The following is a 72,089-nucleotide window of genomic DNA, read 5'->3' as shown; positions in this document are numbered from 1 at the left end:
GGCCTGTGTGACTTACATACATGGTCTTATAAGGCTATGTCTCTTCACTACTGAAACTGTACCCATGCTTTCCTTCCACGTCCATAGGTCAGGTGTTTGTGGATCATTTATATTTTGGTGGTTTCCTGTGCTGGRTGAGATACTTGAGCTGGGTAAAGTAGGTGGCTGCTGTAGGATTCTGTTTCTGCTTTTAGATGTGACTAGTAGGAAATGCATAGAGTTGAAATAGTGCCCGTTCCTCTGTTTTCTTTTTTTCTTTCAATCAGTTCCCAAAGTGCTTTTTGATTTTCTATAATGTGAATATCAGATAAATGGGAAAGTTGCTCAAATATCAGGCAGTGGAAAAGACTAGCTCCCTCTGGCAAGCTTGGCCAAATGTGAAAAAGCATTGTATTTTTTGTATTTTTGTATTTTTGACAATGTATTTTTGATCTAAGTAAAAATTTGTTTTTCTTTTTCTTTTCTTTTTTCTTTTTTTTGTAAATACTACTGCTATCTCTCACTGAACATACAGTCTACATATACAGAACCCTACATTTCTGGATTAGAACTTTGATATATAACCACCTATCTTCTAGTTATCCTACTTGCTGCATGCTATACTGTTAAAAGAACAATTTTCATGTATAAATTCCTCTTTTTGATATGGTGCTAGTTTTATTCCTTTATATTGACTAAGGCTTTGTAAACATGATAGAGGAGCAATTGTTTTCCGTCCAATTAGCCTAACTTTTGCCTTGACCATAAAACTTTATGCAAACTATTCCTTACAGTCTTTGCAGCCCAATGAAACAAAGATAGACTTATAACTCTTAAAGATTTTTCAGCAAACTCCTAGTAAGAGCTTTTTTAAAAAATATAAGACTTTCAGCTGATGGAATAGTATATGAAGGAAAAAAAGACTGCAGTCTTGCACAAGCAGTAATGATAACAGCACCATTAATGACATGAATCATTAAAATTTATAAAAAGCTATTCTTAATATAGTAATATAGTATATAAATACATTTCTCAGGCAGAGTTATGAAATTTATAACTTTTTTATTGTCACCAGAGGACCTTCCAAGTGCTTTGCATCCCTCCACTGCCTGCCCTCCATCATAAATCACTGTGTGGTTAATAACCTAGATTACAACTACCAGTTGCATTTACAGAATTAAATATTGACTATGTGAAAATGTTATTACATTTTTACTGATCGGAAGACCACAGAACAGCCCTGCAGGACATGTAGCTGGACAGAAATATCAGTGTAATTTTTGTTAAAAACACTATTATGTGATTCTTGGTAAGAACTGATAAGAGTTTTCAGAAATAGAAAAGAGATGGTGGAAAGTGAATTCCTTAATTTCATACCAGGCCACACTGGTCACCCAGAACAAGTTGCTTTAAAGGCCATCTCAAAAAGCATTACTTTTTCTCAGAGTATTGCTTCTCAGAGATCAGACCTGAGCATTTGGTGCAACTCAGCTGCAAATATCTCGATCACTGGGGCTTCTGCCAGGTTGGCTGGGAGCCTGGCATAGATATTAATACCTCATGAACCATTTCTCATCCAACCCAATGTGTCTTTTTTTTTCCATTGCTCATTAGTTGAATAATTCCAAAGGCCTCCTTGAATTTCCCCGTCATGATGATACATGACTTAACACGACTGTTAGAAAAAAAGCTAGTCTCTTAATAAAATTAACTCAGGATTTGGTCCATGTTATTTACCTAACTAGCTGATTTAATCCTGCATCAGAAGCCTTTGATATAATTTAATTACTAATGTAATTTTTTGTCAAGAATTCAGATAAATTCATGTGTCTACATAAATTCCCATTTTCCACGTCACTATCACATTCCTAAACCTTTTTTTTTCTTCCATATCTGTATATTTTTTTGTCTTCTCCTCCTAAGGGAGAGTTCAGTAAACATCCTGCCTCACATCTTGAAGGCAGAAAATAGGAAGCAAGCAGTTAAAGGAAAGTTACTTTTGAAGTCTCCCAGAAATAATTACTCTGCTGCACTGGAAACAAATCCATACTTCTAAGCTGCAGCATATTTAATAATTATTTTAATAAAACTCAGTGTAATTAATTATTTTTCAATAAATCAATGCTTTGGGATTTTTTTGCCAATTTGAAGCCTAAAAGGAGAAGTTTTAACATGCAATTTTTACATGAATTTCCACATAACACCAGAATGTTGCTTATGGGGCAGAGGTCTTCCCTGTCTCTGTGCATTTCAATAATTTTCTAAAAATGGCCTTTAATTTCTCAAAAATTTCTCTATTATCTTGCTTGCAGGCTAATGTCAATATTACACAGGAGTCTACATTTCATTCATAGGTTCATAGGTGATTTCCTCTTTCGGTATCATATGCATCTCCCAAAATTGTGCAAGGTTAACAAAATGGAGTTTTCAATCTGTAATAGAACCTGAGAAGAGATTTTTTTTTTCCTGATTTAAAACTTTGCAGCAAACACCTGCCACTTCTCAATGCATATCATGCAGGGAAATGTCTTCACAGCAGCAAGTGGGGAAAGAGCAGATGCTGGATTCTTTTTTCTGCTAAAACTCTCTGGATTGAAAGAAGATGGCAGTGATTCTGGAGAGTCTCCTTGAAGATACAGTAGCAAGAGTACCGTATTTGTGAAGTGTTTCACTTCTGAGATTTTATTTTTGCTTTTGATGTCTGATTCTGTTAATAACAATCCTGGCTACCTGTCAGGTGATTTTGATTAATAATTATGTTGATGTAATAAACATAATAGTGTTTATTTTTTTTTATATATATATATATATATATAAAAAATATACATAATAAACCAGTAAATTCCTTTAATTTTTTTTTCCAGGCTAAACTGGCATGGAATTCTATAAGTTAACCTTTAGGGCAGAATGGTTGGAGTTGTAATAATTAATAACTGATAGAGTATTTCTGTAAAGTTTTCCATTTTCTGCATGTTAATGTAGTTAAGACCAAATTTTTTTCCTTCTTCTTCAAAAATAAAAATATAATAATAATACTATAATAAYGTAGCCACTGAAAGGCTACATTGGTACAGTTCACTTTTATTTCAAGTATTATGTATAGTATAATCTGCTATCAGTGAAGGAGTTGTCCAGGATTATTCTATGTTGCATATCATTTATGCTAGGTCAAATGTTCTGGCATTTATGTATCAGTGAAAAGCCTGATAAAAAGGAATAACACCCATGTTTAGGAGAGCAACAGAGAAGAAATTGGAAATGTGAGGTGCTGTTAAGTGGTTAGTGGAAATGCAGAAGTGTGCATAACAGCTCTCTATACACAAGCAACAAGCAGTGAATAATTCTTACCAAATAGAAGAGGTGTTTGCCCTGCCTAGGTATCCTGCTGTCACACAGTTGTCTGGCTCCATATCAGTATAGGAAATTTTTCAAAAGATGCATGTCTCCTGAGTGGCATTTTATAATTCATTCCATGAAGCACTGACATCTGAAAGCCTCCTTCTCTGTTTGCATGGACACACCATTCACTTTTGTGCTTTTTTTGTCATGGTAGTGTAGCAAGAGGCATGCATTTAGAGAATAGAAAGCAGAAAGAGGTGGGACAGGAAGAAGAGTAGGAAAAGGCCGTGTAGAGGAAAAGAAGGCAGTAGAAGCATAATTCTCTCTTTAAAAGAGATGTTCAGCATTTTAAAGCTCCAGGACATGTCATATGGGACCTTCTGTTTGACTTAGTCTAATCAAAGCATTCATTAGGACAAGGAATATGGTGGCAGCCCCATTTTCATCCTCAATATCAAATTCTGCTTCCTTTTAACTACGTTATTGAATCAAAGACTTTGAAAATGAGTGATGGGCTGAATAGCTAATTTTTGTTCCTCAGTCAGACCTAGTATCAGAAACACTTGCCTTAATTCAGCCATTTCTGAGGTTTCTTTCAATTACTTGACATGATCTCAACATGTTATCATGAGTTAAATCATCATGCCTTTTAGTTTCAACAGATTCAGACTTGGGGTAGGATAAGTAGATCCAAGGATAACCTTATATTTCACGACACTTTTCTTTGGGTGTCTTTTAGTGTCTAACAGAGTCCACAGCTCTGAATTAGACACCTGTGTCCATGAATGTCTTCCTTTGGGATTCAGATGTTGAACCTTGCTAGCAGAGTCACCAACATGTCCTCAGGAAAAGTACTAAGAAAGATGTGTAATATCTTGCATTTCACACTCTTTTTGAAATGTCAGGAAAATTACAGAATGCCATACCAGTATGAAGGTAGGCGATGACTTGGTAGAGCTTAGGGCTGCCTTCATGCAGCTCAGGACAGACAGACAAGACATTGTCTAGAAAGACAAAGTAAGGCTATCTTCAAATCTTGATTCCAAATTTGTCCTTGTACAAAATAACAGAGGCTAAATGTAGAGGAAAATTAGAGTAACTCTGACTTAAAATGCCTTTAAAGTACCATAGATGACACACACAGGATTTACTATACTTTTTACCTTAGATATGTGTTTGGATCATTAATTTTGGATTTTTGTTCTTCCACCTTTCATATTGGAACAATTTTTAAAAGTTGGGAAACTTTGATCCTGAGGTGAAAATAGGAAAACAAAAGCAAAAAGACCAGAATTTTTCCTGAAACTTGTTCTATAAAATAGTACCTGCCAATGTAGTCTTTTTTAAAAAGTAACTGACATGTAGTAATATCATCTATTTTAGTATCTTGAATTTTAGTATCTTGAAACCACTTTTGTTTGCTAATGTTAAACTAATTTGAACTAGAATAGTTTAAGCTGTGACAATCATCAAGTTTCCATTTGGACATTATGCAGAAGAGTTCTAGTTAACAAATGCTAGATATTTTAGTAGCTTTAACTAGTAACTCCTCTTACTTCTTTTCATATTCTTTAGTTTTTGAATGATTTTTGCTTTATGAGCTTGAAACAGGTTATTTAGCAAGATATATTAACATCTTCTCAACATAAATAAAGCTTTAGAAATAGCCTGTTAGGTTTGCTATTTCTAACTAAAAATATGACAAGGTCCAGCAAAACCCCAGACTGAATGAACATATTCCTCCAAGTTTACAATAGGAATGACTAGCATTTTTTAAAAAATCTATTACTATGTGGACATTATGGCTTTTTAGCTCTTGCTAGAAAATATATTTATACTAGTAACTCTTAGGTCATTGTTCCACCCTCTGTGGACACAGTGGCCTTCAATAGTGACTTTCAACTGTGAAAAATGCCAGGTATCCACCATGAAAATTTGTGAAGGAAACCAGATACTTCCATGTGAAAAATCAATCATAGATACCCTTTTTGTCAGACATTTTTGTTCTGGCCCTAGAGATATCCCTGCTTACAGACCATCCCATGTGGCTGAGGAAATAATTTTGCTTCTCTCTTCTTTGTTTGTGCAGTCCAACAACTGCAATCAGTGTTCATGACTTTTTTTTCGCCCAGAAAAATGAAAGAAATATTTTAGTTAATATGTATTTCAAATATATAGGTCTAGATAGCTATAGAAAGTGATATAAGGTTAGATAGCTATAGAAAGTGTTATGAGGTTATCACAAAAATAAAAATTAAATAAAAACTACTGTTGTTTACAATATGGTGGAAATGTGTCTCATCTTTATGGGATGAAACAATAACTAAAGGCTGGAGGAAAATTCTATCATCTTGAGAGTTTTGGTGTATAGGTGCTGTAGTTCTTTCCCAGTCTTCTTTCTTCCTTTCTTTCTTTTTTTTTTTTTTTTTCCCTGTGCAGATGTCTGTTTTTAAAGGAGATGTTGATTAGCAGTAATACTTTTCTGACATAAATGTAACCAGATTATCTATCTCAGTAATTTTCCCTCTCTTCTCCACAACTTTTCACAATTCTTCATCCTTTATTTTTGTTAATTAGCACATATAGTGATACTGTCTGTGTTCAGCAGACCCCTTACAAAGATTTTTTTGTCAGAAGTTTTTATTTTGTGCCCTGCCACCAGATGTTTCATACTTGCCCTTCAGTCATTTCTTTGTAGAGCTAAAGAACCCTCTCAATGTCTTTAATACTTTTGTGCACAAGTTTCTATTCAAAATATCCAGATCAAAGAAATATCTCTTCAAGAAAAATAGATATTCACCAGTAAGAATTTAAACTAATCCATTTTTTTACAGTATGGGGAGGAAAAAGGCCTGTATAACTTGTTTAGCACAACAAATATTTTTTAAAAAAGGTGCTTAGCACAACAATTAATAGCTTATTCACCTTCTATAGAAGACATAGAGAATGGGATATCTATTGTACAGCTAAGCAGAGTCAGCTCTTGATTTCATTTGCACAATGACATGTTATTAAAAGTATCCCAAATTAATGTTTATCTCTCTCCATCGTTACACTTCATCTAAGATAGCCCTGTGAGCTCTTCGCATCATCAGTGGATGATCAGCTAGTTGGTCTCACCTGCCCACTGACAAAGATGAAGGAGACAAACAGGATCAACGTTCTGCCAAGAGGAAGAAAAATGTCTGCTTAGCAAACCATCAGGAATGCAATAAAAGTTGAAATAAAGTTTCTGAAAAGACTATATGTTGGGCTAAATTTTCTATAGCCACTTGCTAGTCTCGTAATACTGTGCTCAATTCAAAAAGCTTCACAACTGAGTATGGAACACAAAAATAATCGAGAACCCAAGCATAGACTTTTCATTTACATTTTTCTTATATAGCTTTTTGAATAATGTCTGTCTTTCTGTGTGTGTTTGCATAGACAAGCATAGAACAGAATTACAGAATAAAATCTAAATACTGATTTCATCTTGATTCAGCCATGAATATGAACKACCTAGCTAGCTACTAGCTTTTTATTTCTACTATACAATCTTTGAGAACTTGAGGGAACTTGTTCTTTATAAAATATTATTTAATATATAAAATAATAAAGCTACTAAGGCTTACTTTTTCTTCCTGAAGAACTTGAACAATTAAGCCATCTGCATTCAACAGTTCTACCATGCTGTTTATTCAAATGAGAATTCTTAACAAAAAGGTTACTTCTTTGGGCCAGTTCAGATTGCTTGCCCAGCAAGCACTTTATTTAGGCTTTTAAACTCTATATCAGAAGCATGAGCTGATGTTTAGTGCACAATAGGGGTACAGTATAACCTAATGTATGCATTTTTCTTTCAGAATTCTAATAGTTTAGTACTGAAGGAAATTTACACAAGCCTTATAGAAATTAAAGCAAGGCATTTATTTCATTCAGAGAATTCAGTGACTTCCAATGGTTGCACTGCTAAGGACTCTCTGCTTTGAAAGGGACCTTTTATTGTGCAGGAAGAAAGCTCAGATATAGCACTAAGGGAAAATTTCAGAGTCCATATTAGCATGCCTAGCAACTCATTGCTGTGTACCGTTTTTTCCCAGTCCCCTACTAGCTGAACTCTTTCCGCACATCTTTAATTGATTGGGTTAATATAAACCCTCAGCACTACCAGTGTTTGTGTGGCCCCCATAATAAGGCTATTGTGTGCTTCTCTCTACTCTTGTGTTCCCTATTTAGGAATGTGTYGCTCTGAGCGGTTCAAAAGTGTGAGCAAATGAAAAAAGCCACAATCACTTCATTAATGATTTGTAAACAGAATATCCAGTACTGATGCCACCTGCATAGGCTTTCAGAAGAAAAAATACTGGATTTGCTGAAGTTCTGTGTAGAATCACTGTGGAATTTAATTCGACAGAGAAAATAAATGCCCCAATTAACACTTTTACACTCAACCAAATGGTTGTATTTAGAGGAAACAGTTTCTTCCTTCAAGGAAAAATTCAAAAGATACACGGGATAAAGATAAAAGAACACCCCAAAAACAAACAAACAAAAATAACCCTTAAATCTCTCCGAGCAATTTTTACAGAAGACAAGATAGCAGTAGGTGAAATTATGAGACCAGACAGCAAAATGTGTTTAAAAAAGAAATGTAAAGTAAGAAAAAAGTTCACTGAAAATTTCAAAATAGAAGCAAATGTGTTTATAACTTCAGTTTGCTGCTGCTGTAGGCCTCATTAAAGCAAGCCTTTGTTTTACCGTTTTCAAACACTGATGACAGCTAGAAGCAGCTTACCAGCTGCATACTGTCATTTTGACCTGCCAAGATATCATGTAATCATTCTCAAAGTCTGAAAATGGGTATCCACTGCTAGCTTTGTGAAGATGTCAAAAAGCTTAAAATTGCTCTGCATGCATGTAGTTCTAAATGTCCTGTATAACTGTTGATTTGAGAAAGACTTTTAGTAAATAATAGTGAGGTAGTATTTATCTAGTGTATTTTTCTAAATTAAAGGCAAGCTTCTTACATGGCAGCAGATATGCACAGTTTTAAGACATATCAAATACTGTGAAGTTTCTCTAAATCCAAGGGGAAGGGGGAAAAAAAAGAAAAGAAAAGAAAAGAAAAAAAAGAAAAGAAAGAAATGCCAGGCATTCAGTCAGGGTTGCCTGCAATGCCAATGCAAACCTCCTCATCAGCCAGGGACACCTGACTTGTGTATTTGATCTACTATCTTTCTGTATTCCGCCTACTGTTAAAGGAAACATGTTACAAAGGAAGGAGACATGAAAAGGAAGCTGTGAATATTTTGTTGTCTAAAACTGAATGTGTCACACAATACCTGAAAATCCCATAAGTAATCAGTGGATTTGGTCCATGTTTTCACTGGAGTAGCTGAGCAGAGATTTTGACCCTGGCTGAACACATCACACTACAGAGGGAATGTCTTTTGAAGGACCAGTGGCCACTGAGTGAGGTACAACTTGTACATTTTGCAGTCATCAGCACTGATGAGTTACCTACAGCCAAGAGAGTGGAGACACCATTTCTTTTTTCAGGAAATGTTTTTGAAACATTTCTGTTTCTTCTTCTTGGGGAATGAAGCAGCTGCCCATCCTGTAGGATATACATCCCTTCTCTACTCTCCAGCTTGTGGTGCTCTGTATAATGGGCTGACGGGCAGGGTGAAGTGAGCATAACACATTCACAGCATAACAGAAGAATAAATTTTGTACAAAAGCATCAATTAAAAGCTCAGCCACAATCAAAAGAGAACACAGAATCCTTAAGAAAGAAACGGAACAAAGCAGGGTATGTTGCTCTGGTGATGGAGGTGGGGTGGGACAAATGCATCTTCGAGACTACAGGCAGTGCTCCTCCCTCTGCAGAAAGAAAGTAGTAAAACTAGCAAGCACACAGAAAGGAAGCTGAGGTTTAAAATTTAAATAATCTACTTCCAACAGTGAAAGAGTCCAAATTAGATCCAAAAGGATTTAGGAACTCCTGAAACCCTCTGCCCCGTTATCTTCACTGTGTGGCATGAGACAATATCCATTTCCTGAATGCTTGACCATCCTTCATTTTAAGGTTTATGTGCCATTGACTAACTGTCCATACAAAGATGTAAAGCAGGAGTAATAGAAATAGAATGTAATTTTAGGATCCAGAGGCTCTGTGCTCTTGTATAAAGAAAATATTGGTGTCATATTACCATGAAGATCTTTGTCATTATCGCTGACATCTTTCTCAGTCCTCACTTATGAACTTAAGGTAGCTTTATGTCCTCATATAGTACAGTTTTGAAGCACATTTTTGCCAGATTTTAGGGTTCTACAGGAAAGATTCAATATTGTAAACAAGGTCTGAAGAACTGCCTTCAAAATAGCTCACAACTACATGCAAGAGAATGAGCAAAGAGAACGCTGAGTGATCTGAACTGTTATTGTTTACACCAAATGTAACAGACAAAGCAAGTCAAAACAGTTAGAGGGAGCATGAGTTAAAGGACAAAGAAGGCTAATGTGCATCATTAGCAATTAACTCTTTCTCCAAAGCAAATGAGTCATACTCCAGCTCTTTCTAACAACAGTGGCATCTAACTGAAGGAAGTCAAAGTATGTGATTCTAGACAGAATAGTTTCAATTCTATCTGCTACTTTTCTTGCATACTATACATAAAAATCAATGATGTGAAGCTGCTACAGAAAAACTTGTGCTTCTTGAAAATTCTCACAAAGGTACAGGCAATATTATTACCCAGCTATAAATCCACTTCATCTTCTATTTTAAGCAATTGTGGCCAGATATACCTGAGAATTCAGTTATTTCACATGCCTCCAGCATCATTAGAAAGGAAAAAAAATCTAAAGTTAGTACAATTTGCACTTTAGAAATGTGTTCAAAATGGGTGTTTGGCGAATTYTCAGGCGAGCAAGGTAGGAAGCAATTAACTGGCTGAAAAGCAGTTAGGCAAGTTAGGAAATGATTTAACTGGCTGAAAGACATAGCTCAGAGGATTGTGCTCAGTGGCATAGTCTAGTTGGAGGTCTGTGGCTAGTGGATTTCCCCAGGGCTCAGTACTGGGGCTTGTCTTGCTCAACTTATTCTTCAGTGACCTGGATGAAGGCACAGAGTGCCTCCTCAGCAAGTTTGCTGATGATACCAAGATGGAGTGGCTGACACACCTGAGGGCTGTGCTGCCATTCAGAGAGACCTGGACAGGCTGGAGAGCTGGGCAGAGAGGAACCTCATGACGTTCAACAAAGACAAGTGCAGAGTCCTGCACCTAGGGAGGAATAACCCCCTGCACAAGTACAGGCTGGGACTGGTCTGATGGAGAGCAGCTCTGCAGAGWAGSACCTGGGAGTGCTGGTGGACAACAAGYTGACYATGAGCCAGCAATGTGCCCTTGTGGCCAAGAAGGCCAATGGTCTCCTGGGGTGCATTAGGAAGAGTGTTGCCAGCAGGCTGAGGGAGGTGAGCTTGTCACTCTACTCAGCCCTGGTGAGGCCTCATCTGGAGTATTGCATCCAGTTCTGGGCTGCCCAGTACAAGAGAGACACGGATCTCCTGGAGAGAGTCCAGTGTGGGACTACAAAGATGATCAGAGGGCTGGAGTATCTGCTCTATGAGGAACGGCTGCGAGAGCTGGGCCTGTTTAGCCTGGAGAAGAGAAGACTGAGGGGGTATCTTATCCATGTGTATAAGTACCTGAAGGGAGGGTGTCAAGGGGACGGGGCTAAACTCTTTTCAGTTGTCCCATGTCACAGGACAAGAGGCAACAGGCACAAGCTGAACCACAGGAAGTTCTGCCTGAACGTGAGGGGGAATGTCTTGACTGTGAGAGTGATGGAGCCCTGGAACAGGTTGCCCAGAGAGGTTGTGGAGTCTTCTTCTCTGGAGATATTCAAAATGTGCCTGGATGCAACCCTGTCTAACATGCTGTAGATGACCCTGCTGAGCAGGGATGTTGGACTAGGTGATCTCCAGAGGTCCCTTCCAACCTTACTGATTCTATGACTCTGTGATTCTGAGATTATCCAATACTTGTAATTATAATATTGGAGAAGTCTGTTCTGTGATGTGCATTCAGTGTCAATTCCTTGGTGCATTCCTTTTGACTGGGACCTAGATGTATAGGAAGCCCTAGTTCTTTTAGGAGGAAATCCACACACAGGTAGGAGTGGAGTTGAGGGGTGTTCCCATTTTACCTGTCAGAGGAACCAGGACAGGAGGGAACACCACAGAGCCCACTGGCCCCATAGGACACAGATAATATCTTTCAATAAACAAACAAAAAACCTAAAAATTCTAAAAAGCATGTCTCCTTTTCTGATACTTTGCCATACTTGCTGGGTTTTGTCTTCTGCTTCAATTTTAATCTGATGCAAATGCAGTTGCTTGGCTGATATATAGTAAAATCAGAGTAGCCCTCTTAGCCAGGACAAGTCTGATGAAGTCACTGAAATGTCGTATTTACTAAAAATAGTGAGTTACAGCATCCTCTCCTAGACTAACTACCTAGCTATCGAGTAATTAGTTAGAAATTATTTAGATTACTCCTTGTTGAAACATAGTATATAGATCTGTCAGGATGGATGTTCAAAAATAGAAAATAAGTTTTCTTGTTTATGAATGTAAGCTAAAGCTTCTTGTGAATTACTTCTGCTAAATTCTATTAAATTCTGTGCTTAGTGATAACCTGAGTTTCAGAACAACTACAGATTTCTTATGCTTCAGTAGAAAAGACAATTTAATGTGCATTTTATTTTAAAATAAAATCTATGGGTTTATGAACATTCCAAAAGTGGAAATAAAATAACCATTTTAACCAAAAATAAACTGTTCATATTTATTTGTATAACTTTATTTGTTTCATTAAAAATCAAATATTTCAAATTGGCCTGGTTGTAATTACTGCTTTTTTTAGGAGAAAACACAGAAGTCTACTTTGCAGAAATTACTTTTTTTTTCTCTTCAACAGTTCTATCAGAGTATTTTGAGGAATTATATTTGTGGGATTTCAAATTACAGTGAAAGGAAATTGCATAGTGACTCTTCCTTATGTGCAAGCAAATCTTATAATTTTCTAATGGAAAGGGATTATATGATGCCTTTGAGAAAAGCACTTTGGAAGTGCTAACAAGCAATAGCCTAGAAAATAATCCCATGAAGCTGAGCATATGATTCATTTAAGAACTCATGCTCATCATTTTTTTCAAATTTGCTAATTCATATTACACAATCTGTAAATACCTCAGATTAGCCCTTAATTGGTACACACTAGAATGTGACAAAATTAATTCTCTGGACTATAAACTTGAGTTCCTTATTTTTAAAAGAAACCCAAAATCTTAACTTAGCTTTCTTAAAGAATGTGGTCAAAGATTTACAATTCCACTTGGGATGTTTTCTAATCTACTACTCAAGGTAAATAGAAAATTAGGGGCAGATTTTTCCATTCTGGAGAGGCACTGAACAGAGAAGAGAGGCTGATGTTCTTTACAGTTGTGAATAACGATAGCTCCAATCATCTCCCTCTACTTCTTTCATCATGAAGTTATATTACTTTACAGATTTCTATGGCTTTTGTTAAGGTGTGGGCAAATATAATAAAGATCAGTTCAGAGGTAAAACAACATCATGAAAAGTATTTTTCAAAATATGTGCTCATTCCAGTCTCCTTTGTGATTTACTTTTTCATTTTTCAGGTTGTAACACTATGACCCATGGCTATATCCTGCCTGATCCATACGACAAATCTCAATAAAACTGATAAAACAACTATTTCAATTTGTGATATAATTTTTTTTAGATATATCTGGATTCTTGAGACTCTTTTCTCAAAGAAAGGTGGAAAAGAATTCAAACTTGTTTATTTTTTGTTTTCACAAGACTGCAATGTTTACACAGTGTAACAGTAAAAAATGACTGTTAACTTTGTCTTAAACTGTGAAAAGGACCTTCATTCTTCTCCTGTCTCATTAGTAAACTTAATGTGTAGTGATTATGATAATAACAACATATTACTTTTACTTAATTGTACCTTTTATTTAAGTTAGAATTAAAGAATGATTTACTAACTGATGGACAGCCTGTAAGTAGTATGTTCAAATACTAACTTGACTACTTTGCAGTCCTGCCCAGAATAAAATTGGCAACTAACACTGTATTTAGAAAGGACTACGTTTTCACTGAAGGCTAAGATGAGTTCTTTGTCTAGGTTGAACATCACTACTGTGAGGCACAAGACCTTCAAAAAACCACTAACCTAGGATCTTGGTTCCTTCTGAAGGAACTATTTAATTCATTCCACAGGCCAAAGGGGGTGCTATTGGCCGCTGGAGAAACTGCAGTGGGAACAGAGATGGAGCAGAAAGCTTGCTTCGAAGCTGTTGCTTAGTTTTGTGTTTTGGAGTGTGTATATCTACTTGCTTATTTTGACCTATCTAGGTAATTGGGAATGGAAGCTTGGAGAGAAAACATATTTTTTTCAGTACAAATAGTTTGCAACATGCCTTAGTATACTGCTTAGTTTAAAGATTGTGGGATTCTATGGGTATCTGACTAAATTTGGTAGGTCTTAGATATTTGATTGTTCATTCTAGATGAACAAATAATGAAGATAAAGAAAGCATAGATGCTTTCTTCCCTTGACTGTGTAGATTAAAAAGGTACTTTGTATGTATCCCATATTATCAAATGTATTAAAATGGGAAAAGATGGACTGCTGCGGGCTGAAGGAACTTGTCTTTCAAAAATATTGAAAAAGAAGCAAAAGTGTATTAGCAAATTGATATTCCCAATCAGGGAGGGTAAAGTCCTCTGGCATTTTATGTTTCTATTTGTAAGTATTTACTTTGCTTAGCTTCACTAGAAAGCTTGTTATTGTTTAGGGCAAGAAATTTTGAAAATAGCAGGTTCCAGATATACTTTACCTTCTGATAGTGAATGGCACTGCTAGTTTGATTTCTATTCATTCAAATAAAATCAATTCTCATTTCGCCTGTTCTCTTCTCCTCTCATCTGTTCTCTTCTCCTCTTTTTCCCCTTTTCCCCTTTTTTTCCTTTTCCCTTTTCCTACTTTCAAAGACAAAAACTAAAATACATTTTTTACTTTAGACTTTTTACTCTGACCCTTCAAAAAAGGKGGAAAAAAACCCTCACCAAGCAGTTCATAAAGAGAAAAATAATCAAGAGATCTTTTCTATTCATATTTTTATTTGTCTTTTGTCTTTCTTAGTTGTTCTGGTGACATTTGCTTTGAAAACATAGGTCTTTGTTTTATGCTTCTTGAAAGATTATAATTGATTCGATTGCCGTCTATGTGCGCATGATGAGTATTTGTTGTGTAGATGGAGTCAGTACTGGCAGAATACTGCTGCATACTGCATGTTGCATTATTCACTTTTATCTGCATGCAGCTCATGGCTGGCAGGCTCCTCACAGCTACCTTTAAAGTGGCTTATCCTATATAAAACTCTGGCTTGTTCAGTAGGAAACCTAGAAGATCAGTTGTCATATTGGAAACCTACTGAATTCAAGAGAGAATACAGAGGAGGAATATGCCAAATTTTGATAGAGGGTTGTTCGAGATGGCATTACTGTGCTCCAAAAGGCTCTGATCATTTGTCTTCAAGTTATTGCTATATCTGAAGAGCAAAATTGCGTTTAATTTAGCAGGGGTAAATCCTGGAGTAGGAACAACACACATTTTCCCCTTACTTATGAATATAATGTCCTGTTGCATTACAAAAAACAAAACAATACCTTAGAAAGTTGATATTTCTAAGTGTGTTTCATAGTGCATTAATACTTAAAATAGATTTCCATTCATGTGTGTTACACTTTTGCCTTTGACTTTTTGTGAGAATTATCCAACTGGCTTCAAAATTTCACAATACTGAAATTCAATGGACATACTTTTTAGTAGGATGCTATATATTCAAACAATTTCTTGTTCTCCAGAACATTCTGTTAAGTTGAGTATTTCTGTTACGGCATTGAAAGAAGAGTGGTAATGAATAGACCACAATTTTGAGTCCCTAGCTGACTTCTCCAAAAAGGAGGTACTGTCCCCACAGTGAATGGACCGTGTGCCTGCACATCAGCTGTATTAGCATGAAAACTCAGGGCTCACGTCACCAGTGGTGGTGGGCTGATGCTAAGCAGCCAAACTTTTTAATGGGGTCAGCTTTACCCTTTTGCAACTTTGTTGCCAGAAAAGAATAGGCCGTTGGGATACTAAGGTCTTAAGCTTTTATACAGCATGAATTGCAGCTTGTCTAGTCCCTAGTCTGGAAAATGTCATGTGAGAATGAAATAATTTCATTATTGAAGTAAACAATTTTTGCATTGGAAACGATTGTTAAGCTTTCTTGTTTAGCTTTGTCCATGATACTTAAAGTACACTTAGATCAAATATGAAACTTGATTTTAAGATCTGTGCCAGCCAAGAAGATTACATTTTCTTTCAGTACTTTGGTGATTTTGCAGTTACAAAAGAACCTTAAACAACAAATCCTAAAGGTCTAATATATAACAGACAGACTCTTTGTCAACTCCTGAACCACAGTTTTTGCTCTATCCTGCTGCATTATGGGCAAGTTGTGCAGAAGGGGAGCGTCTTAGTCTATAGGAGGTGTCAATGAAGCATCTGGCAACAAAAAATAAACAAATCAAAAAAAAGGAAATAGGAACTATTGCTTTGACAAGGTTTTGGAATCAGGAGGCTGGCCCAAGATATAAAAGCAGATGAGAATATCCTTTACAAAGGTAAGTTATGTACTTACTTATCTACTGATTACTTACTGTCATAGTCTCTTTCCTATTCAACTCTTTTGTAACAGCATTTGCCTAAACTTTTCCATGTTTACACTACATTCCTTCCTTTCATTCTGGTCTGAACTTTTACATTTTGTTAGTTTGCATTATGGTGTGGTGTTACTTACATTTGTAAGTTACACTTTTTGGAAAGATTTCAACTCCTGAGAAGTTATTAGCTAGAAATTCTTTGAAATGTGTTTCTTTTCATGGTATTGTTATTGCCTTCAGTCAAAAGTATGCAATGTAAATTGTGATATGAGTGGAAGGAAATATTATATATAATAATAGTAAAAAGTGTTTATTCATAGATTTCTCAAAGGCCGTTCAAGCAAGACACTGTTATTTTTATTTATTTATTTATTTAATAGTTAAGGTGTAGTTTGTAGCCTTAGGTTTTTAAATTTATTCCCCTTTCCTTCCAAATTAGAGTACATTAAGATCTGAAACAATAAATTTTCTTTTTCTGTGCTGATGGAGAGTAATTTATGATAGCAACAGATTGGAAGTCAACAGAATTGTTTAGATAGTTCAAACACTGCTTATAATGTTATTTTTCCAGTTTCTGTATAGATTAGTGTTTGCCTGTTAAGAGCCTTACCATTAAGATAACATGCAAAGCTTTTTGATCTATTCATGATCAGGTACAATTAGGCTTTTTAAAAAAGTGGAAAATTATTAGGACAGGAAACTTTCAATAAAAATTCCTCTCTGCCATGTAATCATTTTTTCTAATGGTAATGAAAATGATCTACAAATACAATGAAACCTATCAGTTAGTATGGCACCAAAAAAACCTGTTGTCTAATAAGAAGTGAGAAGTAGATATTTTCTTTTGTGCAATGCTACATATAGAGGATGTAAAAACCAGGAAAAAACAAAAATATTGTAGGCTCTCTTAAGAATTTAAGTGAGCACACAGCTAGTGAAGAATGAGTGAAATAAAGAACACTCACTAAGTTAATGCTATTTGATCCATTTGCATTTTTCAGAGTGACAGGAATATTTACATATAACACCAAATGGAGAAATAATGGCTTAAGAACTAGATTTCAGTTTATTTGGGTGAAGTTTCGTTTACTGCCTTCTAGGCAATGGATGACAAGAAATTTTCAATGTATTTGTAATATTGTTAGAAATTAATAATTCATGTTGGTATTATTATCAAACTACTGTCAACTTAGGAGGAATGATAATCAGTTTGCCTAAAGGGACACATCCTAGCAGTATATCCATTTGACATCAAGGTGCCAATTGACTCTTAAATGAAATATCTGGACTTCTTTGACAATTCATAGATTTTTAAAGTTCTGTATTCTTTCAAGAAGATTTTTATTGATTTTTTGCAGTTTCTCTCCCTCCCTTTCTCACTCCTCCCTCCCAAGAAAGCATGCATATATGCAGGTACATCATGATATTATGGTCATAAAAGATGAAAAATGTAGTCTATCCATATATCAAAACTTTTGTCTCTCTTAAACTTCACTGAAAATTTCAATCAAAATGTTATACTAAAATGTGTACTAAAATTGAATCTTTCAAAATGATTTCTCTGTCATTTGTTGCAGCTGATACAGTCCTGAATCACTACCATGTGTTCACACTGTTGAGTAACATATAATAAATCAATTCTGAAATCTTTCACAATAAAAATATTCTGAAAATCCCATAATACTCTTATCTTCAATACCTGTGTAAGGCAAAACTATGTGGGATTATCTAAGATTTTACTCCGAGCATGTAAAAAAGAGATGCATTAGAACATTAAAAACAGAGAGCTGTCTTGGTGTAGAGATGTCAGATTTTAGAATGTTATTGGCAGTTAACAATAATAACGTCCTTTCTAYGTTTGATGTTGTCCTTTGCTGTTTAATGTTGCTGAGAGTTTATAGTCAGAGTCAGACAAAATTTCGGAGTATTGAAGCCAGAGGAAAAGTGTCTTATTCTAAGCTCTTGGGACTATTCATTCTTCTTTTACTTCATTCACCAAATTTAATTCTGGAGAGATCAATTAGAAAGCAATAGGCAAGACCTCGTCTGTCATCACCAGTGTTTAGATCCTCTCGTGATGCTGAATTGATCAGGCTGAGCTATTGCAATACAGGYTGCATTCCCTGTTCTGAAGAGACTTTGCAACAGGATCATGAATTAAGTTTGTTTTTGAGATCCATTTCTTATTGCTGATCTAGTAGTGCCATTTTGTCTTCATTTTTTATGGCTGTATTCTGTTGCAAATATTAAATAAACCAAAAGAAATTATCCTCAAACGTTGCACAGAGGGAGATCTTAAAAATTCTGAACATGGGAGCACTGACTTATCCACAGTGTGGTTGCCAGTCTGATATCTGTAGCTTTCTTTATTTGCTAGAGCAATATCCATATTTGTGCCTGTCATTTCTAACACATCACTTCCAGTTTTACAATAGAGGCCAGGAAATCACATTGGTGTTGCTGTTTGGGAGTCATCCACTGTTCTGCAGTCTATCTTACACAAAATAGACTCTGTGTGGACTACCTATAGGCAGAGGAGAATGCTACTAGGTAATCTTCTCTCCACAATTTGCTATATCAGCCTTAATCACTGCTATAGAGAGGGAATTTGTATTGAGTTACAAAAAAGTCAAATTAGCAGATAGTAACATCCCAGATATCAAAGTCAGCATTACACACCCTGCTACTAATCTCTTGTCTAAATAACTTTGACTACTGGGAGCTAAACCTAACTTCTTCATGTGGTTATGCGTGCAGAAGAAAGAGGCAGTTGTCATTCTGGTGTTTCAAAGAGTGTTTCTGAAAAGCTATTCTGCTTTAGTCTCTCTTTTTTACTATAGAAAAACACTAGTAGGTAGAGTTAAATGGATTAATTACCTTTTCAGTGTAAGAGAAAGAAGAAATAAGAGTCTTGTCTTTATCTCCTCCGATTTCAGAGGCTGACTAGAAGCTTTTCAGATGCGCATATTCCTTTAATGACTTAATCATCTAATTAGCTGACTTGCAAAGGCTCTTGGCAATGAGCAGAGGGTTATTTTCTAATTCCCATGTATCTGTTGATAGAGCAAAGGATCCTGGTTTAGTCTCTATCCTTTTTCTCCATTCAAAGTTCCTGAGATAAAGAGTTAAGATTAAAGATGAACAGACGCTTTGAATAGGAAATGCCAACTGGCTAAGTATGTGTTATTTTTACTTTAAACCTCTGCAGCATGTTAACGACGAAGTTGTCTGAGAGGTTACATTTAAACCACTTAAAAGAATTCTTCAATTTTGAAGTTTCCTTACCAATACATAAACTTGATACATGTAAAATAAGCTTCAAATCTTCAGTCCTGTTGAGCTCACACATTTCACTGTGTATTAAAAGGAGCATTTAACACATGTTCTTTCCATATACATACTAGATCAAAATGTGATCAGGGTTCTTTTTTGATTATAGAAAAACAATGTTGTCTAAAGTTTAAAGCAAGTAGCCAGGAAACWCAAGTTCACATCTAGCTCAGGTACCCAGTTGATGCTACATTTGGTAATTTGGGAGAGGTAATTTTCATTACTTGTTGAATCCAATATCTATGTGTACTTGATTGTCAACAGTGGCGTGGAGTCCAGCTGGAGGCCTGTGGCTAGTGGCGTCCCCCAGGGCTCAGTACTGGGCCCCATCCTGTTCAACTTATTCATCAATGACCTGGATGAAGGCACAGAGTGCCTCCTCAGCAAGTTTGCTGATGATACCAAGATGGGAGGAGTGGCTGATACACCTGAGGRCTGTGCTGCCATTCAGAGAGACCTGGACAGGCTGGAGAGCTGGGTGGAGAGAAATCTCATGAGGTTCAACAAAGGCAAGTGCAGAGTCCTGCACCTAGGGAGGAATAACCCCCTGCACAAGTACAGGCTGGGACTGGTCTGATGGAGAGCAGCTCTGCAGAGAAGCACCTGGGAGTGCTGGTGGACAACAAGTTGACCATGAGCCAGCAATGTGCCCTTGTGGCCAAGAAGGCCAATGGTCTYCTGGGGTGCATTAGGAAGAGTGTTGCCAGCAGGCTGAGGGAGGTGATCCTGCCCCTCTACTCAGCCCTGGTGAGGCCTCATCTGGAGTATTGCATCCAGTTCTGGGCTGCCCAGTACAAGAGAGACACGGATCTCCTGGAGAGAGTCCAGTGTGGGACTACAAAGATGATCAGAGGGCTGGAGTATCTGCTCTATGAGGAACGGCTGCGAGAGCTGGGCCTGTTTAGCCTGGAGAAGAGAAGACTGAGGGGGTATCTTATCCATGTGTATAAGTACCTGAAGGGAGGGTGTCAAGGGGACGGGGCTAAACTCTTTTCAGTTGTCCCATGTCACAGGACAAGAGGCAATGGGCACAAGCTGAACCACAGGAAGTTCTGCCTGAACGTGAGGGGGAATGTCTTGACTGTGAGAGTGATGGAGCCCTGGAACAGGTTGCCCAGAGAGGTTGTGGAGTCTTCTTCTCTGGAGATATTCAAAATGTGCCTGGATGCAACCCTGTCTAACATGCTGTAGATGACCCTGCTGAGCAGGGATGTTGGACTAGGTGATCTCCAGAGGTCCTTTCCAACCTTGCTGATTCTATGACTCTGTGATTCTATGATTCTGGCATTCTAAACATATCATTTTTGGCTTTACAGTAAATACCAGGAAAATGCTGTGCCTTTTGAGGTTGAAAGATCTTCAATCTTTCCCCTATGGGGCTTMATTATTTTTGTTCAGCTATCATTATCCCTTTTTACAGGATTGCTTGCTTACTATATTCAATGTATTTCCATTTCTTTAGAATAAGTTGAAGTGCCATCTTCTAAACTATTTAAAATTATGGCTTATTGAGACACTCCACACTCCACTGAATGTTCGTAATTATTCACTAATGTTCTTAAGTTTAGATTTACAACTTGTACATTATATTCAGCCATGTTCCTTATCTGTGTCATAGTTTCAGACAGAGACTGCTCTGGCACAGTTGTGTAACAGCAATGAACACAACTGAACCTTGTATTAGCTGCCAAGGATGACTGTGTCTTAACAGGATAACCCTCCTGCTCAGTTAATCAATAACTCTGATCTTTCTGTGAATGTGTCTGCAGAGTTGACAGTAATCAGATTTCAAAGCTGATGTGAATAGTCCTGCAGAAATTTCCCCAGCCATGAGGTCTTCAGGTTTCAGTCCAACATGCTTACCTGTTGGAATAACTTTCCTAGACTGATTATTATCTAGATTATGATTATAGCTGATCAGAAAACAATTTTCTTTAAGTTGCTTTTTTTCAAGAAAAATGGATATTTTTGATACACTTACTTTGTGTGTTAAATCTTTACCTACTTTGTCAGAAATTTCTGTGAAAGCTCTTTTAATGTGCCTTTTCTTCTGCTTTGTGTTCTTCTGGAGAACAATTATTTTGAAAATTTGAAATATTATCTTTGTTGTGACAAAAGCAGTCACTGGTTCAGAAATGTCAAAATTACTTGTTTCATTCATTTCAGAGTGAAAACTTTAAAAAATATATTGACAGGTRTGCAAGGGAAACTCCTACTTTGACTAACTTTAGCTTGTACTTCTTTTAGATGCTCTTTTTTAAAAGTAATAAGGCAAGTAATTAGGATTAATTTCATGCATACCCATGAAATCTTGAAATCTTTTTTTTTTCTTGTTAGATAATGTAGGTGTACAACTGAACAAATAATTCAAAAACATTAAAAAGAGTTGGTTGGTGTGCTCAGGCACATCTATCTTTTCTTTCACTACTGACATCAGTGGCTTAATATACTACTAAAAACAACACTATTTTAAAAWATATATATAAGACCTGACTCCTGCACTACACTGACTGATACCCTATAATTTCAATTCAGGCCTGACCAGACATATGAACTCATACTGCATTGTTCATTAATTTTGAATCCAAAAGTTCTCTGTGAAGGCCTAGAGACTTCTGTGTCTCTCTGCAGTCATGAAGCCTTTGGTGTTTTAAGTCCTAAATTCTTATTTTTGTTTTGAATAAATAATTACGATCATATAACATTTATCCATTAATATTATCAACAGTAATAAGCAAAATCCTCTGATAAATTAATCCACATGATCATCCAGGAAGTCCAATCACTTTCACTTCGAGTGTATTGTCAGCTGATACCATCTGCTCTTCCTTACCTAATATCTTGATCGTGCTCTGTCTGAGGTCTGCTTGCCAGAAATGTTTTTTCCATACCCTGCTCTACATTGTGATGGGGTTCTGGCCCTGTTTTATGAGTTAAGGGACCTCTGTGGCCTCTTGTCCACATATGACATGAAAGAACTGTCCTTATCTCATGTAATATCTCAATAAAAGGAATTGATATTAACAAGAAAAGAGGGAAATACTTTAATATTGAGCAGTTGACAGGAATCATTTTTTGCTTACATTTTTCTCATAGGTGAATTATTTTAAAACTAATTGCTAAGGAAAGCCCTGTTTTTGGAATACTATGTGTTTATTTCTCATCTTCTGAGATATACATAATTTATTCTTGGACMCTGAAGACCAATTTAGAAGCAGAAGTGTTGAATTTCAATTTTGTCAGTGCTCAATGCAAGTGAATATCTGCTGGAAAAATAAGGGTGTTCAGATGGTCTTTAAGTACTCATCTTCCCTGAGATTGAGATGTGTGGGGAAGGCCTTCCTAGATGTTTTGTGCAACAGGGCTTGAGCATGCCAGTAATGTCAAGATCAGTAAAAGGAGAAAAGTTCATTCAAATACTCTGGTTCACAAAGTCTTCAAGCAACAAATCACTGAAAGTGGAGAGCATATTCTGAGGGAGTATTGTGTTATATTTCACAAACTGTGAACTATATTCTGCAGAACTTTTATTATATGAGCTATACTTCTCCCTGGACATTGTCCATGCACTGCCGTTAGAGACTCAGTATCGAGTGTGAGGCATCATTGGTCGGATGGTATATAGTCATTCTTATGTTTATGACAAAAATAGTAATAGTACTGGAGAATCTGTACAAGACACCTAATATTATCTGTCTGCCTGTGGGAAATGTACCTAATTAAATAAACTGTCATCACCATACAACACCAGAGCTAAGTATCACAGTCCTATCATACACTTTTTAGTGACTGCAGATTTACATCTGGGCACATCAGCACTTTAGTGGTATTGTAGAGGTATGCACTCTATGAGTTCTTGATGGACAAATTAAAATAACAGTCCCTAAAGTCTCGTACTGTAAACCAGTAATCTCAGAATCATTTGCTGAATCTCAAAAGATGCTTTAGAGTAGTGAAAAAGAGGTAAGTGTGGCTAAATAAAGATTTTCTTTTTGTGAGGTGCTGGGAATGACACAGGAGAAACCTGGTCATTTTTGTTTCCTATTGAAGATCTTCAGACCAGGAGCACTCAGACTTGTTTGGAGGATCTAATATCCGATGTGAAACAAGGAACACATATATTGGGCTTGTCACCACTGGCTCTATTAGAAACAATCAGTTATTTTCCAAGGCTACATGGTGCGTGATGTAATTCCATTTTCCCTCTGACTGCAGGAAAGGAAAATCAAGTAATTAAATGTGAGAAATCACAGAGCAGGGGGGGCTCTTTCTGCTTGGGTAGATTTCCCAGTAGAGTTGCCCAGCCACAAAGGCCAGACTCTAGCTGGAGGAAAGACAGGACAGCTCTGGACAAAAGCATGACACCCCCCATGAAGGCACTGCGTACCAAACACCGCATGTTGTCAGGAACCAGGAAGCCAGCCATGTCCACCTCAAGTGGCCCAGCTTCCCATCCACTTGAAAAGGAGCCTGGCAGTGAGGAGGCTTCGGTCACGGTGATACGCTTTACACTTGCGGCCCCCATTGTCCTGGGGCTGAAGGGCTGGGGCAGGAGGCATGCCACTGTGCCAGAAGGGCGCTAGGGGAATGAAAAAACAGTCTGCAGGGTTTCTAAGGACAAAATTGCCTGCAACAAGGGGCTGTGGTGGTCAAAAGGATCTCTCCTCTGCTTTCTCCCTCCTCGCCTCTCCCCAGTTTCAACCCTATGTTTGCATCAGGCTACACAAAATCCCGATTATGGGACATAAAAGATCTTAGCATTGAAAAGCATTTATTAGAGCTTTGCTAAAATGGAATTCAAGTGTTAAATGGGTAATAAAGAATCTTGTCATATACAGCCTTAACTTTTAGAAAGCTGAACTACTAGAGGTGAATGAAATTCTGCAAACAGGCAATAAACTTACAGAGATTCTGAGCCAGAAGTCTGGTAGGAGAACTGAAATCATTTTAGTTCACTTTGATTACTCTTTTTAATAGGTAGCTTACAAAGAGGCTATCACCTGTTTTTTATAAGTAACTATGTTTGACACTTCAATTTCATTCTTACAGCTTTTAATACTTTTTTTTATCTTGTATTCTTCTACAGATAATTTACTTCCAAGTGTTTCTTTGTAATAGCAACCAGAATGGAAAAAAAGAAGTTCTCATTTATGTGTAAATTTTCTTAACAAACTCACATACATAAATCACATTTCTTTCCAAGGATTTTTCTGTGTGGTATCTGCTTCTTCACTAACATTAAAACTTTAAAACAACTTTCAAAATCTGCTTAAAAGTAAATTACAATGAAAATAAGATCAATACAACAAAACATTTTGATTTCAGCTTTAAAAAAAAGGAGAAGAAAGGGTCCAGATAATAATGAGTATTATGTCCGAGGAAACTGATTAATACTTATCTGTCTTTTTTTTTTTTTTTTTTTTTTTTTTTTTTTTTTTTTGAGAGTTATAAAAGTATGTGACTCCATCCTGGTAAGTTTCCTTATCAGGTTGACAAAGTGGCAAGAACTATATCTAAAGCTAGCACCTTTTGCTGTATCATGTTCATACAAAGTTTATATTTTTTACATGCTAAAGTAAAATTATTGTAATCTTTATCAGTGTTAATATTGTTCACATATCCTGTATTAACCATACTCTTAAACATAAACAAGAATAAAAAAGTTATGTTAAAGCAGTGTGAATATGAACCAAAATGTTCATAATAAAATTGTCTGAAACTGGAACATATTTATTGATAGTGTAAGAAAAATTACTTACTGCTATTACTGGTACGTGTTCAAACTTTCACTGGTTGTGACTGGAGACAAAGGCTATGGAAATATAAAATCAATTTGGTGTGATTTTTTTGTTACATTTTAATATTCTGTGATTCAGCAGACCAGGAATGAAATTAGTATGTTTGTAAAATGCATATTATAGTGTGACTGGCACTCACAGCTTCATATTTCAGTTATTCCTCTGTAGAATCCTCTGAACATTGAGTAAATGTGTTAAGATCATGTCCACAGATTATTTAGAATTATGAGTAAACTGTCCTGTGTGTTGATTTCAGAAAGAGCATTGTCATTTGCCCAGTGCTTATTCAGTGGTAGAAAAGATGGATAGTTTGACAAGGTCTCAATTTCAGTTATCTCTTTTCCTGATAAATAAATACATATGCACGTATCAGTGAGCGGGAAAACCATTCCTTCCTGGTATATGCAGTAGAATATGCCTTTTCACGTAACTTCAATRTGTCGAACATAAAATACATATATACAATCCTACAGCGAAAGTTGCAATTTCATGTCATTTTTATAGTCACAATACTGTTTAGTTGTTTAGAATATAGTAGGTGCTGAGTACAGTAGCCAGACTTTCCAGTCTAGAAATGCACAAAATTCATAATTAAAAACTCTTAATTGGAAGCACTACACTCATTTCTTCCATAACCTTCAAAGAAACAACATAATAACTATCTAGAATGAATTCTGTTCCTTCTTTTAGGAGCAGTTGCATCTATCTGTACATGATTAAACTTTGACTATTAAAGGTTATATAGCAGAACTATTTTTTCAATAACTTAAAAGAATTTTAGCTGGGCCTGATTCAATGTCTCCTTCATAAAGTAGTCATCCAAAATACCCGATCTGTAGAAAGTGGATCTATGTATATTGAACATTGAATATTTACAAGAACTATTTCACATTGGTAAAAACATGTCCCAAAGCAAGTTATGAAAACAAAGGTCATAGGCCAATCTAGTGAAAAATTCCATGTTATCAGTCCTGCTTTTGCGATTGATATGCACCATTTACTCACAGGATAACTCTGAGTATTTTTAGATGTATTTTTATATTTTTATTTTTCAGTGCTTCTAGCTCTCTACTGCCCCACTATTTTCTTTTTCTCTCTACAGCTGTGTATCATGCAAAATTAGATAATTTTTTTACATCTCAGAAAAATTCTGAAAAGGGGGGAAACGATGTGTAGAAGTTCTACCTTAAATCAAATGGAAGGTTAAATCTAATTGCTTAAGATTTTGAAAACACAGATAATGGTGCAAAACAAAGGACTAGTAAGAGACAGCAGTTTCACATTTAGCTCCTAAAATCTATATTAGGAATCTAAATAGTATCCAAGTTTTGAGCAGTGATATGCTGCTATTTCTTTTTGTTAAAATTAGCCCCTTTGAAAGCAAAACAGCTAATCTATACTTTGGTTTTGAGTTTTTATTTTAGATTTTATATTTTTAAACAGGCATTTTTACAATCAGGTCTAAAATTCACGCTAGAACATTTGACTCTGAATTTTTCCTGCTTTCTGATGACTGCAACAAATACTTCCTAGCAAAGACTTGACTACCTTTATTTTCCTGCCTGTGTATGTATTGATGGAAACAACTGCTGTCTTTCCTAACTGTGAGCCTAAACAAGAAGCATGTATTTGCTGATCACAGAAAAAGAAATGAAGAATATTTAGTCATTTTTGTTTTCTGAATGCTCAGAAGTATATAAATTTGCTTTAAAAGTGGAATTTACCTTCACAGCAAAGTGAGACATGTTAGYCCTCTTGAAGCCATGCTTCAAAATCAGTTCCTCTACCATTTGTCTACTACAGCACACACTTAAGCAAATGTGATTTCAAACTTCTCAGCTCTATGACGTTTCTATGACATTCTGTGTTATGTCTGAGCACAGAGTTCAGTACTGCATGAAGGTTATGATGCCATGAACAGTGATGAGCTAAAAACCTCTGGAAAGTGTGAGAGAATTAAGCAGAAAATTAGCCATGAGGAAGTGGCATTCTTCTTTTGATAAATGCATTATTGAATACTGTGTGCACAAGGAGAAGAAAGAAAGGAAAGGGTATTCCCTTTTTAAATGTTTATTGTTGCAGCTTGAGCCAACTCCAAGATTTCCTTTTGTTCTTCAGTATATATTTAAAACAACTTTAAAAAGATCTGCAGTTTTTGATTCACAGTTGTCTGAATAAATATGTAGTAAAAAAAGCAAGGCCAATATCTCACACTGTAAGTCAACCTGTAAGAGTATTTTAGAACTGTTCAACACATCCAAAGTTCAGACTTTCTTTGGCAAAGATTCTTAATCTTCCCACACCTGCAGTTTAGCTTTTTTTTTTTTTTTTTTTTTAAGTCTCACAATAAGCGTAGCTAGAACAAGCATGCATGAATAGAGCGCACAGTAGGCATTTGAGGGACTCATTCTTCGCTGATCAATAGAACCTCTTGGAGAGTGGATGAGATAACAAATCATTTGATTTATTATGTCCAATATAATAATACATAATTTTAAAATAAATTAAAACACAAAAATAAAAACTTTCATCTTATTTGTTACCCACTGCTAAGAGAAATAAACAAATACTGCCATTTCCTTCTGATGACAGACAGCAATGTCTATAAATGTGGCATTTTTTCTTGGAAGTTGTGAAAATAATATTTTTAGAAAAAATTTTGTTTTAATAGTTTTACTATAGAGATGCTGCCATATACAATTAGTAAAGTGAGTATACGTTAAGAAAACACAGCAGCAGAGATTCCACATGTGCTTGAATTTGGCAAGCTCTTTGGCCTCAGTTTGGCAAATCTCATTTTTGTGCCTTTTTTGAATTAGGTGTTATGGATCAATTTATCCTCTTATAATAACATTTAAGCTCATGGAACTACAGTATTATAGTGTACTATATAATTACATTAGAAATTAATTGAGCATGAGGAAAGATGCATGAGGAAAACTGTAATAAAGACCATCTGTGATTATAAATTTTTTTTGAAAATAGTAATTCTTTATTATGAATGAAATTTGTGTCCAGAACATTTTTTTCAAGACTTCAAAAACACCAGAAAAGAAAAAACTCGAATTTGAAAACCCCACAAATATTTTCTTTTTAAATTGCACTTATTTTTTTTAAAAAAGTGACAGTTATGTACTGTAACAATATTTCCCTAGTAATATAAGCCAAGCTCATCATTATTTCTGAGTAAAATGAGCACCTGAAGACTCTGTTGTATTCTTCATATATGTTTTGGATCAGGAGTGCATCCCTACAGTAGAGATAAGGATATAGAAAGTCAGTGAGCTATTTAGTCACAAAGAAGAGCAACCATGACTAATGATATGCCTAGTTTGTGGTTTTAAACAAAGAAATATTGGGTTATTTTTCATCCAAAACTATCTAAAAAGGAGGTTTTTTGTTCTAGTATTTCAAAAGTGGCAGAATTAAATTTTGCAGGAGGGAGGAAAATACTTGGAAGACAGAGACTAATACTGTGTACCAAAGCTAGCAGATATTAAAAGAGATATAACAGTAATGGATCTACCACATGTAATGAATGCAAATTATATTGTAGAAGATTTATATATTGCATAGAGATGTCTTGAACTTCTGTAAATTACTTTTTTTATTAAGGTAAGTGGCTGCTGAGTTCCTTTGATACAGTCTTCTACCTGCAAATTTCCATGACATATGCTTTTACAGGCAGCCTAAGGTGTTGTTTTTCTGTGATCAAAAATATGTAGTTTTGTATTTTTTCTTAATTAGCAATGTGGGGCTATTTTCTTATAATAGATATGCCATAGAAAAAGTCTAATATTAAGCTTTTTCTCTTTCACATTTAAGTATTTTCTACTTACTCTCTCTGGTTTTTTACAAAGAGTTTTTTTTTAAACAAAAATGTTTGACTATTTCTGAATGAGAAATGCTGGATGATACACTTAGCACAAAATATGCAATATGACTATAAACAGCTACAACTGATTTCCATGAAAAATTTCAATCTTCACTGAGGAAAAATGGTTTTGAGTGTATTCCAGGAAAAACATATTTTGGTATTTTAGTTACAAGACTAAAAAGCATAAGCTGCCTAGGAGCAGGTTTCAAAGTGTCTTACAGCCAAGTAGTTAATCCTGCATCCATTCATTTCAGCAATGCAGCTACTTTTGTCTTGGATGGTAAAGGATCACGTGCCAGACCAGCAAAATGTACCTTCAGGTTGTTCATACACAGGTACCTACGTGACTCTGTTAGCTCTTCACAGAGCGCAAAGGGCCTAAAAGTGGTTTACCTCCAAATGTGTTAGAATGTTATAAAAGCTCATGGAAAGAAACTCTTGCAATGTTCACAGAGGATAACATCCTTTGGCTAAAACCGGAAAAAACAACTTCTAGCTCAGGCGCTTGACTCTTAAGATTCATCATTTACTTAACCTAGACTTTTGGAGAAATGTTTATTTTTTGGTAATTTTTAATTACTCCTCAGCTACAACAAAGAGAATGTAAAAACAGGCCACTTTTCCCTAATGAGACTTCTTAAATAGCTTGGAAAAGATTCTGGTACTTCAAAAATGCCTTAGAAAATAACTGGAGTTTTTAGTTTAAGATAATGATGAGTGGGAACCTTTCCATGTAAATTCTTCCTATAGGAGAGGAGGGAGAAATACGGCAGCCTCTTTGACTGACATATTTTCGATAGTAGTGATAAAAAGGGAGATTTTCATGCTACAGAATTCTTTTTTAACCTGTCTTTTTAAAAAAATCCAAATTGGGGAACCAAAATATTGTTGAAGTTTCCCATTGCCCACATTCAGTGGAGTCAAATCTCTCTGTAGTGAGAGTTCCATCTCTCTGAGGTGAGGGTTTTGTGAGGTGATCAGTGTTCCCGTTGAAAGTTTTGCACTTTGTGAAACAACATTTTATGACAAATTGTTTTCTGACATGATCTCAGTTATATCTAGGATATCTCTTTATCTTCATTATTAGTACTTACTACCCTCCTTTGAATTAGATTACATGGCAGTGTAAAAATATCTGCCAGCAAGCCAAATACCAGAGCAGTTTGGTTTTGCAAAGATCAAGTGCCAATTTACTCATATTTCCTATTACTTGTGAGATTGTTTAGCATTCATGCTCTGAGAACACAGTTGTTCGTAGAAGCTTATGAGCTGTTTGAATTATTTTATAAGAAGTAACTATAAAGATATAGCATTGTAAATGGTGCTATATTTATAATGATTTATTTTAGGCATGCCAATTTTTTCTAAAGCACATACATGATAATCAGAATTAGGAGGGGTTTAAAACTTTCTTTTTTCCAAACTATTTTTTATGTAGAAGCAAGAAATAGCAAAACTGGCAGTTCAAGTTGAACTATGTGAAAATAATTTTAACCATTGTACGAGATATGTGAAAATAATTTTAACTACTGTTAAAAATACTGTTTTGCTTTTTTCTTTAATCTTACTACAAGCTGCATAACAAGTCATATTAAGGCTAAATTAGTATAGTTAATTTTTGAACAGAATCATAGTATTACTTCCTGATTTCAGAAGCCTTAAGTTTATTATGAATTGGTATAAGTCACAGTGTTAATGCTGATGATAATACAGGTTATACAAGTTCAACTTTAATTGTGAGGAATAATACTACTGCTTTACAGTACATCTCTCTTATATGTAACATCATGTGATACCGAGCATATTCAGTTAACAGATACATGTGAACAGAAGCTCAAATGTTATTTGTTGTATGTCTCCCAACAATTTTTTGTATAAGATTAAAAAAAATAGCACACTGTGCCTACCTAATTGTTAACCAATTGTCTACACATAGCATCTGTTTACATTAGTAATGTAATTGCTGTGATAATAAGCTCATTGATTTATTATCTAAGGGAATAATCAGTCAGGACATCACATTTGTCTTGCTTTACTTGACAGCCTATCTTCTACACTGAATAGACAATGTTAATTCTTGCCATTGTTTCAGAGAAATGAAGCAACATAAAACCTGGAAAACTCTCTTCTCTTTGCCAGCTATTACCAGCTAACTGGTATTGGACAAGTTTAATTTTAATGGTAGCACAAGGCCAATACACTTTAATGTAGGAAAAAAAAATCTTTTGTTATTCAGACAGTATGATAGCCTTATCTTTCACTTGACAGTTAAGCAGAAAAGAATTATGAAAAACTAAAACTGAAATAAAGCAAACAATTGAAAGACTTTAGTTAGCTGAATCATTTAGGAATTTACTCCTTTTTCTAAGCTTTGTTTTTTGTGTGAAAATGTATAAACAAAGACTCCTTAATAGCAGTAAAGAAGCACTTTACAAGTTATTATGACATCTACATACTTGGGTTTGCTTCCCAAAATCACAGAGGAAAAAGATCAATTAGGAATGTTAAAATAAAGAACAAATTCAGTTCTATGTTTCTTGTTTTTTATTTTTGGAAGGTTTTTTTTGGCTTTGTCTTATGAACAGTGTCATCATAGTATGTTCTCCATGCTGAAACCCCAGATTTCACAAGCTTTGAAAAACCCTTGGTCCATAGAATGAGTTCACAGAAATCACAGAGTGCCAGGCTGGCTTCACCCTATATAAAGCTCAAGCTAAGGAGAAGCAGAAGCAGCATGTTTCCCCTGTCCATATGCTGTAGATGACCAATGTTAGCCACAAGGCCTGTACACAGGAATGCTTAATGACTTCTCCCTCTGGACTTTGCTATAGATGGAATGGGGGGGGGGAGGGGAAGAGAACAAGAGAAGCTTCATTCCCCTACAGTGGTAAATCTCTGTGGTGTTCTCTAGTTTATAGACAGCACTATTGAAGTCATACTATATGTGCAACATAGAACAAAGGTAATATTGATGGCATTATACAGTAGTAATATGATCCAAGACATGTTTCATATCCATGGATCATATAGTCTTTGAAGGACATATTAAAAGATACTTAAAAAATACTGACATCTTAAGAATACTGTTATTAATTATAAGGTAGTTCACAGATAAAGTCGGTCTTAAAACATGTTAGAGAGGAAGGGAAAGAATATTCTCCTGTTTTAAGAACAAAATATAAAAATACATTTAACATAGTTGCATTACATTGTGTGCTCTTTTCCAGTAAATGATCTGAAAAAAACCCCACATCTACTCCCTTACCTCAACTTCAGAAAATGTTCAGGTTTTCTCTCCTCTGCACAGCCTTTGTTTTACAAAGTGGGAAGACTTACRCTTTGGAAGAACCAGTAGAAATAAACTTATGCCAAAATGAGCCCTAAACATGGAGTGTTAATTACTTCTGCGATAGTTGTACTTACAAGATGAGAGCAACTAAAGACAGGTTATTCTTTGTTTCCAAACCAGATGCAGGGTAGCAGGAGTGTGGCCTCACAGCTCATCTAAATTCTGAATTCTGGCAGGCTGACAGCTGCTCCCTTTTTGCTGATTAAGAAACACTGACAAAAATTTTCTTTTGTTTCCTCTTTTTCCTAGAGAAAGACTTTCTTTGGATGCTCACATTTACAAATTTAAAAAAGGACTTCTTGTATTCAATATTTTTAACTGTGATTGGAAAAAAAGGAAAAGAGTATTGTTAAATAGAAGAAGAAAGGCAATGTTTGGATGAGATACTCTGGGAGGCATAACTGATGTAAACAGAATGGACAATGCCAATTACAACCACAAAACATCCTTTTTTTTCCATAAGTCGCCTGGACAAAAATCTTGAAACATCTTCCAAAACCAAGTCTTTTCTCATCAGGCGAATGGAGTCTATTCAGTTGTCCCTTAGGGAATTGCTGGCAGATCTGTAGGCTGACAGAGATCCAGACCCCTTTCTGCCATGCATGAGGTAGAAAATCTGTGTTTCTATTTTAACTTGCAGGGTGATATTCTGTGTCTCTTGGTGTTCTCAGAAAAAAAAATCAAAAGAGATGATGCTGATGCTGCCAAAAACAGTAAGTTTGAGAAATGTAGATGCTTATGGGGCATTGCCTCAGGGTGCACAACATGTGGCCAAGGATCTATATGCACTGGTCATCTGGGAGAGATTTAGTAGGGTACCTTCATAGTAAGAATTACAAGTCACTGTTTTTGTTCTGATCCAGCTGCACATCCATTCCTCTAATGTTATTTACTTTTTAAATGAAATAAAGATTTGGTAGTGTGTGAAGAAATACTATGCATCTGTCAGTGTTTTAAGAGTTTCCATGGCCCTCTTTCTTGAAGCGAGATTTTTTAGTTGAAGACATACTTTTTTGAATTTATAAAATATTTTTATGTTTATAAATATACATATATCTACATACACGTATATATATTTACATTATTACAATGCACTGCAACAAATAGTACAGATATCCAAATTAATATCTGCATTTCATCAGATTTAAAGATATTTATTTCACTTGTATGTTCTTCTCCTTTCCTGGAGAAGTATGTCTAGTAAAGTAGATTTATTGAGGTACAAACAAGCTAGTCATGAGTCTCTGCAGATTATACACCTACAGCCTTGTAAACTGGAACTCAAATTTATTGCTTACTGGGTTTGTACCTAACCAAAATGGTTGCCCTTCTTCTTATGACAAGGGAATTTAGAGAGATGAATCAAAATAAAAGATATGCATGCTGTCTGCTTCCACTGGATAGGTGATAATAGCTTAAGCGTTGGTGAAATATGACTAACAGGTATTAATCAGAGAGGATAAGAGGCATCCAGATGTTAAACAAGCTTTGTGGATTTTCTGTTGAGAAGGAAGGAAAAAGGAAGTCAGCTGAAAGCATCCACTCTACCTKCAAGCAGGTCTTACCTAACAATTTCCACATAAGGAAATTTCAGAGTGATATTAATTTTATCTCTTTTCTTCTTACATGACCCTTCCTTTCAGAGAAGGTGATTATATAAGAAAAAAACTGGTGGAATCACAGCTCTAACAAAATCCTGAAGAACTCAGTGGGAGAGACCTGTGGAAAAGCAGGCTTTCAGAGAAGAAAAATGAAGATTCCGGGGGTAGGAGGACTGGTGTCAGATCTAAGGACCTGTGTTAGATACACATGTCTGCTGCTAACTGAGCAAAAACACTGGAAAGGAATCCGATGAAGAAAGATTATACCAATGTTCTACCCTACTCTGAGATGTTTCATTTAGGATGTAATCGGTCAGTTAAACAAAAAATCCTGTCATGACTACTAAGTCACCTCAGTTTTATATATGTTTCTAAAAACAAGGCCTTTCTGCGGTTATGCCAAATTCTACTTACCTACTTACCTCAGGGCAGTTGGTTTTTTTGATTGTCAACTGAGTATCACTAGTAGTTTTCATTATCATGGATTATCAGGTAAAAGATAGGAGAATAAATTTTGTGCCCAATCTCGCAAAATGTCCTGCCATTTATACGAGCTTGTTGTACAAAAATTTTTAATTTTTTCTTTTATTTCTATTTCTTTTATGCCTTTCCTCTTTGTGTAGGCTCTCTGCCTCTTACTGRGCTTTTGCTCACTTTTTCACTGGCCAGCAATATATATGCAATAAAAGCCTATTGCTTCAAGTAAGGCAGAGGATGAAAGATATTCCAGGGCATATCATATTAAATGATATGATTTATATCCTCCTTCAAAATGTGAGAGGGAATTTCTTCACTGTAAGGGTGATGGAGCACTGGAACAGGTTGCCCAGAGAGGTTGTGGAGTCTCCTTCTCTGGAGATCTTCAAGGCCCGCCTGGATGCAACCCTGTCCAACATGCTGTAGGTGACCCTGCTGAGCAGGGAGGTTGGACTAGATGATCTCCAGAGGTCCCTTCCAATCTTAGTGATTCTATGATTTGATGATTCTAAATCAAGAGGATGTGTGGTTAGTGCCAGTAAAGTAATACACAAATTTTATAAGTACACTACAGCTCTTATGAACAGGTAGTTTTAGATTTTGAAATTATGTTTTCAAAATTTTAGTTCTATGAGATCAAATGACGTAACAATGAGGGATTGTTGGTGATATCTTGAATGAGCAGTGTGTGTTTCATTAATAAATATAGCAATATGTAAGGTTAGAGATGAAAATTGAAAATTCAGTAGCTAAAGCTGTTCTAAGTAAAAGAACAGTTATGGAGTAGCTTTATATATAAGGTATAGCACCAATCACTCTTTGATATAATGTAAAATTTGAGTATACTTGCGAGCAACTGCTTCAGACAGCCATGGAGATTAGTATTTCAACTACCGAGGTCAGACTGCCATTTTGGGAACTGGTTGAGATAAAGTTAGCAACATCTTTATCTTTTAACTACTTTGGTTAAGATCTATTAAGAATTAACATGCTGATACTGGTGAACTTCTTGTTTTAAAGAAAATCAGCCTTCATGCTACAAGAGTTTATTTCTTGAAGCTGTTAACCTTATGTCTTGTATCAGTTAAAGATTTCTGAGCTATTTCAAAAGGCATTTGCTATCCCTACCTATTTTGGCTGTCATTGGAAACAGACATGTACCCTCTTATAAGTGTACCATAATACTATAGGAACCTGTACAAATTACATTAACAGTGGAGTTAGAATAAACTTAGACAAATAATTATTGTAGCTTAGGAAAACAGTACTTGCCTCTGTTTCAGGCAGCCACAGGTTTGAGAGCTTCCTTAGAAATACGCTTCTGTTTCCTGGGGAAAATTCATCTAGAAGGTTACTTGGGATTCTGGATTGCTGAAAATACTCTTTAGGATAAAAATTAAAAACATGAAATCCATGCATTTAGTATTAGTTGTAGACAAATTTCCCTTTGAGATCTGTGCATTCTGAATGGCATTTTGCTTTTGTCACTGAACATCATTCTTCAAGGGTGTAGGTGCTTGTAAAGAAGTTAGAGAAAGGTACAAAACACTACACCTGAGACGCTTCATTTCTCACAGCGGGGAGAAAAATAACTGCCAGAGTCCAAACTCTCTTATTACGTGGAGTCTATTGCAACACTTCTTTTTCTTCATTTTATGATCTCAATTGACATCATCATCAAAAAAAAAAAAAAAAAAAAAAAAAAAAAAAAAAAAAAAAAAAAAAAAAAAAAAAAAAAAAAGTCCTGAAAATTTCACTCTTGCCCCCTGTCCTCCCACTTCTATTGAGTGAAATAGTAGCAACTGCTCCACCATTAAGATCAATATCCAGGCCATTATGTTGGCAAAAGGAGCAGCAAATCACATTTACGTGGACCGTCAGATTCATTATTATAAGCAGATGGCAGTCCTTGCACTACAATGCAGCTGAGAAAAGTCTGACATCATTTCAAATTAAAATCTATAATGCTAATACACAGCTCTGACTCTTTGTACAGACCTAAGTGCATTAATCTTCTGAATGATTTGCCAATGTGTGCACTGCTTTAGGTGTTTTCACTTGAGTGGAGGTAAAAGGAGAGCTTTTAACTGAGAGTGGTTATACAGATTGATAAAAGTTAACATGCAATTTTCTTTACTAGTAGCTCCCTAATAGGAACTAATGGGACATTTTGAAGAGAAAATGCCAAGTTCAGAAGGCCAGCTTAAGAAATGTGTTAACCACTGAAGAGAAAAATGTGTTGCTAATGTCTCCTTTATATAAATTGATCCTAAAATATTTACTCATAATAGAAAATGGAGCATTTTATTAAAGTATATAATAGAATTCTCCAAATCTGTAAGAGTATTGACTTACCAAATTTAGACATATGCGTACACATATACACACAGACACAAAGAATTAACATTTTCATGACTGAGGATCCCCAAAAATGTAAAAAGTGAAAATAACATAAATCCATTCTTTTAACATAAGTGGAAGGCAGTTCATAATAACAAAGATAATAAAGGGAGAGTTTTTTGGGGGGCAGTGCCTGGATTAAGTATCTTGTTATCCTATTTCCTACAAAGTGCTCTAGCATATCAGATTTTCATAAACAAGTTTTAGGTACTCAAAGATCAATTCCTCCATTCTTCTATCTTTCTCAAAAAAAATAATATATCAAAGGGAAATAATCCCTTCTTGAATAAAGTATACGGAGAGGCTTTGTGTCTAGAGGAATGTCTGCCTAGTCAGGTATAATCTTGCCTGCGACTCCATTTTTGATGCTGTGTCATCACAGTATTGATTCTGAGTGGAAAAAAAAATAAAATAAAAATAAAGCCTGCCAGAAGGACTTGTTAGGTCAGCAGCAACATCACACTGTTGCAGCTTTGTGGCTTCCAAACTGGAGATCACACTTGCCCCCATCTGGAACAAATAAAAGTCCTGTAAATATTTTCCCTAAAAATGATTGTTTCAAAACATCCAGATTAACCACACAACCCTGAAACTTGGAAATCCTTTCATCAAAAACTTTGTAAAAATGTGTGCAAAGTTGTATGACTTTCCTGAAAAAGAATATGTCAGAAAAAATGTTTGGACAAGATCCTGGTGGAACCTTTCGTCCCATTTGTTCTCAACTAGAGATTTAGTATCAAGAAGGAAACAGCCTAACTATCTCAAGATAGGCAATGTCTTGCTGAAGAGAGAGTTTGAGCTCTTCTGTCTATAGCAGAGTTAAGAGGGGGCCAAGCTATTCTACTCTTATGCAAATAGATTACTTTTTTTTCTACTTACCCACTGGATTTTGCTCCTTCCTCTATTGCAGTTAAGGCAAGGTCACAATGATGTGTAATTTAAGTTCTGATGTGCTAACAAATGTTTTTGAGCTGAACTCAGGGATGTGAATTAGTTACTTGTTTAAACATATCATTGATGCTGGACTTTTTCTGCATTYTTTTACTATCAGCTTACCTGGAGCCAGATATCTCTGTATTTTATTCGTATTTGCTCATCTTGCTGATGAAAATTCAATAAAATTAATGCTTTCTTTTCTCCTCTCRCCTGACTTAGCATAAATACATAGTTTGACTTTCAGAATTCAGGCTTTATATACCGCAATAGAAAATAACACATTTCACTGATATAATAAACAGTTTATTAATTTGTTTACCAAGAGATCTCTGCTGGGCAGGATTTTATATATATTAAATGAATAATAAATTACTGGAAAAAAGTAATTTTTGTACTTGGAAAGTTGTTTTTAAAATATGTAGAGTAGGGAGCTAAACAGTAAAATTTAGAATAAAATAATGAAAAACAATTTTTGTTCTTCAAATTTTAAAAGAAATATAACTCAAATAAATTAAATTTAAAAGAAATGTAGAAAAATTATATACCTAAATACAATCATGAGTTAGATATTTCTAAAATTCATAGTCTTATTTGAATATTTTAAATCCATTTTCTCATAAACTTTTCTACCAACGACTGCAATCTTAAATTTCTCCCTCATCTTTTGCTTTTTTTTTTCTTTTTTAGGGATAATAAATGAAAATAACTATATCCATACAGTAAAAGATATTGAAATTCATGGTTCTCATTCTCTAAAGTACACAGATTGCATGCAATATTTATTTAGGAATTTCTTTTCATAGCTTGATATTTTGATCATTAATTAATAGATAATGGTAAGCCATGGGAAATTTATAATTTTAGAAATGAAAATAGTTCAACAAAGTTCTGCAGAACATCTAGAATTTTTCTGCAAAAGTCTTGAAATACTATTCTACAAGTCATAGATCCCATTATTATGTATCTCACTTATCTTCTACCAAAACTACTCAGTTGCTTGATTTTCCATATACATATTGCATAGATTCATTAAGTATAGTATACACTAAAATTCCACATTTTTGGTTCATTAGACAGATTAGTTCCTCCAAAATACTGCTACTGAATTAGCAAATCTGAATGGAGTCTATGAAATATAACTCCAGAGCATAATTTAGAATATGATCCACTTCTCCCACAAGTGGCTCAATAAGATAAAAAAGTTTCAAAATTGTAGTCATCTAGTAGTAAACTGCAGATAAAAACTTTTTTGAAAACATGCAATAATAGACTCTTTTTTTGCATATGAGTGAATAACTAAGATTACAGCATAAGTCTTAAGGTCAGTCTGAGCTCTGCCACGTATACTTTTCCTATCCGCTCTCCCTTCACCTACTCTTCAGTTTGTTTTACTGACTGAACAGTTAAAGAGATATCTACCTAAGGAGGTCAAAAGGTGTAGTAAATAGGACACAGGCCACTGGGAGGCAAATTAGGGAGGTCATTCTGCCTGACCTCCTTCTGTTTTTTCACACTAAAAAAGTCGCTGCTCAGCTGACTTAAGATTGAGAGACATGGCAGAAAAGCAGTAAAACCAATACTAACTCAACCTGCTTGGTACTAGGCTTCCTACCTCCTTCCTACTAGGTTTTTCTCCATGCTTAAAGCAGATCTCCTATTGAGAGATTTTATTCTTTTTATTCTTTGTTTTTATTCTTCGTTTTTATTCTTTGTTTTTAGTCTCAAATGATTTTTTTTTAAAGGGGCTGATAAATTCTTGGTAAGTGTCTAAATCTTTAATATTTGTATTTAAGTCCAAACTTCCTGGTATTTGATTGTGATAATAAATAGTAAGTGAAATTAAAAAAATGATTGGAGTCTACCTCTTTCTTCAGGAAGCAAAGGAGACAAAACTTTAAGGATTACAAAGCTTAATTACATTGATTATGTTTCAATATTACTGACATACCAGTGCCAATCTGTAGTTTTCCATGTCAACTATACAGCTTGCTATATATCTTCCTATAGTTAAACACGGCTCATTAATTCTATTCCTCTGTTCTAAGATTGATGTCTTTCCATGATTTATTCACCCATATATAATTTAAAAGAATAAATAAGTGTATAATAGTTTAAATAATTTCTGAAAATCTCTAGAAAAATAAGAATTGAAAAGCTAATGGTAAAACAATAACCCTCTTCCCAAGAATCCAATAACCCTCTTCCTATTCTATGTCACTGTGCCAAATTAAGAATAAATATGTACTAGTTTTCTTTCAAAGGGTGCAATATAGTCATTGATACTCTCCAAATTGTATTTATTCTACAGCAATAAAGCAGTTGCAGAAGTGACATTAAAAACATGAGATTAGGTTCTGGTGAAGTGTCATAATCATATAAATAAAATAGAACTGCACTGAAATGGAATGTTTTAACCTGTTCTCTGGAGGAGCCAGAAGCATTTTACAACCACAGTACACAAAATCTTATAAATAAATATGTGCACATCAATATGTCATCTGACCTTAGTAATATTTTGTGTAACAAGTTTGAAAACATACTTTGCCAGTTGAAAATGATAGTAAGCACTATATTGTCTGTATTTTGATAACATGGTTCATTTAAAGAGATTATTTCCAATTTTAAGAGTACTTTTTTCATAAACATGTTTACATTTGGACATGCAAGGCAAACACATGGTGTATTGTATAGTCCAGGGAGAGCATTTCTCAAATGACAACTAGTTTTTCATGCTTGCTGATTCATTACACAACTTATATGTAATAGTGGAGTACAGATGAAGTGACCTGCTAACTAAAACACTCCAAATGAGGATTATAGGGAGCCTTTACAGGTAGCCATCTGTACTAACATCAAGGGAGCTGAAATAGCGATTTTTTTTTCCATTTCCTCTTTTTTTATTTCTGATATACGTTTGCCCAAGTAGAGAGTCCCCAGTGAAGGGCAAACTGGGATGTGGGCAAAAGTTTTCCTTACTAAGAAGGGGTGAGTGTGGTGTAGAGCGAAAAGTTCATTGTATGGTGAATGAGCCAGTAGGTAGGAAGGTCACTCTGTCAATGGTGCATAACAGAGTAGGATGAGTGACAACAGGTCTAAAAATGTGGTGGATAAATTGTTTACAAAATACATGCAAAGTATATAAAATATATACAAACTGTAGAAAATACTATAAAAATGAGTTGTAAGAAACTTTACCAACTTTGTTATTGCTAAATAACAATTAGCAACACTGCTAAATGATCACCCAGGCAAATAAGCTGAATGGTATTTGAATGTCTTCCAAAATATTTCAAAAGTAGGGTGAGATTGCTAGCTTGAAGAGTAATGTCTAAGATTATCTTTTCCTTTTAAAATGAATTATTGCYAAGAGACAAACGAAGAGGCTCCAGGCCAAAATAACAAACTAAGCAACCTGCCCCAACTCTGAACAAAACCACTTAAAGTCAGTTAAAGTAAAATAAGGTAAAAGTACTATTTTTAACTTGGCAAAAGGTCACTGTTTTCAGTGTATAACAAGATACTTCAGACTACTGTATGCATAATAAAAATAAAGAAGTCTTAAGTTTAAAATTGTACTAAATGTAATGTAATTGTACTAAAATTGTAGTCTTTTTCTATATAAAAGACTAACTTTTAAAGTCAATCAGTWAATAATGCTAATAAAACAATGAACCTAGGCATACTGATAAAGTGACCCTCAGATGCCCTCATATTTGCTTATTTTTATTTTCTGCCAACTTAAAAATAATATAAAATAATCTGAGGTCATTATAAATTGTTAATCTCATTAACATTATGAAACAGTATTTAATTATAATTCTCAGCCATTTCTGTGTTATATGTCTTTCAAATGAAAATAATTTTGGGATGTCTAAATTTTAAATTGATTAAAATCAGAATCTAGACAGTACAACATTTAATATGGTACAATTTCATTATGGTTCGGTCTTGTTCTAGAAATGCTCCTTTGAAATATTTTATTTTCATAGAATCATAGAATTGGTAAGGTTGGAAGGGACCTCTGGAGATCATCTAGTCCAGCYCTCAAATGAGTGGCCTGTATGGGATCAAACCCGCAACCTTGGCATTATTARCACCACGCTCTAACCAACTGAGCTAAACCCATTTTGGAAAACAATGTATCTTAAAATCTTAAATAAATATTGTATCTGATTTCTGTATAAATATTTTCCTAGAAAAGAGAACATGATTTTAAATAAAAATTGGTCCTAAAGAAATACACTATTTTTTCTCCAGCTAAACTTGAACATGTACTCAAAGATGTGCAGGTATCCCCCATGTTAGACTATGCCAGAAGAAATAGTTTCCATCCATATGAAAGTAGTGTACTGGATGTTGTCTTTAAACTGACTGAAAACTGTGGTAACAGGGCCTTTTCAGATATGCCATTTCTTAACTGAGGCACCCTTCGTTTAACCTAATGTTCTGTATTGCCAAATCTATAAAGCTAAATTGCTTTTTTATAAGGTAGAACCTTACCTGTTGGATAAAGTATGTGCAGTGAGGCTTATAAATGCTCATAAAGGGAAAGTATGGAGGTAAAAATATCCATTACCTTTTGGAAAAAAAGGATGATTATTTCAAAGAAAATGCCAGCAGTGGGAGACATATAGTAATAATTTAGAAGGAAAAATAAAACTGACTTTTTCCCAGTGCTACTATTAATAATACAACTACTTCTTTTATATTAATTAAAAAGTGTTTCTTGCTTTCTATATTTTTTCAGTTAGCAGCCAAGTATTTTGTACTTTATGGGAAAGATTGGACTTGAACAAAATTGGGAGCAAGTATGCTTTGGAAAGCTACAGGGGGAAACTTTATAATGTAGTGTCTTGTAATGAAGGACAAATTCATTTTATAGATCTCCCTGTAAAACAACATCTGTTGGTAAATTGGCTAATAGGATTGCCGTGGGTGAAATTTACTTTTGTATACTGGGCTGACATAGTTGTTGAGTTAGTGAGAGAAATTAGACTTTTTGCCTATCAGTAACAAACGGATAAATAGCTCAAGGGTGTTTTTGAAAGCTATAATGCCACACATTCCTACATCCATATAAGCACATTAGAGGAGCTCAGAAATGGAAAAAGCCAACTCTTCACTTTCCAAAGCTCACCTTTACATCAGAATTTATTACCACTTCCTAATGAATAATCTAGGTTGCTTTTGTCCAGGGGAAGATCTCGTGTATGCATTGTACAATTTACTTATCTTCCWGTGAACTCAGTAACTCAGTGGCATTTGTTTTACATTAGTTTCTCTGGAGGGCATTATTATGTAAGTCTCTTATAAACCGAGCTTTTAGGAGTTTACCAAATACATCTAACTGTGAGAAGTGGGACAATCTGTTCCAATGTTGAGTAGTCTAACTTCAGTAATTAYGTGAGACAGGAGTTGCTAATTTCTCTTCATTCAACAACTAGCATTATTTGTGCTAGTTTCAGGAATGAGACCAATTAGATGATCCCTGTGAACCTCCTGAATGAAGAGATGAAGTCTCACTGTGTGGGCTTCATCAGGCAGCATAACTCATATCAGTATCAAGAGCCTGAGCACCAAAAGATCTTTTGTCTCCTCTCYTTTTTTTTAGAAACTAAAAACTCTCTCAACATTTCAAAATTCTCAGTCAATACACCCCAAACTGGCAAGACCAAAAGAAATACATTTTTTTTCTCATTTTTTTCTCTTTTATTTCCTTCTGCTATATCCTCATTTTACTTACCCTATCTATATCAAGACCTACTGCCTAAACATGTCTTTCACAATCCAAAACATTAGAGGAAAAGTTTCTACAGTTCAGGGCAGTAGCTTTTGCTAGTCTTCTAGGAATTTTATTGACCTTCTGTCATGGTACTGCACCTTTGGACCCAAAAAACTCAGACAAATTGTTTCTAAAACATAACTGCTCAGTGACTCTTCATACAGGGGCAAATTGATGTTGTGCAGCATTCTGATGAGGCATATGAACTGAAGAAAGTGAATAATTTCATTACTGTACTGATGCCTTTATGAGACACTGTCCTTGCTGAAATACCAAGGAGAGCAATACATCTTGTGTCAACCTGCTGGGTCTTGTTTCCTCCTATGATGATGATTATTAAATAATCATAGGAGATTACTGCATTTATTTTGTTTATCGTCAGTGTTTTTCTCCTCCCTCCATCTTCCCAGCCAAAGAGTCAGATAGGTGGTCTGGTTCTCTTCTCATGCAGTGTCTCTCTCCTAAGGACAGTACTGTTTCTCCTTTCTTTCTTTCTCTGGGTTCTTTCAAAACTTCTGCCCTCTGTTGTTTTACAGYTCCAGGCAAACCAGTCTATGACTAGTCCTTTCCTTCTCAAGAGCCAGGAACTTCAGGGAAGCTAATCATCCTACATATGATGAAATCAGAAAACTTTCTTAAACTGACAAGAGTAAAACATTTAGGAAGACATTTAGACTGTTTTGGAATTTTGCAGAAAGAGTTATGGAAGTGGCAGTATCCTCCTAACTGATTTTCCAATTGCATAGGAACACATTAAGTCGGATTCAGTTGCATCACAGTTCTTTTCTCTAAATTTCAGTCAGTCCTGCTCCTGTACATTTTGTAACAAGAAGAGAAACATCCCAGTGCCTTTATTAGTATAGAAAAAATGTGAAGAGAATAAAATTTGGTTTCAGAGACCAGTCTTGGACTTCAAAGAAACTGAAGTCTTGAAATTCACTATTGGTTCAAGGTTGACTCTACATTTTTTTTTYTWAAACAAACAAACAAAACAAAAACAAAAACAAAGAAAAAACCCTAACTTAATTTTAATTACAGTTTTGTAGAACTTCAGAAACAAAGAATGAATGTATGACGCTTATTTCTGAAATTTTAAAAGAGTGTTTCCAATGGAAGAAGAGGAAGTCATATAACTTTGAGTTTTATGTAACAAATTAGAGGAAAGAACAGCATTTCTTAGAGAAGAAAAGAATTTAAACAATAAAAAGAAAATAAATACAGACTACATAAAATGAAGGATAAACTCTAAACAATCCCATCTGACATTTCAAATGGGATATTAATCGCAAAATATTTTGTTTAGGACATTAAGAACATTCTTGAAGTTGTACCTAATAAAAAATCCCTCTTGAGATATTTAGCAGCGCTAATGATAACTGACTGCTCAATTGTAAAGACCTTCAGTATGGACTGATACAGTACAAAWGTCAGGGAGATTACAACTCCCTTAACTGCAATGGAAATTCCCAATCAGTTCCTCCTAAAGGGAGGAACTTAGAGCACGTAAGCCAGTATTAGATATCTTACTGCTGTATGACAAATAAAGCTCCAAGTAACACACTAAGAGGTTTCATTTTACCCATCCTTTGGTTCAGAGGAGCATTATGTGTTTTCTATTAGTGAAACAAACATAGTTTTGTTTTTCTTTTTATTTATTAATAGATGTTTATGTGTTGTTTGTCCTTGTGGTTTCATATTACCTCAAACAGCAGGGATTCCCTGCCATTATTATTTTGCTGTGGGGCTGCATAACCCCTCTTACTTAGCAGTAACTGTTGACATTGTATCTAGTGTGGCCCAGAAAAGATCAGAAGCCAGGGAAATCACAGGAGTCACAAGTCATCTTTGCGAGCCAGTTTTCTCTGTTTCCTCAACCAGAACTTTACAATTTCCTATTCAGGAGCCTTTTCAGGGCAYGCTGACAGGAGCAGCAGACAGGGTAATGAAAGACAAATTCCAGGAGGCAAAAGGCGGAGGCGTGGACAAAGGGATCAGAGGGCTGACCTTCGACCTTGTCAGCAGCTTCTTTTCTCTCCCTTTCCTTCCCTCTCTTTTTCTCAGTTTACTGTTTCAGATTTTCTTATTATACGTGCCCAGTTTCAATTGTGACCCCAAGCCCATTATTGCTTTGGCTTTTCCTCTCCCCTCAAACAATTGTTTGGAAAACGGCCCCAGCAATGTGGAAAAGATGCTGATAAGTACAGAAAAGGGAAGTTAATGAAAAGAGCTTGCAGTATATTGGAGAGAATGAAAGAAAGAATAGCAGTTTTGGTGTTGGTGATTAGAAGAAAGATTAATACAGACCTTCTCTGGCTGTTTATGTAAGCGTGTGTGTATGTGTATATTTGCATGATGAAGTCATATTTCATATTTCATCAGTCACTTTCGCCCAGGAAGGTAGGACAGGTAGTGCAATTTAATTGCCCATAATGATTTAAGATTCTAAGCTCCAGGACCAAGAGATTAAATACTTCCTTACACTAATTTTCAAGCACTTTTGCCATTTTTTGCATTTTCCTACAGGCATTCATTCATTAATTATAATAATTTACAGTATAGAGTATTACAGAATTAGCGTGTGAAAGGGGAAAAATATGTTTACCCTAAGAGTGGCAAGATCAACTTTCTAAAAGAAGCTAGATATTTCACATCTCAGCAACATGACTTATACAGCTCTATATTCTTTCAGGATATGCTGTCTCTTCACCGGTTGTATTATGAAATTCAGGCAGTTAAAATATCTAGCTTCTCCACTTTACAGCATTTTTGAGGCAAAAAAATGAATTGAACAAAAAGTTTAACAAGGAAAGTGCCACAGCCCAGTTACACAAATCATAAAGATGTTTTTCTAGACTGTTCCTTCATTTGTCATTTCTGGAAGATTTTCTTATTTTTAGAATCTTATTCACATTCTTCGTGTAATGCTTCTGTTGTACCTATTTTCATTCATTCTTACTGAGTATTCAGCTAGTTCCATCTTCACTCTATAAATACAAATTTAGACAAATAGTGGGGAGTTACTTTTCACCTGAAGGGTACAGCTGCTAGCTTCCTAAATGGAAGTCTGAATAATTGGGAAACTCATTTAGATAGAACCTAGATGATGAGTGCGCAGAAGACAATGTCAACAAAAGACACTAAAAAAAAATTAGAATATTTGATTATGTTTGTGGAAAAGAAGTCGCATTTTTAGAAAGAAAAGGAATATTTATATTATTAGATGTATTGGCATTTACTCACCAGCAGTGTAGTGCTTTAATATTCACAAACTACATGGAAATTTAACCCAGACAGGAAGAGATGAAAAATAAAAAATTCTCATGGAGAAATATTACTGAATTTGAGGTCTTTATGGCAGATTTTCTCTGCCAATATTGGTCAGAATCTGAAAGAATGCAATTATACCACATTTGCTGCAGTGCTATTAATAAAAATAAATTAACTGTAGACAAGTAAGTTCAGAATCACACTATTTTTTGGTGCTTTCTACCCATAAATGAAGATATAGTCTCTTCTTTGGATGACATAATGAAAAAAGAAATTTTAAAAACTTTTTAATTATTAGACTTATTTTTAAGTCTATGAAAATGTTTGATAAACACAAAGATAGTAGTGTTTTAATTAAACCAGTCCAAACTTAATAATGGTTACTAAGCTACTTACTTGGCAACATTTTGTTCTTTATAAAACTTATTATACTGCTTTACCAGAGACTGAATAGAAGCAGSTTGAAGAGTCTTCAAAAATTAGACCTTTCTTTGTCTCTTCCTCCAGCTTGCTCTGTTATTAGAAATAAGTTGGATATGAAAAATATTCCTTCTTAAAGGAGCATTCCGTTGGGAGTAATTTTGTTCTCTGGACAATAGTTATTTTTGTTTCTCTTATAGGACATTTATCAGGTTCAAGCATGTTTTACCTCTTTTGCAAAGGGCCACAAATCAAATCAAATATCACAAAGCACCTATGGATTACCTATGCCTCATACGGAACCTTATTATAGGTACCGTCTCTTACACTAGCCTCTCCCATGCGAAAGTAGCCCTATTAGTATTCTCCACTAATGCTTTAAAGTAGACCATTGGATAAGGAAAAAAGATGGAACTTTTAAATTATTAATACAAAGAAAAAATCTCCAATATCATATCAATTCAACACAAAAAGCAATTTGCTATGGTGGAGTAGGCATTAATTGAAAAGTTGACTTTCATTCAACACGGCTTAGAGGAGATCAGCAGAGTGGAAGCACTGGCGAACTGCAGATCTCCAGAGGGTCTCCAGCTCCTTGTTGTGATGCTTTGGATGAGGCTTTGCATCCTACTTCACTTCAGGGACTTGTTAAACTGCTGAAATTTGTGAAGTGAGGAAAAGAGTGCTATTTGTACACAGGCTTCTGGCATGTTTCAAAATATAGGGCCAGTAGGGTCATACCTTTCAGCATTGACCTGTGAACTTGTGAGCTTGCCTGCCTCACACTCTCAAAGCATCGGTCAGAACAGAGAACCATATGTAGGAAGCTGGATACTTCTGCCTGAGACACTATGGCACTCATATGTGGATTTTTCTATTGATTTGGGTTCAGTAAATTGAGTAGAAAGTCTGCCCAATGTTCATTGCAGGTGTTGGCAACCACCAGCGGATAGTGAAGTCAGGCAAAATCATATGTTATCATACATATCCTAAACATGTTTTTCTTTGGGGAATACATGTTCCAAGTCCTGCTTCTGGAACTGGGAATTTTTTTTCCAAAGAAGAAAGGAAATATGTGCATTATTTTATCATTAAGTAAGTTGAGAATAAAAATCAAAACAAAAACCTTTGTTCAAACATTTTAAAGATGATAAAACATACTCCAAACCTGGAGCACAGATCTGTGTGTCATCTCTAGAGTAAATTAATTTTTCAGTCCATATAATTTACTATTGGTGACTTCACCTCAATGAAGTCTGATGACACTAGAGTCATATTTAAAGAGTTATTTTCAAATTCTATGCCTCTTCAGAAGACAACTTCTGAAGTTAATGTCAAGAGAGCAAATGGTAGAGCTCCAGCTGAGTGAGGGAACCACTCCTGTTGATATACCATATTAAAAGAGGACTAATACRGGGTACCTGAACATTACTCCTCTATTGGAAGAAAACTGTGGCTTGCAAAGATAGAGCAAGGGAAAATCATGGAATTGGTAAGGTTGGAAGGGACCTCTGGAGATCATCTAGTCCAACCCCCAAACAAGTGGTCTTCAGGGGGATCAAACCCACAACCTTGGCATTATTAGCACTACACTCTAATCAACTGAATTAAACCTAAACTAATTAGCATGTAATTTTCAGTTTGGCTGCTGTGTTCAAATAGCCCAACAAAAGAAAGCTGAATGAACCATGGACTTGTGTTCCAAAACGCAGTGACTAATGCAGCATGTATTAGTAAATACTAGAGCTCAGGAAACCGAAACATCAGGACAGACTGTCATGTTCTTTTAAAATACAACTCTTGTTGAAGTAGTAATGGCCTTGAATCCCTGGTTTTGAAAACATCAGTGCAGATGCTTAACATAATTGATTTTAAAGAAACAATTATGTTATCTACAGAGGTGCTTGAAGAATAAGGATCTTTGTTGTGCTATGATTTCAAAAATGTATAGGGATGCTCTTCACATAAAACCACAGGCCTAGAGCTCCATGACAAATGGAAACATTTCAGGTAGTTGAATACACTTGTCTTTCATAGTTTCTATTTTCACTGAGTTAACACCTTGATAATGTTGACATACCTAAATTAGTTTGCGAATACTCAGTTATTCTGTACACATAATGTCAAAACATTTGCCACTTGGCTCATTTTTCTCTGTCCATATATCTGTTAAAAAAATGCAAAGTCATTACAAAATCATCCAAATCAAATATTTTCATTTGAATATGTGTGCAAATGGAAAAACAGCTGTATTGTTGATTATTTGGGGGCAGATGTGTTACAGTTGAACAGAATTCTGGAATTCTAGTTGATAACATTTACAAAATGTCAGATCGTCTCCATTTCATATTAAGAACAAATGGAGGATTCAAGACTAGTGTCAAGATTACAGAATGAGGTAAGCTTTCCATTCCTCTGATGTTGTTTAGTTCTTGATATGACATCACAATACAAGCAGGAAAGGACAGAAGTTAATTTCCAAAATGTAAGGAAAATACATGAATAATAAATTAAACCTTTGAGGAAGTGATTCAGGCTTCTGTGCTATTTCTGGAAGTACAATAGTGATATATATATCTTGGAAAATATTTTATGTGTACTTTTCCTTACTTTTGTAATTTATTCCAATGTTTTAAATTTCTAGGAACAAGGTGCTTTTTATAATTGAATAAAACATCTGCTTACTTCCTTCATTTGCTGGAAAAGTAGAAGTGAGTGAAAATGGTAGATAAAATATTGCAGCTTAAAATATCTCTGCACTCTGGAAAATTCAGAGGCTTGTTCAAAATACAATTTACTAAGCAATCCATTTATGTTTTTATTGTTCTTTTATAGTGCAAAATTAGAGTTCAGTACAGATGAGGTTAGAAAGTTCATGTAATGGAACAATATAGCAAAACAGAAAAATAGAGGTTAAGTGGTGCTGGCATGACAGACCTCATAACAGAGAAGGCAAATGTGGTCCTGTATTCCTTTAATGAGGAAATTACAACACAATTACAAACACACCTTTTGGAGGACTTATCAGGTAAAGTGGGGAGAGTAATTTGCTGTAGTCTCTTAGAGGTGAAGCATCCTCCTGCTTATTATTTTGGGTGCTGTGTAGACAAAGGTAAACCAGAAGCCTACTTTTCCCCTTTAGCTCTACTCTGCTCTTTCCCTTTTACAAGGTATTGTATTATCTAATGACAATACTCTGTATGACTTTTTGTTCTAATTCTCTGTTGAGAAGCTACCCAATCATCCCTGTGCTCCTCTTAGAAATGGGTTTCCACACAAGGGAAGAGCAGAGTCCTTAATCCTTTTTCTTCCAGCATAGTTTGTGAAAAGGCCTAAAAATGGTCTGTTTAGTGCTGAACACGGAGAAAGATGGAATGGGAACAGCTGAGGCTTGTTCCTTAAGCTTTCTCATCTGTTACACTGTACAGGTATCATTTCTGGAGACTGCTGGATTCATGTGACAGTTCTTTCCCACCCCTGTAACCTTCAGTAAAAAAAATTAAAGGAAAAAGTCATCCAAAGACCAATCTGGAAGAGTTTTATCAATTTTTTAAGTCCTGCAAATGCTTCTGCACTCTGGACTAAAACTTCTCTGCCCTGTACTGCTTGTCTGTTTGTTTGTGCCCTTATTCAGACTCAGTATCTGACAGTTTCCTCACATCTTCCTCTTCACCCTTCTCACTTTTTCTCTCTGCTTGAATCTGTTCCATTTAAATACTTCTATTTTCACTACACCTCATCCTCCCACCAAAAAAATGGTGGATGACATGAGTCTCCATCATACTGACCATTCCACTTTGTATGTTCCATCCTTTTTCATCTGTCTTCTTTGTAGAGCTTACAAACTTTTTGAAAAGAGACTGCCTTCAACTCTGCACAAACGCACAGTTCAGTTCTGCTCAGGTCATTCTACCTACAGGGTCTTAGTTCTCTTTGATTTATATGCAGCACAGAAATAAACATGATCTAGTAACAGTAGTAACTGTAAACATTAAGTATGTGTTGTATGCTTTAGTACAGTTTCAAACAAAATTATGAATGCACACAGTGCTTTCAGAACAATGCAGATCAAATTAAAATGTGCAGCTGCACTTCTTATTGTGAATATAAAAATGAGCATGCATGATCTACATCTTTAGAAATTTTGGGGGTTTTCTTTTATATGCTAATGCAAGATTAACATACGTTTTCATCAGTGACTGTAGGTCTCTCAACTACTTGTTTATTGGATTCTTTGTTGTTTTTTTTGTCTCTTTCCTCTATTTGTGGTTCTTGTATATTGAGTCCTTTCTCTGGTTTTGTGTATTATCTGGAATGGCAGCACATCAAGTAAGGTAAAACAGTGTTCTCTGTCCCATCATAACATTACAGCTCAGAATTAAGCAAATTGTTGTCTTGTGAGTGGTGAAAAATATCATTGCAGCTAYATTTTTAATAAACAAGGGTAAAATTTGTAGTGCATGCTAGACAAATTAATTGTTTTATTTTGTCTTATTATCGGTTCAAAATGCCCATAACTTTTTGAGGTATACGAGCACACTTTCAAGTTTCTGTTCCAGCAAAATTTTGGGCAACTACAAAAACTTTGAGCAAGTGCAGAGTCCTGCACCTAGGGAAAAATAACCCTAGGCACTGGTACAAGCTGGGAGCTGACCTGCTGGAGAGAAGCTCTGCAGAGAAGGACCTGGGAGTGCAGGTGGATGACAAGTTGATAATGAGCCAGCAATGTGCCCTTGTGGCCAGGAAAGCCAATGGTCTCCTGGGGTGCRTTAGGAAAAGTGTTGCCAGCAGGTCAAGGGAGGTGAGCTTGTCACTCTACTCAGCCCTGGTGAGGCCTCATCTGGAGTACTGTGTCCAGTTKTGGGCTCCCCAGTACAAGAGAGACATGGATCTCCTGGAGAGAGTCCAGTGTAGGGCTATGAAGATGATCAGAGGGCTGCAGCATCTGTCCTATAAGGAACAGCTGTGAGAGCTGGGCCTGTTTAGCCTGGAGAAGGGAAGACGGAGGGGGGATCTTGTCAATAAGTACCTGAAGGGAGGGTGTCAAGGGGTCGGGGACAAACTCTTTTCAGTTGTTCCATGTGACAGGACAAGAGGCAAYRGGCACAAACTGAACCACAGGAAGTTCTGCCTGAATGTGAGGAGGAATTTCTTCACTGTGAGAGTGATGGAGCACTGGACCAGGTTGCCCAGAGAGGTTGTGTAAGAGAGGAGATGTGAATATCTCCTTCTTTGGAAATATTCAAAGCTCATCTGGATGCGACCCTGTCTAACATGCTCTACATGACTGTGCTTGAAGAGGGATGTTGGACTAGATGATCTCCAGAGGTCAACAGAGGAAACAGAAGAGCTGTTTCCCTTTTGGACGTTTGAATAAAATTGATTGAGAAATTTTCAAGGCATTGATTCTAAAACAGCTTCTCCTCTCCAAGTTTTAGCCAACACATTTTATATAATCCTGTCACAAATATTCTGTGAATTAGGGAAAGAAGACCTGTACTTTGCGAACAGTATTTAGTTGGCCACGGTTATTAGGGTACCTGAGACAGAAAAAAAAAAAATAAAACAGATCTAAGTTGCAATGTACTGTCTTAATAACACAGGTTTTTCTCTCTTCTAATTTCTTTGTTTGTCTCTGCACTGAGTATCCCTTCACAACGCTTGGGATTTTTGTTTAAAAAAGTGCCAACATAAGACCTACTCTGCAAAACTATTCTGGAGAGCAATCAGTAAGCCTTGTTAATAGCTCTATGGAATAATGGTTCTTACTGCCTTTATGTTAATATGTATGATATTATAGTGATAAATTCTAGTCTCAATTAAAATTTTGTCCTGGCAATAAGCATCAAGGATTAGTAAGAAGTAATAAGATAAGTGTTCTCACATTAAAGAATATATATRTGTGTGTGTGTGTGTGTGTACGCGTGTGTGTTTGTATAATTTCTCCCACAGAATACTGTTTCTCTCACTCCCTTCTATATGCCCGCAAACCAGAAATGAAAGTGCCTACATTCCCCTTGGGAAATTGCAAAGACGTTCTTCATAATATCTATGCAAATATAGCTTAAAAGAGTCTGGTAATACGAATAAAGTCTCCACAGATGCAAACATCCTCACCAGCAGTAATTTAACTGGACTATTCATACATGCAACTGTCCTTCACACGAGCAGGGCTTGCACAATGAGGCCCAAATTCTTAGAATATGTTTAATGAGATAAGTTAATAATTTCTCTTCAATATATCAGGAAAATCAGGAGTAGGTATGTGCAAAACCAAAAAGATCTACTCTGACCATTCCTATTTGCCCTTCTACTCCCCTGTGAACTACCTGTACTGTTAGCTATGAGCTCATTCAGGTGACCCACAACCGGGAGGGAGGAGATGCAGTACCTCAGCAAGCTGTACAGATAACCACTATACTGACCTTTCAGAAGCTTTCTATTCTCCAATGAGAATAGAAATAAAAATCCCAGCATTTCTCCATTTCTCACTGGCCCTCGGACTTAGTGCAGGAGCTAATGTTCAGGTGGGTTTATGTAGCATTTATTTTATGTAGCATTATTTATGCATTTTTAAACTTAATCTGTAGCTGCCTGGCTACAAACCTAACTTTCTGCCTTCAATTGTGTAGGCCAGTTTTACTATCTTTTTAGTAAACCTCCATAAAACTATCTTTAGATACTCAAGGTGCCTAATTTAAGAGGGTAGTTTCTACAGGCTGCTATGTGGAGAGATAAGCACGGTATTCTGGCGAGAAGTACTCTCCTTCAGATAACAATTTAGAGYCTGCAGGCTTCTACTCTGGCTGAGCCATCTGATGCTGTCCTCACTCCTTGAGCCATATAACTCACCTGTCCTTGGAAATAAAATGATTATGGCCTGTTCTCTGATCTAGAGGTGGCACACCATACAACTTCCCAGATAAACTCTCTTCCCACGTCAAAGCAGGTGGCCTCATATATCCTTCCTGTGCCCATTCTGTCCCAAAAATATGTTTCAAATGCATCTCAAAGGATGTCATTTGCACAGACTGTGCAGCTGCACCAAAACTGTGCCAAGCAAACTGCAGTTAAGCTGTATGGACAGTTGTTCATCCAAGTTTAAATGCAAAGGATTTTCCTTCCAGCTAATCCCCTCTCAACGAGATCATTCTACCTATTTGCAGGAGATCACAAAACTACATTTCCTCATCATTTTATATCTTGCATGAAAAGCTCATGAATAGTGAGATAGATAATATTAGAGCTGGACTTGTATCTTAGAACTCTCATCACTTGATCATTGTTGTGGTGTTGTTTGGCTTTGATAGCTAATTTTGAATTGTATTTTGATAGTTACATTGGCAGTATTATGCACTGCTGCTGTTGTTAGTAAGGCTGTTTGTTTGGTTAGATACTCCCTAATAATCCAGAGAATATAGCTCTGTGTATTTATTTATTTTAAGAGTAAAACAGATTATGAAGCCTTTATTTACACTGGTAAATAGTTATGTAGTTGGTTGTTGATCTCCAGCTGTACTATTTGTAACTGCCCAGCCTTGGGAGTCCTACTCAGTGTTTCAAGACTTTTGCTCAAAAAAACAAACATGTAAACAAAAGAATCACTATCACAGCTTCAAACTCACTTTGGGACCCTTTTCCTAAACTGCTATTAGGCTCTTCTGACCCTCAGTTTAAGAAGGGAGATCCTATATTATTCCTTTTTGCCCTCATTTTCCCTTATTCCTCTTTCACTACCTTTTGAAGTTTCAATAGGCAGGATCTGCACTTAACCTCTGTTTCTTCCCAACTCCACGATATGAGTCTCTCATACTGTGTTCCCCACTGCATAGAATAAAGTGGAAACTGACTTCTGCAGAGGCCATTACCAAGATTTATTGATCTGAAATGATAACATTCTCTTAGACAAAACTGAGCTAAATATGAAGGGAAGAGACTAAACATATTTGGTCCTGTGAGCTTTATATTGCTTAGGTGCCAGGACCATATTTCCATTTCAGAATAATCTATTCTCTTTCTTTCTTTTTTGAGCTCACAGAAAATGTCTGTATTTGTTTCCATGTTGCAATTCAAAGCATCTCTTTTTAAATTTTAGTAAGGACACTTCTCTGCAGGCTTTCCTTTAGGTCTGAAGTAGGTTTGTTGTTCCTGAAATTTCTGCAGCAGTTCTTTTTAATATCATGCCAGCTTGGAACTGAATTGCTTTTCACTTCCATCTGTGACATGAAAAATATACATTTCTGTGTCCTGAAAATAAGATACAGTTAGTATTTTGACATTTAATGGGTCTAAACCTAGCAGCTATTCAGACTAAAATCTTTATGATAATGTTCTTTTAAAATATCTTTTAAATTTATTTTTTGATATTTTGATATTTCCAACTGATGCAATTAAATCTGATTTAGAAAACTTATTTTCCCAAATTTGATAAGTGTTTTTAAGCCTTGTTAAGCCTTTTTAAGCCTTAATATGTGATTTGTCCTTTAAATATCTAAGCTAAACCTAAATTTGCTTGTACCAATAAATGTGAGTAAAACAGTAATAGCAAGAAGGAGCATTATATAAATGATTTGTGGGATAGTGACAATCAGTCCCCCTTTTTATGATGAACAGATTGTCAGACTGCCATTTGAAACTTCTTAGGGAATCTATATTGATCATAAGTGTAGTTTGTTCTTATTTATGGCCAGCTAGAGCTTGAATGTCTTGCCTGATTCTCAGAAACTTCTTTGCCTCTTCCATAATTCATAAGGATGCATAAGTGCTGCTTATATTTGCTCTTTTGATATGTGCTCCAGTTGCCTAATGTAAATTTTCTGTCCTTTGTCTTTAAAGAAACATGAGAATAACTTCTCTCACTTTGGGCATCCTTTTGCAAGACTGGGCTCCTAAGCCAACAACTTGGGTTGACTCCAGAGTCTAAGCAGAGTCTCTTCAGTTTTGGCAGGAATTTCTACAAGGCTCCATCCCATGGAGCCGATAAGATGTGACACACAGGAGAACTGCTGTGGCTGTGCGGAGCCACACTGAAGTAATTACTTCAAGTTGCTCCACTTACAAATTTATTTCATTTAACTCAGCTGGTTCCACTTGTAAATCTAAAGTGACATAAAATCTTTGTCACTGCAAATCAAATTATTCCAATCTTGACAATGAAATGTTGTTTTGACTTTCAAAATGTAGACAAAGTTCAGATTTGTGGAAGCTGTTTTTTAATGCACACCGGTTAGAGTAATGAGTGATGAGAGGATTCCATGATTCATAAAACTAACCTGCTTTTTTGTTAAATTGGTTACAGCAATACAGCAACTGTATTTTCCATTCCAGCTATACACATGCAGACTGTGGGATTCCTTCACCAAACTCACTTCCTGAAACCTGCTCCTCCTTACATGTTTTATATAGGTTACTATCCTTTGCTGTTTAATGCCTCTTAGTTTTGCTTAGTGTTGATTTTTCGCACCTGGAATTTTATAGTGTATGATTTGATTTTAGTAACATGAACCTTAATGCCCCTTGTGTCCCTCATGATGCTTAAAGACATGTTATTCCTTAAGGAACCTGTTCTTCAAGTTAACTTCCCAGTTCATTCATGTATTCTCACTTCATCTCTGTTGCTGTCTTTGATGCTTGTTGCTCTTTTATCTCTTTTCTTCTTAGTATCATGTATAAGACCAAACGATAGCAAGAAAATATTTTTAAAGCTGTTTCTCACAGAAGGCAAATCTTGATCCTCTGATTCTTCAGTCCAGAAAGCAGGTTACTATTCAGTTCCCTGAAAACTATATTCAGGATTTCAAAATAGGTGTTTCCTTCTATTTCATCTCTTCTTAAAGAAGAAAAGAATGTAAGAAATGCCCTACTGTATCCAATCAATAGTCCATCTCACCCAACACTGTCTCCAACAGAGGCAACAGGAGAAACCATTCTGGGAGAGCATGTGAGCTTGTCTGTTTTCTGTTGCCCATTTTCCTCATAATCCTTCAGCAACTGGATTGGTAGATACATACATATCTTTGTATTTCTTTAGTATCTGACAATAGATATATTGTCCACAAATTGGTCTCTTGATTGTACTGCAGATTCTGCCTTAGCACTGCTTTGTGGGTAGCCTCTCATAGCATTTGTTTCTTTCAGCTTTGCAAACATTCAAGTATAAATGCTATTGCTAGAATTCCATCTTGTCTTCTTAATCTCCTGTAATCTACCGTGAGAATGTGAAATATTGTGACATATTATAGTACTATAATTCATTTGTTGAGGAACTGTGTCTCAGTGTCCATTTGCCAGTGCTTTGCATTGCTTTTTGTCATTCGCTTTGCATCCTTTGCTGTGACATCATTCCTTAGAGTTGACTGCCATGCACGGCAGTCATGCCTTGCTGTATGCTTGCAAATTCTTGGGTTTAGAGCACACTGCATTGTTACTTGTTAACTGGCTCAGGGTTTCCTRAGGTTCAGCATGCTGTCTGGAAAAAGTTTCCCTTTTCTGTTGCCTAGTGATGCAATCCGTTTGCATGCTTACTTTGGACATTTCCTTAATATCTCTCCATTTCTCAGGCAATGGCCAGATTAAAAATTATGAGGAATTTGATAGTGTCAGTCTCAACTCTTCTCTCCCTTCAGCTTGTGAGCATTCAGCCTAATATTTCAGTCCTTGCATCTATTCAGACTTACTGTGCCTTAATATGATATTCTGGATCGCCTCTACTCCAGCATTTTCTTCTTCCGCAATTAATGAAGCTACCTACAGCCCAGGTTCATTTTATATTAGAATGCTTCTGTGACTAGGGAGACTTTCATTCATATRTTTTGTATGCTAAAAGATATGATAGAGATTTTAGGTGGCTAAGTGACTATCTGAATCTACAAAAACTCACTTGACATCATGGCTTTCACCCTTGCTTCCTCAGGGCAATGTATGTAATGCAATGGTAATATAATGGCCTTTATTTCTGAAGCCATATTAAGTGACTTTGAGTTTGTGCATATATTTGAATATCCTGTATTTCTCTCATCACTAGTGTGAAACAGGAACACCTTTCCCTGACACAGAAAGTAATGACGACTCCATTTTGAAAACTACCACTCCTTCTTTGACTCACCTGGGACTAGGTGGTTTCTTAGATGGAACAAGATATCAATGTTCCAGCCAAGTACATCAGATTTACTTTCCATTTTTCAGAGTAGTAGTAAAAGAACTTCTTGCTGAGCCTGAATTCTCTCAAAACACAGTCCATGCTATGCAAGATCCAGGGATGTGTTACTCAAGGATGGTTTCTGTTTTTTTTGTTTTGTTTTGTTTTTCTTGTACAAGGCTTATGTCCCATTATAAATCTCAGGAATAATGTTACATGTTATTTATCCAATACATAGACAAATTCCAATTATAACTGAAAGAACATAATGTGAGGAATGTAAGTTAAATTCTAGAAAAGAATTGCTTTTGACTTCTTGTAGAGAGGGAAAATATATAGCATATTTAGTCTGTATCCATATGTTGTCATGCATGTGAAGAACATATGCATATGAGCTGAAAGAAGAAAAAGAGGAGTGGACCTGAAAAAAAGTATAAAAGGCTTGTTTCACTTTTACAAGAAAGGATATCAAGACAGAACGACTGTCTTTTAGTAAATTCTGGATATAGACAATTTTCTGTGTTAAAAATTTATATTCTTCTAAAACACTGCTTGCTAAGAGGTGTAGAACCAAGGTGTACTTTTAAAAAAATAAGCTTTGACTCTGTAAATGTCCTGTGCCTCTGGAAGAGAAGATGGCATTTCCGTGAACGAGTACTAGAACAGAATTCAGAAGGGTTAAGGGAGAAAAACTTCTTACAGCCACAACCCCGTGTATATGAAGAAAATGAAGGTTGAAAATATATTTTCTTTTGACAAAATGTGTTTTATATAAAAGTTGACAGGCAGAGAAATTAATAGTGGCAGTTGAAACCAAGAGAAACAAATCAGTGCTAATGATAGACTTGTTGAAATTATGTCTGGTTACTTTGAGCACCTCTAAAATTAGCATGTGGAGCCTTTTCAATTTAGGTCAGCTCTACTGAAACAACTTGTTTACTCCTGAGGTTTCAACTTAAAAGTGTAGCGAAATTAAAACTACTTGCATATTTCTGCTTTCTTGTTTTAATTTGATTGAATRAAGTGTATCATTTCAGCCTACGTTCATGTTAAAATAGCTTTTGCAAAATGTAATATTCTCACTAAGACATTCTTGAGAATTATCATGAAGAAAATATGCCTACAAGGAAATTTAAATAAAAGATAGAATGAGGGTTCCTATAAAGAGATTATAATTAACAAGAAATCTCCAAAAAAAGTGAACTGTATACTTAACTACAGTTAAGTTTACTAACAACTGAAAATTGTAATATATAAATATATTAGGTGGAGGGGGTTATGATTTAATTTATTTTTAGTAGAAGTAAATTTTTGTTTAAGTCAAAATTATTTTATAATAAGGTTATGGAACTGCTTATTTAAAACATCCTGCTTATTTAAACCATTCCACTACAAATGTCAGAAAGGCTTTTCCAGTACTACTAAAGGGCAAAAAGCTCTGAAGGGAACATTGTCTCCCTGAAAGGTGCTTGGATTTGAAAAGAAATACTGAAAAAAGAAAAAGGAACTACTGTGCTTCTATCAATAACAAAAATCCAACGAGATACACAGAAACCACAGAAAATTTGCATGTGCATTTACTGAAATGAAGTTATTGTTAGCTGAGTGAGTATTAACAAAATGTAGAGGTACAGGGTCAATGTCTTGGCAACCAATGAATATCTATAAGCTGTATCACATACATAGTCCTTACATTCTTATGACATTACTTCTCCATGCATTTGCTAGTGCTGAGACAAATGAATGCTCTCAGCATATACAGCACTGGGATTAGAAGCAGAGAAGGGTCATATTAACCACACAGAAACATGGCTGCTTGGCTTTGCTTTCTGCCACTTGAGTAATAAGGTGAAAATAGTTGCCTTCTTCATGTACTGCAACTGTTTGAGTAATGAGAGTGCAGTAAAGAGCATGGCTATAAAAATGGTTAAATGAACTGCTACTTATAACCAGTTTAGAACATCAGAATTAATGCCATTTAAATCTTTGGAATTTCTCTTTGAAATCCACAAATTTAAATGACTTCTGAAACTCTGTTTCTCAATGTTATGATAGTAAAGACTAGTTTCTGGAATGAATGTTTACATTAATAATATCCAAACATTCTGACCCCTGCTGATTTGGAATGCCCATGAGCTTGATGCATGTATTTGGAATCCCTAAAATGCCTATAATTTTGCTGGTTTATATTTTCAAATTTAGAAATATGCATATATGCAGACATTTAAAACTGTACCCTGAGGATGTGAAATTCAAGCAAATGTCTGGAGACTGGTTCCTCACACAAAGTTAACTACAATTGCTCATTTGCTTATTAAAACAGATCCCTAAATTTCATTCTGGTCCAGTTTTACAAAATGGCCTTACTTCTTCCCCCTAGATGACTAGTCAAGCACAATATGTACCTACATGCACATACTGAAAAAAATAACAAAGTAAGGAGGTAGCATTACATCATGTCTGTGATTAACAGAAGACAGAAATCAAGATTTTCTGTATAAAGTTTGTAGCAAGAAGCTGCAGGCCAAGAGGTCAAGAAAAATATTTGGAGTTGAACTTGCAAGAGAAAGGTGCAAGAGAAGACATGGGCTGTCTGAAAAGTTCTTCAAAGAGTGTTCTAGAAAATGCACACTGCTATTACGCTAATCTCTCTCAATTTAACAAATAAAAAGACAGGAAATGGTAGTGAGGAGTAGGAGCAAATAGCAGTAATATAACAAGTGTGATCCAACTTTTGTTTTTCACAGTAACCTCATTGTCAACCACAGCACAAAACAGTTGCCTTTTCTTTTGATATGCATCTCTTTATAAGACTATTAAAATGAGTTATGATGGAGAGGTTAGACTAGCAGACATGGAGTAAAAATACTCTGAGATATGATAATATTACAAAGTTTTGAGCCTAGATTTCTTTGTGAAGTGTTATGTYGTTTCTTCCTCAGCAATACATCTGACTCCATGTGCCACCAAGAGGCTGGGGAGGCTCGACTGTTTCAGGTCAACTGCAACTAAAATGTTGAACAGTAGCAGTATGTGTCCTATTTGTCTTATAGGTAAGTCTGCTTCCCATCAAGCTTGTTGGCGAGACTTGCTGGATTGGAACAGGACACAGATCTGGCCTCAAAGTCATCATGAAGCCCCTCAAAAACAGGAGAGGTTATAWTTCTCGTACTACAACACTAATAAGCATATGATAAGCATTCTGTGCAGGTGATACTGCAAATCTTAAAAAATGCTACTTGGACTGCAATATGTTTGCAATTGATGTCTTACAGGATTTTCTCTATTTTAAATGATATCTTTAGAACTACAGTTCCTTAAAGCCTTTTCAACACCTTGTAATGAAATGATAATGTAATATAGTGATAATGCAAATGTGTTTTTTACTTTTTTAGATAAATAACTTCTTTTACTTTTGTCTGAAGTAAAAGTTGCATAACCCTATATTTTTATGAATATCTTTTTCTTTCTACCTCTGCATTTTTCTAATTTCTTAAAATAGTTAAGGATGGAAATTACTCTCCCTATACATCAAATTGACACATAGGAGAATACTTTCTCTCACCCTTGCCGATTACTTTACTTACATTGCTTTGCAATAATCAAGGCATATATGATTTGATATTAATCTAATAATTCTCTTAGCAAGTTTTTGCCTGTTTATCATTTTTCTATTTAATCTTATACTTGAGATATTATTTTTCAATTTAAACATACCATTCTAATTGCAAGTTTAAAGCCAGTGCAATGCATTTAGTTTCATATGCAATTTCATATGACCTTTGATAAACAGTAAAATGATATGTATCCACAGCTCAAGAACTAAAAATTTAATAAAAAGAAAAGGAAATGGGTACTGTTTTTTCTTAGAATATGTCAACAGGGCACAAGTTTCCTGATATTTTAAGAAGTATGTAGATATTATTGTAGAACTGTTTAATTTATCAAATATAGGTATCATTTTCATCATTTGATTCTTAAAAATCATTCATAAAACTCAAATGCTGTTTTTTATTGCAAGGTAGCATCCTATTCACTCAATTTCTGCTTCTATTTCTGATTCTGGTTGAGTAAACTCTCCTACAGTTACATTACTCTGGTAATACATTTTATTTGATATGTGCCACCAAAAAGACCTCATCTAACCAGCAAGACTCATCTAACTTTTAGAAGGTAGTGGTTTACTTAAAAATAAGCTATTTTTGCAAAATAGATTGAGGTAGTTTTATACTTGTGATTGTATTTGTAATCTTACTTTAGTAATCCCAAGGGACACAGAATGGTGATTRCAGTAGCTTCTGCTTGTAGATAGATAAAGATCATCAAACATTAGTCTATCTCATCTCACTAATAGAAGTAGGAACAAAGTAGGAGGAAGTGTGAGGAATCAAATTCCTTATTAGTCATCTATGTGGACCAGTGTCACTGCATGAGCACTGGCCACACTAATGTAGCAAATAAAAGTAAGGAAGAATTGCTCGAGTCACTTGAAGCAGTGTAGATGTATGCTGACTTCCAGAGATCAGAAGGTGTTGGTGGGTTTCAGTGACATAGCATATTATCCTTTCTGAAATATATGTTATTTGGTATTTATTTGTAAACTTTTTCTCCAGCATATTTATAGTCCCTCTGAGTTTGATGTTCCCAACAGATTATGTCTAGTCCACCTTCAACATCACTAAAGAAAATGTTCAGTATCACTGAGCTCATGCTAGGTAACTGTGAAGGTCTATTATCTTTTATTTTGGTAGTAGGCTATTGATGACATCACTGATTTGGTTTTCCAGCCATCAACCTGCTGCAAGATTGATGCTTTGCTGTTATTTTCCAGGCCATTTATGAGTAAGAATCTTACCAAAGTCCAAATATGAGATATCCATTGTGACTCTTCTGGCTGAGAGATAGATTTTGCTTTTGCAGAAAGACAATAAATTGATTTGACGGAATGCATGGTTCCATATTGTCTGAATCTTTTTGCTAGGTGCTTTCAAGCTGGCAGATAGCCCAGTATTTTATCATGAATAAATGTTAAGGAGTGGTGATGCTTAATTTTCTCCATCTGCTTTTTCAATGATAAATATTGTTTCTGGTTTTCCAGWCTTTCAGTACTTCATCTTCTTCAGGTTTTCAAGACCTCAGTAACATGACTGACATTGCTATGCACCTACATACTTTAAATAGACACAGATGGAGTTTATCAGGCCACAGATAACTAATTCAAATACTTTTAAGTATTTTATATGCTTTTTCTGTTTAGTTTGGGCTATTCTATCCTGTTTTATTTATATTTATATCCATGTTAGCCACCTGAACCATAAAAAAAAAAAAAAAAAAAAGAGAGAGAGAGAGAGAGAGAGAACTCTAATTTTTCAGTATATTCAGTAGTCCAGTTTTGAATGTAGAATGGGATCAGAGAGGAAGGTAAAATACAATGATACAAGTAGCAAAGAGAGCAAGGTGGAAGGCTGCTGTGAATACATGTTGTAATTTGTTCAAGAAGGGGTCTCAGTTCCAAAGTCCCATGTTTCCAAAATTCAGTCAACCTCCATTTTCTCTACTAATTTCACTACTGTGTAGGAAAAACATCTAGCTCCAATTGAAATGATATTTTCTTAAGGGAAATAATTTCGAATCATGAATCAATGTCACAATGTAATAAAATATCCTATACATACATTCAAAACAGATGTATTATTGATGTGCTTTCTAGAGACAGATGCTTTGATGGTTTGGAATAGCATCTGTGCTGGTAGTCTGTCATTTCTTCTTCCTGCATAGAGAGAAAACATGTGTGATGTGCCTGTAGAGATAGGGTGGTCTACTTACATAGATTTTTATTTGGAAGCAGAGGAAGAAGGTCACCAAAGCAGAAAATCTATGACTAGAGCTGGACATCATCTCTAGCACCCTCTTTTCTAATTATCTGTCTATTTTCTTCTTTTCCTCTTACTATCTTTCTCCTCTGTCCTATGGATTGCCCTCAAGCACCTAGCTATAATGTGTTGGAAGAAAAACTGTTTAATCAGGGAAAAAGAAGGTGAGGAGGAGAGCAAAGGAGTTTAGTCTATCCAACATGTGCTGAGGTTTCTCTGCCTGCAAGTACTGAAATGTCCTTGGGATTTCTAAAATTATAGATGACAATTTCTTTACTTAATATTTCATCTGACACAGAAAGATTCTGTCTTATACCTCATCTTGACAGATAAAGAGGAACTAATCAGAACTAAATATTAGTAGTTTCTTAGGTGCCAGTGATGACAACTTGATTTCACTATTGTATGCAAACAGAATAAAAGAGAGATATAATAAATATCAATGAGACAGACACTTGGTGCMTAAAAGAGCCAGGATAACAAAGCTGAAAACAATTATGAGACAAATCACCAGGAGACAGAATTCAATTGGAAACATCTAAATGATTATTTCAAACTATTCAATAATTTTTAACTAGATGTTTTTGGTATTTCTTAGCACCTTTACCATGGGCAAAGAACTAACCCAGTCAAAGCTCAGGCAAACACCAAGATAGCTCAGAGGATAAGTGAAAGTATCCATAAAAAATGTGAGACACTCCTGCCCCCAACAATGAATCAGATATGAAAACAAACAAACAAAAAGAAACGATAGCAATGAATATAAATTAGATCAGTTTTATCAGTTGAAAATTAATAAGGGAAATGTAAGGGCAAAAAAAATGCTTTTGTAAAATTAACTTGATATTTGTTTCTAAGAGGATTATAAACTTGGTTTATAAAAATAAACTTCCTCTTCATGGTCAGTGCTCATACAGATATCACCACATGAAAGTGAGTTAACCTCAGTGGGTGCACGGGTGACTGAACACCCTTTCTGCATAGTTTTGGCCCCATTGCTCAAAGTACATATTTTCTCAACATAATCTTCTGGCCTTCATAGTCCCTAGTATGTCTCTGGGCATCCTTTTGTCAAGAAAATTTTATTGCATGATTAACAGTGCCACTCAACTCATGAACTAATTTGCTGCTGCTGCTGCTTTGGGTGTGTTCTCCATGTACAATTTTCTTGTTCAGAGATACACTGCTTTCTTTTCTCAGAGCTGTTCAAAACATGTAAGTAGTTCATTCTTGCTTGTTTTTAAAGACAATAGAACCTGTGTCATGTGCATTTGGTTTGCACTTATTTGCTAATACAGAGCATTTTGGTTAAGAAAACAGAACTATCAAAGTCCAGTGATGTGATACACTTCAAAAAGATTTAAAACTGAGTAACGGATAATTTTCAAATATAGTTGTTGGCAGGTACTCATCAATAACTACGTGCTTTTGGATTAGTACCACAGAGATTAGTGCTTGTCCTGTCCTGTTTAGGACATATTAGTTACATAGAAAAGAAAATGTTATGATATCTGGTATCGTTTGCAAATACAAAGACTGAGAATTTGATCATAATGAAGAGGATAGCTTAATTAGGCAGAGCGCTTGGGATCAGTAGTAAATTGACCAGTATATTTTCCAGTATGGTGAAATACAAAACCAAATACGTAGTCAGAAAGAATGGAGGTCATACCGGATGGTATAGTGGATGTCCTGGAGTAATATCTCAAAAATAAAATGGAATTAGCAATCAGAATGGATAATAATAGCTTGATCATTTACATGCAGGGTGGCTAAAATAAACCAATGCAATTCTTTGCTGTATAAACTATGAAGCTGAAATAACTGTTGGTAGATGAGTTTACCTCCTTATTTCATTTTTGTAGGTTGACTATTGCAACTCTGGACCCATTTCTTGCATTCGTCACATCCAAAGGATATTACAAGAGGATTCAGAAAGGACTGAATCAAGCCATGAGAATGATTGAAAGACTGGAAAACATACTTTTGTTTGAAGGACTCCAGGAGTTTGCTCTATTTAGTCTATCAAAGAGAAAATTAAAAGGTGGCCTGTAGTAAGCCTGGACTCATCCATGTGAGACAGGAAAACACAGTAGTAGAATGATCTTTACTATAACTCAAAAAGTTATAGATCTATTGATCTATTGCTTGGAAATAAAAGAAGTAGAATCAGACTTAAAATGAGGTGGGAACTGTTACCTCTGGAATAATTTATTAGTTTTGTGGTAGATTAACTGGGATATTTTTTGGAAGATCTTAAAAAAAATCATTCAAGGTAGTTGTCTGGCTGTGCTCTGCAAATAGTAAGACTAGYTGATCATAATGTCTGGCCACTTCACACAGTTAAAAACCTCTGAAAGGGGAATTGCCTACACTGATGTGGTAGGTAAATCTCTAATACCCTGAAGAGTCCAGCACCTTGAAAGGATGCTTATGTCTTCCAGAACTTCACACACAGATATTGAAGAGTGAAAGTTTTGGAAGCTAGATCCAAAAGAGCTGTGGAAATCAAACCTCTAAGTTGAATGAAACCACTCTACCACAGCTTCTTTCTGAACATCTTTCATTTAAGGACTCAGAAAGGGAGAGAAGCAAGTGAAATACAAGGTAAATTACCGATATCAGTGAAAGAGGCGGGCAAGAAAAACTGAAGTAGATSAAAGCTCAATAGAGCACTCGCTACTGAAAACATTACTTGAAGAGGTTGATTTTTTTTCAGATTTTTTTCCAGAGCCACTGTGAAAAATAGAGTTAGAAAAATGTGAGTTTGAATATAAAAAGTTGGAGGTGGGGGAGATGTTTTAATCTCAGCTWTAGAAAACCCCAAAATATTTTATCAAATCATGTTTTCAAATACTGGTTACCAAATGTAGACAATACCTTTATGAAAGGTATACTAATTCAAGAGCACTCATTGATTTCTAATTTAAAAATTTTGCATAAACCTATAGTTATTTTGGAATTGAGGGGAAATACTCAAATATTTAAAGCTATCTTATAACCTCATTAGCTCATTCATAGCTCTTTTGGTGTATCTCATTGACATCACAACTGACTGTTCTGGAAAAAGCTACAATATCACAAACAGTGTGTGTTGACTTAGAATTTATATTGGAAATGTAGTTCTTGCTCATGTTAATGAAGTTCTTGGCATTAGTATGTAAGTAAAATGTTTCTAAAATACTGAAAATGGTATGCATGAAGGCTTGGAAAAAATATCATTGAATCTTTCCTTTTAAAATAATCAGAGTTAAGTTGTCTGGCTGTGCTCTGCAAATAGTAAGACTAGTTGATCATAATGATCATAATGATCTTCAGTCATTGAATTAGTCAGTATGGTAGTGGAAAAGAGCAGTCAGTTTACACAGCCAGATACAGCTGCAGTCTAGATGTGAAGAGATGTATGTAGGGGGCACACCTGTCACATAGGGCTGTATCAGTGGAGACTTAGTCAGTCATTCCACTTAAATCCACTCCTCGTATGAAGACTTTAAACCTCATTTTCCTCATTCTATGATCTATGGCCATTTAGATTCATAAAAGTCCACCATAAAGTGATATCAAATCAGAGCAGTAGACTTTTACTGTTAATGTTTAGTTTCCTTTAGTGATGCACCTTAGTGATGCACAAGGCAAATTGCTTCTGATTTAGTGGGGAAAAGGGCACTTTTCAATGATTCCTGCCCCAGAGAGGTAAGAGTRTGCTAAGCACCCCACCATGGCACTAAGTGTCCACCATTTGGCACTTTTTTCACCTGAAGCAAACTGCATGTAATTTGTCCTGTCAATAATAAGACACCTACTTTCCCTGCCTGAGACCAAACAAAAGGAAATGCTAATCTAACTAGAGCTGGAACCTGGCTTCTTTGTATTGCATTAGTACAGTCATTAGGATTTTAACTATTTTTATTCGGTGGCAGTTGCTACTGATACTACCTTGGGACAAGCAACTATCTTTTATGTTGCTTTTCTTGTCACTGACAGGAGAAAATGACTGATGGGTTTTGGCCTTCACATGAAACCCCTTTTTGTGACTCACCTGAGTGCATATCCTGTAGAATAGTGTGAGAATGCACTGCCATCCTCATTTAGCAGCCTGAATAAGTGCTGACAGATGAGGGAGATGACAGTCTGTCCTACTGTTAAAACTGGAAGATATAGTTACACGTGAATTTGCTGGCTTTTGAGGACCTGAATAACAGCAATTGTGTACAAGGGTCACCTCTGGGCTCAGTTATCCTTCAAAAAAAAAAAAAAAAAAAAAAAAAAAAAANACTTTTTTAAAAATTCATATATGTTTGGCTTTCTGCTAAGTGATGTCCTTAGAATGCTTGGCCTTGGAAAGTCAGTCAGGTTTTGAAGAAGTGGCACACAAGAGGTTTTGTATATATGATTTTTTATTTTCCAAATTATTCTACAGATATTTTCCAAATAAAACTAGGTCTTAAATCACTCTCTCTCTCCTTCTTTGTTGTCTATATGCTTGTCTAGTCTGTCACAAAGAGTTTTGCATTATTTTATCCAATGATCACTCACTATCTGTCAACCTGGTCCTTTTGGCGTTTGCTCCTTTATTGACTTCAATGGTATTAAATAGGCATGACCTTTCTCTGGAAAATAAGGCCATCAAAATTAGGGTTAGGCTTCTACTCCATTGCCAATCCTTGAGCAATTTGTGCTAATAATTTAAAATAACAATATAAATAAGCATATAAGGCAAAACAAAAATTATGCTCTTCGCTCAATTTCAGTTCAGCTTAAAATCAAAATTTGAAAGCCTCAGTAAGCAAGTCATAGTTTATAAGAAACATGCTAACCAAAAAATCTTCTAGTGGATGTAAGCTTCTCATTGCAAAACTTTAAAGACTAACAGCAAAAGTGTTCAGTATTTCCTGTTTCCCATTATCCCCATTGCAGCAAGAAATAGACTCTAACTGGTCATTGAATGATAACCATCAGAACAACAACAAAAATTTTTTATGCATTGAAAGGCTATGTATGAATAAACCATATTATAGATGTGTTTGAAGATGTGCTTTAGGAAGTAGCATGAGTCTTGTCATACATTTTATAACTGGACTGCTTGAAGAAAGGATCAAGTTGCAAAAAAACTACAACCTAAAATAAAATTTCACAAGGATTGAAAAATATTGTCAGCACAATAATATTGTGATTAGATAAGATCTATCAGTTTACTTCATATAGTTTATTAATTCATTTTCTTCAAAGGATGAGGGCCCCTGCAATTTGAAAAAAATTCAGAAATGCAAATTTGGTGCATGTCTTTGTTTGTTTAGTATGAGAATCCAATCTTAAAAGAATATTTCTGAGGAAACGTTACTAAATACCTCTCCTTTTTTTTTCTCATTTCATCTCCTGAAGTCTTTTGTACCAAGCTTTGCCGTCTCCTCCTATATTATAAATACTAAAAATAAGTAGCTCAATATAACATTCCTTATAGTAGAATGGGCTAAGTTCCCATTTCATTTAAAAGAAAGGAGCTTCTCCACTTTATACAAAGGAGTCCTTGATTTCCAAATCTGTTGRCAATGTTGTCTCTGAGTTCACCTAAAGCAACTTCTACTTTCCAGATTGCCCTATTTGATGGTCAAACATATTTTAGTATTGTGACTACAGCTAGAAAATAATCATATGCATCTCATTATCAAGGCAGCCTGATATCTATGGCATCAGTGTAGACACACAGAAGTGGTTTATTTTAGCCTTTCTAAGATGTATACCTAAGTATTCTACTACACAGAGTTTATCTATTCAAATCTGTTTTGGCTGCCACTTTGATATATTCACAGAGAAGAGTCTTATTTGCATTATGTTAAGGACACTTAGCAAAAGGAAAGAAAGCTGTTTACCCTGATCTCATTCTTGTTTATTATTGACATACACAGCCAGCCAGAAAGATTTTTTTTTCTAGAAAATGATTTTTCTGTTTTAACTGTGAATATAAGTCTTTTTAATCCTGGAAATTCTAATGTGACTGAAGAACTGACAAAAAGATCGTAGAAAAGAGTCATAGAAATATCCTCCTAGAAAAGCTAGTGAAATTTTGTATCTTTCTATGGAGCACTAATAGTATTAATCAACCTTGATGTCAAAATTAATAATTTTAAAGAACTGCTTTTTCTGCCATTCTAGCTTTTTTCCAAGCTAAACTTTCTTTCCTCTCCTTCTGTTTTTTGTACTTAAATATATGTTTCTTTCTAAGCACTACTTATGATTTCAAAAAAATTGGCGTAATCTAGAGTTCACTTAAAGATCAAGCACCATAAACTGGTGTTTTCAAGTATCTTGAAAGTTTATTAATGCTTTCCAACTCATTTCCTACTTCCCTGCCAAAAGCACTCTTTAGTAGACTGTAAAGTTTTGCAAATAATAGACATCTGATCCAAGTTTCTTACGATTTTTATTTTCAGGAGATCATATAGTTTTGAAATTTTATTATAATATAAAACTCTGGTGTTCTGACTGGCTGCTAAGAGCTGTGAACTTATTACCTTTTTAACATCTGTTAAAAAATTCATTTCCTCATACTGAGAAAATAAGCTTTGCTTTAATGCACATATTTATATAATGTTTAAGTCAAAAGAAGAAAAGATTGATGAAGCTCCTGCTCACAAATAACAGCATCTGATATCAAAATGGTCATGACCTTTTAAATAAAAAGCACTCTTTTGAAGTACAATGCACGTCTGTAAAAAATTGACATTTGTATGTATTTTATGGGCTTGACAGCAGCATTTGCATGTCTAAATAAAGGATCTCTTTGATCATGTGTGACTTCCAAAAAAGAGGCAGGCCGCCCATTTGTGATCAAAGATCTCATGGATGAGATGCAAACTTAAAATCCCCCAAATATATACTTCACAGACTCTTAAATTGGAGTCTCAGCACAAGTTTCCCATTCTCCAATAAGCAAACTCATATTGCAATAATCTCATATTGCAATTCACACATTGCAATGTTCCTGAACATAGTTTCTGAACGCAAGTTAGTGTTTAGCTACTTTTAAAGGCTTAGGCTCTTCACTCTTCACAGTTATGCAGTCATGAAATTTTGATTCTTATGTATTCTGTAACAATTCTTAGTCCACCTAGGCTATAAAATAACACTAGATTAGATGTCAACATGGCACAGTTGTTAACATCTGGAAGACTAGCCTGGCAAAGAAACTGAAAGCAAGGTCAGGCATTTCTACAAACAACAGTCTTTTCTGTGCTTTTGATTAAAATTTAATAAAAATGTTTCAATGAGGTGAAGACTTGTCAAGAGCAGGTGAGGAAAGATCAACATTTACTCAGCCCAAATCTAATCCAGCCACTTTTTCCTCTTCTCATATTCCCCATTCATACAGAAGGGCCAAAGTGCTCCATCTATTCCTGAAACAAGAAAAGCAGCATGRCACAGGCTCTCACTCAGAAAAGAGGATTAAAAATAAAGCTCCTATTTGAAGRGCCAGAGCTTTCTAAAACTGTGTCTGCATCCTTCTACCAGTCACAGCTTACCTATCTAAGCCAGTGATTTTTCTTTTGACTGCAAGGAAATAAAATTCCTGTGGGGTCACAGTGAGTCCTATTCAAAAACCTATCACTATAAAATACAGGAAGGTACAATTCAGTGATGATCAGCGCAGAGCCAAAATTAACCAATGAACCCAACATTGTAAAGTCCCAGTGTGACTGCAGAGTTCAGGCCATGCAAACCGTTTAGACC

The sequence above is a fragment of the Rhea americana genome, unplaced genomic scaffold, assembly GCF_003343005.1.
Source record: "Rhea americana isolate MKP2758 unplaced genomic scaffold, rheAme1 scaffold_401, whole genome shotgun sequence".
NCBI lineage: Eukaryota > Metazoa > Chordata > Aves > Rheiformes > Rheidae > Rhea > Rhea americana.
The sequence above is the reverse complement of the archived record's forward strand: the minus strand, read 5'-3'. Positions refer to the sequence as shown.